Raw genomic sequence first — 72,089 nt, 5'->3', positions numbered from 1 at the left:
ACCCTGCTACTTTGCCAAAATCTTCTATGAGTTCCAATAATCTCTTAGTAGAGTTCTTTGGGTCCCCTAAATAAAGAATCATATCATCTGCAAAGAGGGATAGTTTGAGTTCTTCCTTCCCTATTTGTATCCCTTTAATTTCTTTTTCTTGCCTCATAGGTCTGGCTAAAACTTCCAGAACTATATTGAATAGCAGTGGTGTGAGTGGTCATCCCTGCCAGATCTCAGTGGAAATGCTTCCAGCTTTTCCCCATTCAATAGGATGTTGGCCATGGGTTTTTTATAGATTGCTTTGATTGTATTGAGGAATGTTCCTTCCAAACCCAGTTTGCTTAGAGTTTTCATCATGAACGGGTGTTGTATTTTATCAAATGCTTTCTCGGCGTCTATTGAGATAATCATATAGCTTTTCTTTTGCAGTCTGTTAATGTGGTGTATCACATTGATTGTTTTGCGCACATTAAACCATCCCTGCATACCAGGGATAAATCCCACTTGGTCTGGGTGGATGATCTTTCTGATGTGTTGTTGCATTCTGTTCTAGTACCATTGGTTGAACTTTGTAATTAACACACAATTATTCTTAGGTGTTTAAATTTTAACTGAAAAGTGATCCCTGTTAGGAATTTTGAAAACAGTATGCTGAGTGAAATAAGCCAATCCCAAAGGGACCAATACCACTTGTTCTGCCTGATCGGTGACAACTAACTGAGCACCAAAAAGGGAACCTGTTAAAGTGAAATGAACACTATGAGAAATGGTGACTTGATCAGCCCTCACCGTGACTGTTGATGAGCAACTTAATACGTTATCCCTCTTAGTATTTTCTTTTTGTTTGTTCTACTTAATACTTTTGGTTGAATACTGTAATCAATACACAATTCTTTTTAAGTGCTGAAACTTTACTGAAAAGTGATCGCTGTTAAATATAAGAGTGGGAATAAGACAGGGAAGAGATGTGCAATTCGGGACATGCTCAAGCTGACTTACCTCAAACGGTAGAGTTAGAAACATACCAGGGGATTCCAATTCAATCCCATCAAGGTGGCATGTACCAATGCCATCTCACTAGTCCCAATGATCAATTTCTGTTCAAAATTGATCATAATGATAGGAAAAAGAACCAAAGGGATCATATAAACAAGAATAGTGTCTGCAAATACTAGCTGATAGAATCAAAAAGGGAGAGAATGATCCAACATGGGAAGTGAGATACACAGCAGACCCATAGAATGGCAGATGTCTGAAACAGAACTCTAGCCTCGGAATCAGCCCTTAAGGCATGCAGAGCTGGCTGAAAAGCCCATGAGAGTATTTCAGGCATGGAAAGCCAAGACACTCTGGCAAAACAAACAAACAAACAAACCTCCTAAATGAAAGATCTCTGCAAGTGAGATCCCAGTGGAAAGAAAGGGTCACCAAGAAGGAGGTACTTTTCTCTGAAGGGAGGAGAGAACTTCCACTTTGACCATGGCCTTGTCTAAATATGATCAGAGTCGGAGAACTCAGGAGGCTTCCATAGCCTTGGCAGCTCATGACAAGAGCCTAGGGTGATTACTGACGCCATAAACAAGAGTGTCAATTTGTTAAGTCAACAATAGGAGTCACTGTGCACTTACTCCTCATGTAGGATCTGTGTCCTTAGTGTGATGTACATTGTGATTTAATGCTATAATGAGTACTCAAACAGTATTTCTCACTTTATGTTTCTGTGTGGGAGCAAACTGTTGAAATCTATACTTAATGTATGCTAAACTGATCTTCTGCATATAAAGAGAATCAAAAATGAATCTTGAAGTGAATGGAAGGGGAGAGGGAGTTGGAAAGGGGAGGGTTCGGGTGGGAGGGATGTTATGGGGGGGAAGGCATTGAATTCCATAAGCTGTACTTTGGAAATTTATATTCATTAAATAAAAGTTAAAAAAAATTAAAATAAAAAGATAGATTCAATGCCCCCCCAAAAAATAGGAATGTTTTGGGAAAAAAGGCAGGGCAAAGTTAAAAAAATAAATAAATAAACTTCCCCTAAATCCAGCACACAATCTCATGGGTAGCTACTATCCATAAGCCTTATGTTGATCATCAAGCCAAATATTTTTAACTGCTACAATATACAATGGTCCTTGTTATGATGCAGTTACTTAGAAACTAGAAGACATAATCAGTGTCTATAAGAACAATCTAAATAAAAAAGTTAAATTCAGGGGCTGATGCTGTGGCACAGCAGGTTAACATCCTGGCCTGAAGTGTCGGCATCCCATATGGGCCCCTGTTGAAGACCTGGCTGCTCCACTTTCAATCCAGCTTTGCTCTATGGCCTGGAAAAGCAGTGAAAGTTGGCCCAAGTTGGGCCCCTGCACCTACATGGGAGACCCAGAGGAAGCTCCTGGCTGCTGGCTTCATATCAGCCCAGCTCTGGCCATTGTGGCCAATTGGGGATTGAACTATCAGATGGAAGACCTTTCTCTCTCTCTGCCTCTCCTCTCTCTGTGTATCTCTGATTTTCAAGTAAATAAATATTTTTTAAAAGGAATAGTAGTGGTCAATATTTATAAAAAAGTTAAATTAAAAAACTCATACAATTCAAAGCTAAATTTGCAATGCCTCAGTAATTCACAATTTATGTATTCACCAACCTTAGGTAACTAAAGCACAATTAAGCAGGAAAGAAGTGAAAAAAAATTTCCCTGGGGTGGGGAGTGGCACTATGGTGTAGTGGGTAAAGCTGCCACCTGCAGTGCCAGCATCCCATATGGGCATTGGTTCAAGTCCCGGATGCTCCACTTCTCCTACAGCTCTCTGCTATGGCCTGGGAAAGCAGCAGGAGATGGTCCAAGGCCTTGGGTCCCTGCACCCACATGGGAGATCCAGAAGAGGCTCCTCGCTCCTGGGTCCTGGCTCCTGGCTTCAGATTGACACAGCTCCAGCCATTGCAGCCAATTGGGAATGAACCAATAGGTGGAAGACCGTTCCCTCTCTTTCTTCCTCTCCTTCTCTCTCTGTGTAACTATTTCAAATAAATAAGTAAATCTTTAAAAAAAATTTCCTGGAATAACCAAAATGCACATTATAAAGTCCAAGTAAGTTGTCTAGCCACTGGCTCACCATCATGACTTCTAAAAAACTCACTCTGTCTTAGCTACTCTGATATGAGTGGATGGGCACAAAGCAGAAAAGAAAGCAATAGGTTTGAACAGTGAATAAATGGAAAGGGCTCCAACAACAATGCTGCAGAGCTCTGTGGCTCCTAACTGAATGTGATATGCAGGCCAGCGTCTCCTTAATTTCTGCCATGTCCTCAGTTGTCATAGGACCATAGAACTGAGCACAACAATCAGAGCTTTCAAGTCCAACATCCACAATTCACTTAGTGATAGTGGAGCACTGTAGCTTCGCTTCATGAGTACAACTAAACCTCCACACTTCATATGTCACCCTGTTTGGATCCACTGGAACTGGAGAGCATATGGGGTCAGAGGGAGTAGAGGAGCATGGTGTGTGAGTCTCGTGGTGGTGGTAGCTGTGCAGAGGGAGGGGTGGAGGAGGAGGAGAAGAGCAAGAGCCCCTAGCACAGTGGAAATGAGGAGCCAAGGATGAATGGAGACAGGGGTGACTTGTCTGCATTATGCCTGATACTCTCCTGTGTATAATTGATGCAACGTGGATAATGTGAATATCATGATTACCCTAAAGGCAATTTCAGGCCAGGTAGACAGATGACAGGACATAGATAATTAAAAACAATGTGACAAAAGCTGTAGGTGCACAATACGATCACCTACGTCATTTGTGGATGCCATGCCTATCAGGCAGGAACCATCAGGTTAAGGTCAGAATTTAAGGCTGACATTGTGGTGTAGAGGGTAACGTCACTCTCAGAAGTACCAGCATCCCATATGGGCACTGATTCAATTCCCAGCTGCTCCACTTCTGATCCAGCTCTCTGCTGTGGCCTGGGAAAGCAGATGGCACTAGTCCTTGGGCCCTGCACCCTCATGGGAAGACCTGGAGGAACCTCCTGGCTCCTGGCTTTTAAGCAGTGCAGCTCTGGCCATTGCAGCCAACTGGGGAGTGAAACAGCATATGGAAGACCTCTTTCTCTCTCTGTGTAACTCTGACATTCAAATAAATAAATAAATCTTTTTTTTAAAAAAAAGGGTCAGATCTCAGAGGTAGCAGAGCCCAGAAATGACACCATTGTATGAAATGAAAATAGGCAGCTGGTAGGTAGAAGCTTGGTAACTGAAGCTGGGATCAGCACATGGATCTTGACTGGCAGGCTGTCAAACCAATCAACAACCTGGACAAGGCTGGGATCTCCCAACTCCTATCCTAGTGCCCATGTCTTTGCAGAGAGGCATAACCAAGAAAGAGAAAATCATCTCTGGCCTTGGCTGAGGGGACTGTGGGAGCTCCCCACATTTGAAGCCAGAATCTTTTTAACTCTGAAATTCCCTCTTTCATAGGAGGCTTTTCTGGCTTTGTCTTCTTAGCATAAACCTCCCATAGCCCCACATCACAGGGCACATGTGAATGTGAATGGCTGAATGAACAGAATTTTCTCTTGAGGTATCATGTAAATGGAAGACTCATGAATATATTCTCACCTTATGGATGTACTTGAAGGTGAGAAAACTGAGGCAGGGGACTTTGGTGGGTGCCCAGCCACCCACCTCCTGAGTACATGCTCCTGGAACAATGACAAATACCCTAAGACCAGAATTGGACAGGCACTATCTTGATAGTGTAGAAAGCATTTGGGGAGGAAAAGCCCTGCCTCACTAGAGCCTATTGGTCAAAGGGTACAGCAGAAGACTTAGAGGCTTGCCACATCACACATCTGCACACAGAGTAGGATGATCACAGAAGGCCAGAAGACATGTTGTGAGTTGTGGCCTTGTGGTACTGGCTGTAGCTATTGAAACATCAGGGATGACTGGTGGGCCATGGTTTGAGCTAACCCTACCTCTGCCTGGCCAGCATTGCAGTGGAGCGAGTCTGCTCCTGGAGTGCCTGATGAGGCCAAGGGATGTGTGTAGACCTACAATCAGAGGAAGTATGAATCACTGGTCTCAAGGTTGGAAAGTTGCCATAACAACAATATTTTCAGAAGATGATGTGGCAGGGGTAGCCCTGCAAGGCAGGGTGGACTCCTGACTACATGTCCTTCCCCTTATGCTCCTCTGAACTTAGATGAGCCTGAGTTGAGTGCAACAACCTGGGTGGGTGATGCTGAGAGACCACCAGATGAGATTCTGGTTAAAGTATGCAGGTTGTGGGTCATAATGACAACCGTATGTGCAATGTTGGGTGCTGTCCCATGTGTTCACTCACATGCCTGATATGAGTGAGTGTCAAACAGAGGGAGAGTGGGCAATGAGATTTTCAAGAAGGACCTGTGAGCAAGTGAAGCAGGCTGATTTCTTACCTGGGGCTACTAGAGAAGAAGAAAGGTTTGCAGGCTAGAAAATGAGCAAAGAGACAGGAAAGACTGCATCTCTTTTGCCCCTTCCCCAAGATGCACACCCAAGGTTAACAATTGCCCTCCTCTTAAATCTGTATCAGAAAGTTCCTACCAAAGTCTGCTTTATTCTCACTTTGTCATACACAGTGATGGAGAAAGGACAAAAATCCTTATGTCCATGTTGACCTCTCACCTACACAACAAGCAGTCCCCTGTTTCTCTGTCTTGCTAATGCAGCCTCTCCTCCCCCACCCCTGCCTTGACCAGCCATGCCCTGCCTCAACTTTTGGGCACAACACTATATGAAAACTCTGCTATCAGCCTGAGATCTCCTCCACTCCTCCCAAGCTGTCTCCCTCTATCTCAGCGCTCAGCCTCAGAGTCCAGCCTCAGCCCAAACCCCTCCCAGCTCACACTGTGACCTCAAAGGACCTTTAAATCTAGCCCAAGCTCTTCTCTATCTCAGTAGCCCTGCTTTAGCTCAGACCTCCAAGCTCCTTCCCACCACTTTGTGCTATATAAAGCAGCAGTCTGTAAGACAGGGGGTTCTCTCTTTGCTGTGTTTGCTGGGAACTCTCTGCCATGCATTCACCTTGGAGTGAATCAACCTTCTGAATAAACCTGGTCTGCCTGTGGCTCCATGCTCTGTCTCCTCTTTCTTGGCACACAGCTTGTCTTGTTTTGTGGACTTGTGTGTAGAGATTCACGGTTACTGCCCCAATCCCCAAACATTTAAAAGCTAATTTATAAACATGGACTTGGAATGTAGCTCCATTAGTGTGTGTCTGTGATCTTAGAAGTTCTTTTGGCTGTTTTCATTGGGAGGTGACTGTCAGGAAATAAACTGCTAGGAAGAGATTGATGAGATTTCCTTTGAATTCTGTGGTGCTTCACTGAAACTTGGAACACTTTGGTGATCTAAGATGAAAAGCTCATTAACAATTCTTGCTCAAAGATTCTAAAAATAATCAGCTATCTAGATCATAGACCTGTATAAATGTTCTCTCGAACTTGAAATTTCTTTTCTTTTTTATTTGACAGGTAGAGTTATAGACAGTGAGAGAGAGAGAGAGACAGAGAGAATGGTCTTCCTTCTGTTGGTTCACTCCCCAAATGGCATCAATGGCCGGAGCTGCACCAATCTGAAGCCAGGAGCCAGGTGCTTCTTCCTGGTCTTCCATGCAGGTTCAGGGGCCCAAGCACTTGGGCCATCCTCCACTGCCCTCCCGGGCCACAGCAGAGCTGGACTGGAAGGGGAGCAGCTGGGACTAGAACCTGGTGCCCATAGGGGATGCCAGCACTGCAGACAGAGGATTAACCAAGTGAGCCATGGCGCTGGCCCATCCAACTTGAAATTTCTAAAGAAGACTTCACTTAAATGTTTTAGGATTGATGTTTTCAGAAAGGAAATACAAAGAGCTACCCTTTTTCTTTGACTTAGCTGAACTTAGCTGTGGGAAGGAAGGGGAATGTGGAACCCAGTGACTGGTGATGTCTGGAGACCTAAGCTCCTAACGGCTACACCCATGATTTCCTACAGCTTTTATTTCGGAGTGAAATCAGGTGAGAAACTCTAGTGTGCAAGCAAAGCATTCTGACAATCAATATGTTGTCCACAGTAGAGACTAGTACCTGAGGAGTCAATATAGTCATTTTTCAGCATGGTGATTGCCTTAGAGCCATGAGCTTCAGCCCCCTGGGTGTAAGAAATTCCCAATTTTTGGTCCCCCAAATCCAGAGAGGATTCCATACAGCTCATGACAAGAGAAGTTTTGACCAAACATGTGAAGCCCTTTTTGCATTCTTGACAGGATTTCTCAGGATCAAGGTTCTAAGCATTTTGACCTTGAGATTTCTAGCTGGACCCTTGGATATGTCAAAGGATATGCATCTCATCTTATAGAGGTAATAGCTACTTAGTCTATTTGGATTTTTGTGGGGAGCAACTCGGACTAGACTGTTACTGGAATTAAGACTTATTCTATGCATCTGCTCTCCCACAATATGGCGCTGGGAGAGGAGGAAACAGCTTCTACCCAGCTGCCTCTCACCAACTTGACAAGCTGTAGGAGCTGCTCCTGATTGGAGGAGAGCAGCGTACTCGGTGTGTGGGTAACAGAGTTGGGATTGGTGGAAGAGGACTATAAAGGAGGAGAGAGACAACATGCACCGGGAACATCTATCTGAAGGAACACCTGAGCAGCCCCCGAGAGAGCCGGCCGGCAGTGTGCCGCTCCCCCGTGGAAGTGGGGAAAGTGGCAGGGGGAACCACCCTTCCACAGAGGTGGAAGGGACGGTAGCCAACCCGGGAAGAACCAGCAGTAAACCCGGGGAGGGCTGAGCAGACAAAAGAACAGCGCAGGGTCCTGTGTCGTTCCTCCACGAAGAGGGGGAGTAACAGATTTTATATAAAGTTCTATTATACAAAATCATGCTAAATGTTGTTATATTAACATGGATATTATTGATATAAATGTCATAGAAATTATATAAAAGTGGGGCTGACACTGTGGCATAGCAGGTGAAGCCACTGCCTGCAGTGCCGGCATCTCATATGGGCACAGCTTTGAGTCCCAGCTGCTCCACTTCTGGTCCAGCTCTCTGCTATTTCCTGGGAAAGCAGTAGAAGATGGTCCACTCATCTTGCCATGAGACCCCTCTGGGACACATATATGTGAATAATCATGACATTCAACAAGTGTGTACTAGCAGGCTGGACCTAACAAATGTCCCTTTAGCAGGAGTAGGGAACATCCATTCTGTAGGCCATAAAAAGCCCATGAAATCACTTGGTCTGACCCTGCTACAGCAACTGCAAATGAGATTTGAGATTCAATAAACTATAGCAAGCTAAATTCTTTTAAAGATTTATCTATTCATTTGAAAGGCAGAGGGATGGAGAGAGAGCGAGAGAGAGAGCGAGAGGTCTTCCATCCACTGTTTTACTCCCCATATGACCATAATGGTAGGAGCTGGGCCAATCCAACATCAGAATCCAGGAGCTTCTTTTGTGTCTCCTGAGCAGGTTCAGAGGCCCAGGGATTTGGATCATCTTTTACTGCTTTCCCAGGCCATAGCAGAGAGCTGAGTCAGAAGTGGAGCAGCCAAGATTTTAGCCAGTGACCATATGGGATGCCGGCACTTCAGGCAGTGGCTTTACCCACTACACAACAGTGCTGGCCCCTCAGGCTAAATCTTACATGGATAATTTGGTATGGCCTGTGAATAATGGTATAGATACACAGATGGCCCTTGGGAGAAACATCCTTTACTTTAGAAACTACAGACCAGAAACAATCATGGTTGGAAACAGCTTCACAGACAAGAATCACATGCTGAATATGCAGCAGTAAGTCCCCAGGAAACTTTGGAAGGAGCAGCATTGCTACAGTGTATCTTAGCACAGAATGCTAAACTCAAAGGCCTCACCCATGCCTATGTCTAGGAGAAAGTAAGAGTCACAATTCACACTGACTTGAGTTAGGAAAGATGGATGTTGATGGTCTGAATATTGATTAAAGACATACTTTGCACCTTCCCTGGGTTCAAGAAAGATGGAAAAGGTATACAGAAATCTGTGTTACCCAAACTTTCTTTGTAGCTAGTCCATAGCTCTGTTCCATTCATATGAAAACTAGCTTTTCATCTTTGTTCTATAGATAAGACTGGAGAGTGTTTTTTTGCACATTAAATGCTGGAAAGTGTTTTCTTTTCTTTTTTTTTTTTTAAGGGAAAGGGTTTATTGGGGAACAACCTACAGACCAGAGTGAAGGGGCGGCGAAGGAAAAAAGGGAGGGAGACTGTATGAGAGAGAGACAGAGAGAAGAGCTAGCAAGGAGAGAAGATAAAGCAGAGAAGAGGAGAGAGGAGAGCAGAGCCAAGAGACCAGAGGAGGAGGCTGGAGAGAGGAACCAAGAGAGAGAGCAGGAGAGAAGGGGCAAGAGAGCACATGTTCAGGAACAGGCCCTTTTAAAACTTTGCCTGAGGACGGGCAGGGAAGCAGGAGCAGCCAATCCCATTAGAATGGGGGTGGAGCCTGGCTCAGGTAGCTGGGCCATGCAGCCAACTGTGCCAATTTCCTAACATTCCCCCATTTTGTTTTTTATAAAGCAAGGTTTGTATGAGATTACATTAGTCCCAAAAGTCCAAGAGGGGTAGAGAGATGATGATCTGTCTTTAGAGCTACTTCCTGCTGACATGGGGCGATGATGTTCTCCTAACTGACATGGGGTGATGTCTCAGGCCGCTGTCTCCTGTGTGGGGAGCCGAGTATATCCCTGTAGCAGCATTTGGTTGACTGCCTGGTTACTGAAGGCCTTCGTTTGTCCCATTATAGCCTGCTGTAAACACTTAGACACTGTAGTATAGAAGACAGGGTGAGAATAGTAACCAATGATCCTAACAGTAGCATTAACCAGGTAATAAGGGATTTTATAGAGAGGAAATGGAGGGGGTCTCTAGACCCTTGTGGGTAAAGTTTGATGGATGTAGCTTAAAGCTGATTCCAGCCAAGACTGGGAAAAAGGCCACTAACTTTTGCAGGTAGTGGGATTTGTCTGTAGAGAAATTCTGAACAATCATACAACATTAAGTGGGGAAGAGGACCATCAGTACACACAGGTTGGGAGTAGAGCCATTGGTGGTAGAATAAAGGTTATGATTACAAAGGAATGAGGCCCAAGTGGGCTAGACGGGGTTTAGAACAAAGGACAGAATCATTAGAGGAGCTATGAAAGGTGCTGTCTAAGCTACAAATAAGTTTTCTGATTGAGAGGCAAAAAGAACCTGACAGAAGGGGCTTGATAATAATCAGGTGGGCTTTAAAGCCTTGTAAATTATGAGGCTCAGACTCATCTCTCTCTTCATATAGCCTACATCCTATGGGAGGTGTGAACCTCCTTGGGGAAGGCACCCTGTTAACTTCCATTACCCGCTGGCCTGGGAGGAGAGCTGGCCAGGTAAAGGCAAGTGGCAACTCCAACAGGAAATATACAGTTCTGCCTGCAGTGTTACTGACCCTACTTGGCCATTTCCTCAGTTGCAGTGGTCATTTTGAAAGCTGGGCTGAGTGAAGGGCTTTTCAGCTTAGAGCCAATAAGATCTGTGGCTCTTACCTGGGCATCCTTCGACTCCAGGGCAGGTCCATTTCCAGTGATCCAACTCTTGGCAGAGCTGCCAGGGCTCTTCGCAAGCTGACCTCTGCTGAAGCCCAGGCTTTCCACATTGAAAGCTACTGCAGTAGACTGGCCTGTTGGGTCTCCTTGAGGGCAGATCACTGTACAGAACAGCCATTAATAGTCCTGCCACCCATTGCTTCTGATGCCTAGCTTTCTTTTCCTCCTGGTTTTTGTTAAAGCAGACCAGAGGATGCAAGTCAAGGGGGTGCTCAAGTCCCATCTCTAATCTTCAGTGGCCTAAACTAGAAGTCTGTAGTCACAGGCATGTTTTGTAGTAGCTTATGTTGAGGCAGGCAATGCCCATGAGGAAAACTATATCCTCACTTTAAAACCTTTTTTTTTCCTTTGTTTTGAAAGGGAGATCTTTCCTGTTTACTGTTTACCTCGCTGATGGCGAAGTAAATCTAGCTAAGAAATTATAATTTAAGCTCTTATTTTGGCTATGCTATTACAGAAATGTGTTAGCCATCTCTTTTATAAGATCTAAAATCAAATTTTGCATCTTGGAGATTTCTTTATAATAGAATTAGTTTCCTACATGAGGAGAGAATAGATAAATGAGAGAACAAGTTGGGCTTAGAATAGAGAAATGTGGGAGCAAGTGCCAGATCGCTTACTGACAATAGTAATATTACATGAAAGCTTAGAAAGCAGTTTTAACCATTAGATAACAACTTAAGAAAACATTACCAGAAGGCCCAATGCCTTCCATAAATATTAATACATATATTTGGAAACATCTCTTAAATATCTAACATGATGTAGCTTGTTTAACCAGCAAATTTCAGCACAAGCATATAAAATGTTTTTAGTTTCTTTCTATCAACAAGTTTAAAACATATGATACAGAGATTCAGGTCACATGAAGTAAAATATATCTTTGAATAATTTTAGCTATTTAAATTGAGCAATTTTTATCTATAAGTCAATTAAAACTCTTAATAAATTTTCCCATGTAGACATACAATATATATACACATACAACATAACAGATAGAACAATAAAACAGTTTAATAGGTTATTTAAAAATCTAACTCCTGTTTGTAAATTACCAATTGATTTGAATTACTTTTGTTTTAGTAACCTCAGCTAACCATACTTTCTCACAGTTGGTACCTTTAATATATTATTGGCTTCATCTGTTTACAGAGCCATCCCAAAGTACTGAATACAATACATGTGGCTGGAAAAATTCCATCAGAACCTATAGGAGGACAGCTAAGGACAGAACCAACAATGCTTTAGTTTTATGAGCAACAAATCTGATATACAAAACTGTAGATGACAATATTTTAAGTTGCCATTTTAAAATTATAAACTCATTAACCAACAAGAGACATTTGCTTACTGCACACAGTATTTCTGAAAGCACCTGTAGGATTTTACAAAGTATTTAACCCTTTAGGCCTCTGGGGCTTTTTTACTAAGATAACTATCATGTCTAGTAACACAAGATCATTAAACTTTTTAATTTTGACACTTGTATTAGTGTCATTTTATATTATAGAAGCTTAAAATTTAGTACCACTTCACATCTTGACAGTACTTCTAATATAGTCCAAATAGCCTGATTAGTTGGTGTCTCTACAAGATGAGACATAGTCCTTTGATTTTTTCAGTTGGGCCCAAACTGGAAAAACCAAAGTCCAGAACTTACCGGAAATTTTAGAGTCCAAATTCTTTGAAATTTTGATTTTTGATTTTTTGAATGCCTGTCAAGAATGTCAAGAAGGCTCAAAATCCAAAATATCTGGTTGGAATAAGATTTAACATTATAGACCAAATTTGATCATTGTTACAAGGTAATTATTTAAATGTTTGAAAATAAGCACATATTTAAATAACCCATAGCTCTTAATAAAAATCCAGCTGTTTTTAAACAATTAGAATTTAACAGACATTAAGAGAATATAACAGAATACTTTAACACATTGCTTTAACAGAGAATCAGATTTTAATTCTATGTCAAAGAGAAACAAATTAGTATACTTGTGATGTTTTTCATCTGCCAATGTCCTTGATTTAATTTTGAAATAACCCATAAAAAATTTTTAGAGTAAGATAAAGGCAACACATCAAATTTCAGCCTGAGTTACTTTAAACAGTGTTGAACTATTTTCACAGTTTATAAACTAACCTAAATAGTTTTTTATAGAATATAACATGTTGAGTATACAAAAGTTTTACCCAATTTGAATTAGCAGTTACACCTAAATGACTTAGGATGATGATATATTTTTATCTGAATTTAATTGAAATTAAAATTGCATTCATCTAAAACAAGTACTAATTACCAATTGCTGTTTTATTGAGTATGGATTACCCGGAAACCTGTTAAAATAAATTGCAAAAGAAGTTCAGCATTTTATAAAGCAATAGTTTCAAAGGTAGTGGTATTTCTAAATTTAAAGAAAAATTAGTTACAGTGAGCCAGATCCATGCTGGAAACCTGATTTTCCTATCTGCATGATGAAACAAAGAGCCATCAGATGAGTGGGATACCTAATTTGTTTCTCAATAAGCAGGGAGTCCAAAAGGATGGGACTACTATTCCCTTGCTATTCTTATGGTAAGACTGGGACAAGAGAGGGACAAAAGACCAGTTGAAAACCATGGAGATCATTCCCAAACGGATAAGACAGAGATAGTAGACTTTGGGCTCTGAGATAAAGAATTCCTAGGTGGGAGGGGGAGATACAGTGAGTGGGGGTAGGAGCTAGGGAGGAAGTACATGCGGGCATGAGAGTGGCTTTGAGGAATAGTTGAGCCAGGGGCTTCAGGTAGGACAGAAAAGGTTGACACCACCCCCTGGAATTCGGCAGGAGGGGGAAGGTGAGGACACAGCCAAGGCCGGAGCCAATGTTGGATTCTGCTGTGTGGGAGATAATGGCATCAGAACTTCAGCCAATGAGGCCTCAGGAGGTGGCTGAGCTGGTGCCTGTAGATTGGAGCAATAAGGAAGTTCATCTGCAGGATAACAGGATTGGGGCAGAAGAAAGGATTTTTTGCTCAGGCCTCTGCCCCCTAGTGCGAATCTTGGAGACCAGAAGTACACAGGGGAGGTTTAGTTTGAAGATAGGAAAAGGTTTGAACATATGGAATCCCCTTCCATTTTCCCGAACACTCATGGAAATGATGAAGATGTTATCAGGGTCAAACTACTCCGACTTCCGATCCCTCAGGGCCAAATGCGCCATCATAGAGAGGCCGCTTTTGAGGGCTGGGGCCAATTTGAGAGGGACCATATTACTTAAAAGGCAACCAAGAGGAGAATCAGATGGAACGCGGGAGGAGGAATTTCCCATGGCGACTCAGTAGGTCAGATTGGTGGAAAGCAAGCATCCTTGAAGTCCTGGCCATCTGACTAGGAGAGAAATGGGAGCAATAGGCGGGGTCATCACCCAAGCGCCCACTGGAGCCGAGGGCCTGGCCTGAAAAGAGGTGAACAGAGGTGGAGTTGTCACTCACACCCACTGTTGCCTGGACAAAGTGTCTGTAGAGGCTAAAGGCCTTAAGTAGGAGTGGTGGCTAGAGTCCAGTGCTATGACCTTTATGAGAGTAGTCAGGCGAGTATCCGACAGTAGACCACCACTCAAATAGCAGTCGCCATGAGGAATTTTCGTCCCATGTCTTACCTCAAAATTTGGAAGGCCGATGTGTGGATGGAGGTCGCGGAGCATTTGGTGGCTTGGAAAGAGTTCCAGAGATGTGCTTCATGACCGGCAAAAATCCAGGACCCCAGAGCACTGGGGGACGCTGGATTACCAATAGGAGGCTATCCAAGTCATGGCACCAATGTTATATCTTAATGTTAGCCGTCACAAAGCACACCAGACACCGGAGTAAGGGAAAGGGTTTATTGGGGAACAACCTACAGACCGGAGTGAAGGGGCAGCAAAGGAAAAAAGGGAGGGAGGCACAGGCAGTCAAAGCCAAAATCAACTATTGGGATTGCATCAAATTGAGAAGTTTCTGTACTGCAAAAGAAACAGTCAGGAGAGTGAAGAGACAACCAACAGAATGGGAAAAAATATTTGCAAACTATGCAACAGATAAAGGGTTAATGACCAGAATCTACAAAGAGATCAAGAAACTCCACAAAAACAAAACAAACAACCCACTTAAGAGATGGGCCAAGGACTTCAATAGACATTTTTCAAAAGAGGAAATCCAAATGGCCAACAGGCACATGAAAAAATGTTCAAGGTCACTAGCAATCAGGGAAATGAAAATCAAAACCACAATGAGGTTTCACCTCACCCCGGTTAGAATGGCTCACATACAGAAATCTACCAACAACAGATGCTGGCGAGGATGTGGGGAAAAAGGGACACTAACCCACTGTTGGTGGGAATGCAAACTGGTCAAGCCACTGTGGAAATCAGTCTGGAGATTCCTCAGAAACCTGAAGATAACCCTACCGTTCGACCCAGCCATCCCACTCCTTGGAATTTACCCAAAGGTCTTTAAATTGACAAACAAAAAAGTGGTCTGCACCCTAATGTTTATCGCAGCACAATTCACAATAGCCAAGACCTGGAACCAACCTAAATGCCCATCAACGGTAGACTGGATAAAGAAATTATGGGATATGTATTCTTTAGAATACTATACCGCAGTAAGAAACAACGAAATCCTGTCATTTGCAACAAAATGGAGGAATCTGGAACACATCATGCTGAGTGAAGTAAGCCAGTCCCAAAGGGACAAATACCATATGTTCTCCCTGATCGGTGACAACCGACTGAACACTAAAAAGGAAACACCTGAAGTGAAATGGACACTATGAGAAATGGTGACTTGATCAGCATAGCCCTGACTGTTAATGGACAACTTAATACATTATCCCTCTTAGTATTTTTTTTTTGTCTGTTCTACTTAATATGACTGGTTTAATTCTGTAATTAATACACAGTTATTCTTAAGTGTTAAAATTTAACTGAAATGTGATCCCTGTTAAACAAAAGAGTGGGAATAAGAGAGGGAAGAGATGTATAATTTGGGGCATGCTCGGGCTGACTTGCCCCAATTGGTAGAGTTGGAAACATACCAGGGAATTCCAGTTCAATCCCATCAAGGTGGCATGTGCCAATGCCATCTCACTATTCCAAGTGATCAATTTCAGTTCACAATTGATCATAATGAAAGGACTAAGAGTCAAAGGGATCACATAAACAAGTCTAGTACCTGCTAACACTAACCGATAGAATAAATAAAGGGGAGAGTGATCCAACATGGGAAGTGAGATACTCAGCAGACTCATAGAATGGCGGATGTCCCAAATAGCACTCTGGCCTCAGAATCAGCCCTAAAGGCACTTGGATCTGGCTGAAAAGCCCATGAGAGTATTTCAGGCATGGAAAGCCAAGACACTCTGGCAAAAAGATCTCTATGAGTGAGATCCCAGTGGAAAGAACAGGTCTTCAAAGAGGGAGGTGCCTTTCTCTGAAGGGAGGAGAGAACCTCCACTTTGACTATGACCGTGTCTAAACAAGATAAGATTCGGAGAACTCAAGGGGCTTCCATAGCCTTGGAAACTCATGACTGGTGCATAGGGAGATTACTGATGCCATAAACAGGAGTGTCAATTTGTAAAGTCAACAACAGGAGTCACAGGAGTCACTGTGCACTTACTCCTCATGTAGGATCTCTGTCCATAATGTGCTGTACATTGAGGCTTAATGCTATAACGAGTACTCAAACAGTATATTTCACTTTGTTTTTCTATGGGGGTGCAAACGGTTGAAATCTTTACTTAATGTACACTAAACTGATCTTCTGTAAAAAAAAAAAAGAAAGTAACTATCAATTCCCAACTTGACTCTCACTGGGATTAAACATGACAATAGGTCTGATCTGATTTCATCATCATTTAAAAAAAATCATCTATTATTTTTCACTTTATGTCTCTGTGTGGGAGCAAACTGTTGAAATCCTTACTTAATGTATACTAAGCTGATCTTCTGTATATTAAGATAATTGAAAATGAATCTTGATGTGAATGGAAGGGGAGAGGGAGTGGGAAAGGGGAGGGTTGTGGGTGGGGGGGATGGTATGGGGGGGGAAGCCATTGTAATCCATGAGTTGTACTTTGGAAATTTATATTCATTAAATAAAAGATAAAAAAAGATTTATTTATTTATTTATTTGAAAGAGTTACACACAGGGAGAGGGAGAGGCAGAGAGAGAGAGAGAGTTCTTCCATCTGCTGGTTCACTCCCCAGTTGGCTGCAATGGCTAGAGTTGTGCCAATCCAAAGCCAGGATCCAGGAGCTTCTTCTGGGTCTTCCACATGGGTACAGGGGCCCAAGGACTTGGGCCATCTTCTACTGCTTTCCCAGGCCATAGAAGAAAGCTGGATCAGAAGTGGGGCAGCTGGGAATCAAACCAATGCCTATATGGGATGCCAGTCTGCAGGTGGCAGTTTTACCTGCTAGGCCACAGTGCCAGCCCCAATCCAGGGTTTTGTGAAGGGATGAATACAGGGAAAGGTGCTACTTGGAATCATTACTGGTAAAATGCACTGCATTAAATATATACTCTGTGTATTTGTTAACTTTCTTTAGTATAAACTTTAATAACAACATAATGTTTATCTCTGATAACCTTATTCATTTGAACACTCAACATTTCTTTTTACTTTTACATTTTTATTTTACAAAATTTGTGGATAATGCTTTCGTTAAACCAATTATAACTTCTGTTTAATCTCTGACACTTAATATAGGTGGGTGCATTTTCCTATGCATTTCTATTTTTACAGGTTTATTCCTCCACAATGAAGTAGCTGTTTTCTTGGTTAATGTATTTATTATTCTATATTCATTCTATTATATCCTTTTTTCCCCCACTGTTCAGTGCAGAAGGAAACCAGAGTTGTTTTTTTTTTATGATTTCATTTATTTATTGAAAGAGTTGCAGAGAGAGAAAGTCTTCTATCTGCTGGCTCACCCTCCAAATTACTGGAAAGGCTGGAGCTCAGCCAATCCAAAGCCAAGACCCAAGAGCTTCTGGGTCTCCCATGCAGGTGCAGTGGCCCAAGGACTTGGACCATGTTCCACTGCTTTCTCATGACATAGCAGAAAGCTAGATTGTATGTTGAGCAGGCAGGACTCGAACCAGAACCCATATGGAATGCTGGCACTGAAGGCAGCAGCTTTACCCATTATGCCGCAGCATTGGCCTCCAGAGTTTTCTTTGAACTCCTGCCATTCACCTTCTCTCCCAGGTATGATTCTGGGTCCTCCACATGTTTCTAAGAGGAAAGAAAATTAATATATCACCTGTAAGTGGTTTTTTCTTTTGTTTTTAATTATTGCCCAGTTTGTCAGTACACATTTTAGGTGTTTAATGCTAGTTTATTTATTTATTTTTTAATTTTTTAAATTTATTTGAAAGTCAGAGTTACAGAGAGGCAGAGGGAGAGAGAGAGTCTTCCATCTGCTGGTTCACTCCTCAGTTTGCCACAATGGCCGGAGTTACACGGATCCAAAGCTAGAAGTGAAGAGTTTCTTCTGGGTCTCCCACATGGGTTCAGGGGCCCAAGGACTTAGGCCATCTTTTACTGAATTCCCAGGACCTTGGCAGAGAGCTGGATTGGAAGTGAAGCCACTGGGACTTGAACTGGCACCAATATGGGATGCCAGCACTGAAGGCAGTGGCTTTACCTGCTAGCCACAGTGCCAGTCCCAGTATACTAGTTAATTAAAATGGAAAATATGGGGCCAGCTCTGTGGCTCAGTGGGTTAATGCCCTGGTCTAAAGCATCGACATCCCATATGGGCACCGGTTTGAGACCCGGCTGTTCCACTTCTGCTCCAGCTCTCTACTATGGCCTGGGAAAGCAGTGGAAGATGGCCCAGGTCCTCGGGCCCCTGAACCCATGTGGGAGACCCAGAAGAAGCTCCTGGTTCCTGGCTTCAGATTGGTGCAGTTCCAGCCATTGCAGCCAATTGGGGACTGAACCAGCAGATGGAAGACCTCTCTCTCTCTGTCTCTCTTCTCTCTGTGTAACTCTGACTTTCAAATAAATAAATAAATCTTTAAAAAATTTTAAAATAGAAAAATAAACATAAAATTTGTTCCCACAGAATATACAGAAATGAATTATGAATTTGGCATGATTATGAAACATTACTGTCATCTATAATAATGCAATTTGGTCTCTTTCTGTTGCTATAGCAAAATATATATTTGTTACATGAATTGAGTTGAAACTAAGCACAATATGCTACATTTTTGGGGTCATGTCTGAAACAGTCTACACACAGATGATGTACTGAACAGTGTTTTAGTGCTACCTATGAAGTAAACACTTAGCATTCTGTAAGAGGAAGAGTTACCTAGTGCTAGAACACCAATCAGTTAAGTTTGTTTTCAAATTGTTAGAGTGATGGAGTTCTTAATACCTTTGAGAAGCTGAATTGGATTCTGGAATAGGATAAGGAATGTGTGAAGAAAAGAATCTACTGGAGGCTCATTTATTTTTTAAGATTATTTATTTGAAAGGTGGACTTGCAGAGATTGGGAGAGACAGGGAGACAGAAGGATATATCTTCTATCTACTGTTCATTCCCCAAATGCCCACAATGGCTGGGACTGGGCCAGGCCAAAGCCAGGAGCCTGGGACTCCATGGGTCTCCCACATTGGTGGAAGGGTCCAAATACTCAGGCCATTTTCACTGCTCTTTCAATCAGATTAGCAGGGAACTAGATTGGAAGTGGAGCAGCAAGGACTCAAGTCCTCTGTTTACATGGGATGCCAGCATTGATGGTGGAGGCTTAGCCTGCTGGATCACAATTCTGGTGACTATTGCAGGTTCTGAAGCAAATCTCTAAGCATTTTTCTCAGTGAGTCACAAATGCAGATTGTACTGCAGACATTCCCAGGTTCTCTTTTTGGGCAAATAATTCCATTGCTTTCACTTTAATTATGTATAATGTTATTTCAAATGTTTATCATTTGAATGTTTTGGGCAAGTATTTCCATTGCTTTCACTTTGATTAGGTATAATGTTATTTCAATTGTTTATCAGTAGAATAATCATAGATAAGGGCAAAAGCTAATTTGTATTCTTTGTCTTACCTGTATTTTCTCTCTTACTTAAAAATATTTATTAGCTTGATAGAGAAAAAACTTGATGGACTGAGAGAGAGAGAGAGCTTTGTCACATTAATTCACTTCCTAGATAACCATACCAAACAGGTGGGGCAGGACTGAAGCCAGGATTGAGGAATGGAATCTAGGCCTCCTTCATTGGTGACATCACCATTGCTTCCCCAGGTTTGCATTAACTGGGAGCTAGAAACTAGAGCTGGCAATGGAAATCATAGACACTCTGAGGTGGCATCATAAACACTAAGCTAAATGTCTGCCCTGTCATTTAATATATTTTTTCTCTGACATTTTGGAATTGATATGCATGGTGTTTTCCTGGAAATTGTTTTCTGTTCATTCCCATCGTAGTTTCATTGATGGTTTCTTGCCTTTTTTTCTCAATGCTTCTACATACTTCTCCTTAACATTGCCCAGTCAAGAGTCAGTATTGCCCCTCTTCTAGCCTGCTGTGCAATTCCCCTTGAATGATGTGGCCTTTGTGATTTGAACCTCCTGTTTCCCTTCAGCTTGGGCATTTCTCACAGCCTGTAGATCATGGGTTTGACTCTGTTGAATGCTCTGTGTGGCTTTCTAAACACTCAACAAGTCTAATGTGAAACCTTAGCCTTCCTTTTTTCCTTCATATCCATACACAACTGTCAGTGTTTATTTTGTGACAGAGTTAACATGTTGACTGGAAGTGTATTATTATAGGTGATGACAGCATTTGAAGACCTGGCTGTGTACTTTACGTGGGAGGAATGGCAGAAAATGAACAATGCTCAGAAAATCCTGTACAGAGATGTGATGCTGGAGACCTACAGCAACCTGTTCTCCTTGGGTGAGTGACACCCATCACACACCCAGTGATAACGTTTTCTTGCTATTTGACAAATAAGGGAACACTTTATAATGTTTAATATTGGGCAGGATTAGAATGTGAGTCCATGAATAATCTGAATATCTACCATCTAACAAAAGATTCAAATTGGAACATTTGTTGCATGGCTCCTGAACCAAGCTGTAGTCCTTTAAATAACCCAAGATAGTGATTTCACAAAGTCTTACTTTGTTTCCATTAATAGGGCACTGCATTACCAAGCCTGATTTGATCTTCAAGTTGGAGCGAGGAGAAGAGCCATGGATGGTGGACGAATGCTTGAATGAGAGCCTTTCAGGTCAGTCTGCACATAACAGACAGGGAGGCCAAGCCAGAGTGTGCAGATGTTGACTGGTGTTCTTTCCATGAATTTTTCTTAAGCCTTACTCCTGATGATAGCTGGTTTTGTGCATCAGACACAGGCATTTAGATATACCACTATCTTTCTAACTTTTGTTCTTAGTGAAGATGTTCTTTGATTAAAAAAAAAATCCAGTCATTTTCTGATGTTACTAAGGCTTTTATCTAGGTTTGATACATTCCCCCAATTCTAACTTGTCCTTCTCTACATGTTCATACCTTTTCCTTCATGTACTTATTAGTTCCTTAGTGCTTGTTAATTAGGCAACATACAGAAACTTATTTTTTTAAGATTAATTTTTTTTTTGACAGGCAGAGTGGACAGTGAGAGACAGAGGTAGGGAGAAAAGTCTTCCTTTTTCCATTGGCTCACCTTCCAATGGCCACCATGGCCAGTGTGCTGTGGCTGGCACACTGTGCTGATCCAAAGCCAGGAGCCAGGTGCTTCTCCTGGTCTCCCATGCAGGTTCAGAGCCCAAGGACCTGGGCCATCCTCCACTGCACTCCTGGGCCACAGCAGAGAGCTGGCCTGGAAGAGGGGTGACCGGGACAAAATCTGGCACCCTGACCGGGACTAGAACCTGGTGTGCCAGTGCTGTAGGCAGAGGATTAGCCTATTGAGCCGCCACACCAGCCTGTTTCTGTTTTTTTTTTTTTTTTTTAAAGATTTATTTATTTATTTGAAAGTCAGAGAGAGAGAAGAAGGAGAGGCTGAGAGAGAGGTCTTCCATCCACTGATTCACTTCCCAACTGGCTGTCATGGCTGGAGCTGTACTGATCTGAAGCTAGGAGCCAGGAGCTTCTTCTAGGTCTCCCATATGGGTACAGGGGTCCAAGGACTTGGGCCATCTTCTACTGCTTTCCCAGGCCATAGCAGAGTGCTGGATCAGAAGTGGAGCAGCTAGGACTTAAACTGGTGCCCATAAGTGATGTTGGCACTGCAGGTGGTGGCTTTACCTGCTATGCCACAATGCCAGCCCCCAGAAACTTATTTCTAACTCATTGCTCAGATTGAATTCCTAGTCATGATTTTGCCCAGGCATAGAACTTGCTCAGGACTGAATCAATAAATGTGAACTCTCTCTTAGTCTCTTTCTTTTTTTTTCCTCTGTGCCTCTCAAACAAATAAGAAAATTATAGTCTGTTGGAAACATTTGAGGAGTGAGCCTACAGTTGGCAAACCTCTTTTTCAGTCTGTCTTTATCTCTCATTCTGTCTCTCTGACTCTCAAGTAAGTAAATAAGTAAATGCTAAAAGATGGTCATGTGGCTGGTGCTGTGGCACAGTGAATTAACACCCTAGCCTGAAGCACCAGCATCCCATATGGGCACCAGTTCAGGACCCAGTTGATCCACTTTCGATCTAGCTCTTGGCTATGGCCTGGGAAAGCAGTAGACGTCCTTGGACCCTTGCACCTGAGGGAGACCCAGAAGCAGCTCCTGGCTCCTGGCTTCAGATCAGCACAGTTCTGGCTGTTGTGGCCAATTGGGGAGTGAACCATTGGATCAAGACCTTACTCTCTCTTTGCCTGTCCTCTCTCTGTGTAACTCTGACTTTCAAATAAATAAATAAATCTTTAAAAATAAAAGATGGTCATGAGTAAGCCTCTGTGCTGTGACATCAGAAATTATGAAGCTAGGAATGACACTGTGGTGCAGTGGGTTAAAGCTCCAGCCTGCAACACTAGCATTGCATATGGGTGCCAGTTCCAGTCCCAGCTAGTCCTCTTCTAACCCAGCTCTCTGCTAATGCACCTGAGAAAAGAACAGAGGTTGGCCCAAGTCTTTGGCCTCCTGTACCCGTGTGGGAGACAAGAAAGACACTCCTGGCTCCTAACTTCATTTTGGCCCAGCATTGGTTGTTGTGCCCATATGGGGACTGAACCAGCAGATGGAAGACTTCTCTCTATCTCTCTCTCTATAATTCTAGCTTTCAAATAAATAAAGTAAATCTTTGAAAAAAAGAAATCATAAACTAAGCATAAACTTATAAAACATGAAAATAAGTGATCCTAGACTCACCAAGAAAGTAATGAGATTTTGAGACCCAAGGTCAAGTAGCCTTGTGGGATTATGTTGAGTGGCTCAGATTTCTTGAAGGGTGGAGTTTGAAGTATGATTTCTCTCTTATTTTTCAGTATCATTGAGAAATAAGCAAATAAAAAGATAAGAAAAGCATAGGAAATGAAGCTTTCAGTGAAAATAGGAGGAAACTGATCAAAAGCCTCCAGAAATTCAAATTATCACACAGGAATGCTTCTAGAAAGAATTTAGAGGAGGTAACCAGCACTGATGATTTCAGAATGAGTTAGAAAACACTTTTCAAAGAGGATGAGCACATCCCGGTTTGCAGAAACAAATTCTTCAAACTGATTGGGAGTGTTTAACTAAAGTGGTATCTTGGGAATTTTCTGTTCCTGTTGTACTTCTGAGAAGCTGAAGGTGTTGGGTGTCCTTAGAAATTTGGGGAAGCTGTCATAGAGTAGAGACAAAGTAGTTTTTCATTTGAAAAATCCCACAAATGATGTTTACCTAGGAAGACTGAGCATGAGACACTCAGACATTCAAATCATACTCTTTAAATGTTGTCCTGCTTGAAGTGCAGGCACATTTCACTCTTCTCCACCTGCAAGTAAATGATCAGTGAAACTTTTTCATGTTTATGGTTGAGATATCAGAGAAGCAAAAAGCACACAATTTTTATAAAAATAAACTGGAGAAAAAGCACAGGGAAAAAAATGGTTGCTAGGTAGTGGGTGAATATTTTTATTAAGTATTTGTCCATTCTTTAAAATATTTTATAGTTATTTCATCTTTGTGAAAGGCAGAGTGATAGTGAGAGAAGAGAGAGAGAGAAAGAGGTTCTCTATTAGCTCACTTCCCAGATGCCTGCAACACTTAGGTCTAACTAGTCTGAAGCCAAAGCTCTAGAATTCCTCTAGTCTTCCCTGGTTTCTCACAGGTTCCCAGGCACATGAACCATTATTTGGTTCCTTCCAGTTTACATAGGCAGAGAGCTGTACTAAAAGCAGAGTAGCCAGGGCTCAAACTGACACTGTTTTGAGATGCAGGCATCCCACACATCATAGCACAAATGTCATTCTACCATCCTTGACAATTTCCCATAGTAAAAAGGATCATGTTTGAACATTGGGAAACCTCATGGTATATTAATGTATTAAGGAGAAAAACCATATAATGGTCACAAATAAGTACCTCATACTGATTTTGTGAAAATCTTATGCCACTTGGATAACAAGTACCTTCAGTCCCTTTACATGAGTATGCCAGGAGAAACAGTTACATGTGATTCAGTGACATGATTGCTTTTTCTCATTTCAGTGGTCATGAAAAGGGATGACCTGATTAGGATCAACCAGGAAAGTCAGGACAAAAATCTGAATCAGGATTTTATGAAAAATAACAAGACATCAGCTCTCAAGAGAATAGAATTAAGAAAAACACTTAGTTTAAATTCAATCCATGTTCCAACACTGATTATTAAAGAGGGAATCTATTCAGGACTGAAGCCTGAGGAATGCAATAAATGTCACACTGTGTATCCCCCCAGTGGGCCTGATCAACTACAGGCTGGAGAGAAATTTGATAACACTAAGATACCTGGAAAATCTCTCCAGTTCTGTGAGCCTCTTAGTCAGCATGACAAGATTCACATCATGAAGCAGCCATTTGGACCCACTGGACAAGCAAAAGTCTTCACAAGAAAGATGTTCTGTAAATCTGAGAGGGTTCATATGGCAGAAAACTGTAATAAATCAACTGTCACTTTTGGAAAAGCAACACAAATAGAAAAAGCTATCCATGACAATTCTAGCCTCAATATGCATCAACAAACTCACACAAGAAATTTTATAAGTACATTATGTATGTTGAACCTGTCATTCACCAGTCACATCTTGCAATAAATCAGAGACTAAATACAAGGGAAAAACTTTACACGTGTAAACCTTGTGGAAAATCACTCAGTTTTAATTCACCTTCTGAATGTAATGACTGTGGAAAAGCCTTTGGACAAAAGTCAGTCCTCAGGAAACAACACAAAATTCACACAGGGGAGAAACCTCATAAATGTAATGACTGTGGAAAAGCCTTTGGACAAAAGTCACACCTCACCATACACCAGCGAATTCACACAGGGGAGAAACCTCATAAATGTAATGACTGTGGAAAAGCCTTTGGACAAAAGTCAGAACTCATCATACACCAGCAAAATCACACAGGGGAGAAACATCATAAATGTAATGACTGTGGAAAAGCCTTTACACAAAAGTCAAACCTCCTCTTACATCAGCGAATTCACACAGGAGAGAAACCTCATAAATGTAATGACTGCAGAAAAGCCTTTCGAACAAAGTCAGAGCTCATCATACACCAGCAAATTCATACAGCGGAGAAACCTCATAAATGTAATGACTGTGGAAAAGCCTTTCGAACAAACTCAGACCTAATCATACACCAGCAAATTCACACAGGGGAGAAACCTCATGAATGTAGTGACTGTGGAAAAGCCTTTACACAAAAGTCATACCTCATAAACCATCAGCAAATTCACACCGGAGAGAAACCTCATAATTGCCTTCAATGTGGAAAAGGCTTTCTGTTGAAGTCAGACCTCATAGTACACCAGCGAATTCACACAGGAGAGAAACCTCATAAATGCAATGACTGTGGAAAAGCCTTCAGACGAAAGTCACATCTCATCGTACACCAGAGAATTCACACAGGGGAAAAACCTCATAAATGTAATGACTGTGGAAAAGCCTTCAGACGAAAGTCACATCTCATCGTACACCAGAGAATTCACACAGGGGAGAAACCTCATAAATGTAATGACTGTGGAAAAGCCTTCAGACGAAAGTCAGAACTCATCATACACCATCAAATTCACACAGGGGAGAAACCTCATAAATGTAATGACTGTGGAAAAGCCTTCGGACAAAAGTCACACCTCATCATACACCAGAGAATTCACACAGGGGAGAAACCTCATAAATGTAATGACTGTGGAAAAGCCTTTGGACAAAAGTCAGAACTCATCATACACCAGCGAATTCACACAGGGGAGAAACCTCATAAATGTAATGACTGCAGAAAAGCCTTTACACAAAATTCAAACCTCCTCTTACATCAGCGAATTCACACAGGGGAGAAACCTCATAAATGCAATGACTGTGGAAAAGCCTTTAGATGAAATTCAGACCTCATCATACACCAGCAAATTCACACAGGAGAGAAACCTCATGAATGTAATGACTGTGGAAAAGCCTTTGGACAAAAGTCAAACCTCATCATACACCAGCGAATTCACACAGGGCAGAAACCTCATAAATGTAATGACTGTGGAAAAGCCTTTGGACAAAAGTCAGACCTCATCATGCATCAGCAAATTCACACAGGGGAGAAACCTCATAAATGTAATGACTGTGGAAAAGCCTTCGGACGAAAGTCAGACCTCATCAGGCATCAGAGAATTCACACAGGGCAGAAACCTTATGAATGTAATGACTGGAAAAGCCTCTGGATGAAAGTGACACTTCATCATACACCAGCGAATTCACACAGGGGAGAAACCTCATGAATGTAATGACTGTGGAAAAGCCTTTAGACAAATACAAACCTGATATCCCAGCAGAGAATTCACACAGAGTAGAAAACTCTTGATTGTAATAACTGTGGAAAGCATTTAGCCATAATTCGACCTTCATCATGCATCAGAGAATTCACACAGGGCAGAAACCTTATGAATGTAATGACTGGAAAAGCCTTTGGACAAAAGTTAAACCTCATAATGCACCAGAGAATTCACACAGTATTGAAACTTCATGAGTGTAATCACTGTGGAAAAACTTAAGTTCCAACTCCGAATGCATCAGAGGATTCACCTAGGGAAATAACCTTATAAATGTAATGACTTCAGAAAAGCCTTTTTCTATAAGTTATACTCATATCAAAACAATTCACACAGGGCAGAAACCTTGTGAATCTAGTAAGTGTGGAAAAGCCTTTATAAATCATATGTTATCAATCATAGTTCATTACATTCTTTTACACTTTCAAGGACACTTTTTTATAGCTTCTTTATATTTTGAGAATCAAAATTGTCACTCTCTTTAAAATTTCCATGCATTGGTCAAGACAATTTTATCTTGGTTTTAAAATTACTGAATTCAATGGCATAAGCTTTCTTTGATTTAAGAGAGCACACATTTTCTGTATTTAAATGTGTATTTAGGGCTATTTTTATTAATATCTGTTACTTCTCCTTATAACCTTATTCCTGCTTCTACTAAATTTACCATTTGTACACACAACTGTCAATATATTGAAATGAATACATTTCTCTATTTTTCATGTTGATTCAAATTTATCATTACCACCTCAATAAATAATAACCTAATTTGTGCCAATTCTAGTGCAGGGAACTTCAGGCTACCATGATTTACTTTAACATTGTAAGGCCATCAAATTCTGGAAGATGTCCAAATTTTATTTTCACAGTATATGAGAACAATTTAGGGCCAGTCCCATCACTCATTAGCAAGAGATTTCATTCTTCACCTTACAGACATCCATGGAACTTGAAATTAACCTTTAATTATGAAAATTTAAGTAAATTTTTAAATTCACTGGAGTCACTCTTTTGCACAAATATTTTATTCTAGGCCAATCCTAGCTCAGTGAATCTGTGGCCATGGTGATTTCACTTTTACTGTATGATCATCATCACCCCCAACATTCTGTAAGTTGCTCTGGAAACTGTCAGGTACACAGTGTCTCAGGGCCATTTTAGCCAAGGTAATAATTCTTTCTCCTCAATGTAATATATATATATGAATATATGTAACATATATAAAATACATATATTTTATACCTAGATAAATTTGCCTCTGTGTGTCTAGATACTAGTATATTTCCTGAAAATTATGCGGGAAAATAGTGGGATCTGAATGTGATTTTTATCCCAGAATTATGTATGTTTATTTAATTTTAGAGGTTGGTAGACTTGGAGACACAGAGAAACAGAGATTATGAGCTACAACTTGGTGGCTTACTCTTCATTCTTGTAATGATCAGAAACTGGATTATTACAGAAATCTGAGCTATTTTCTGATGATAAATACATTATAAAAATTTCAAAATGTTGCTATCTATATATTTATATTACAAATTATATATATGTACATTTATATTGTAATGTCATAAATTAAACACATATATATATTATATAAACACCTTTAAAATTCTCCTTGTTATTGGTATATTTTTTTTGAATTTTAAATATTTACTTCCTTTTAAAATTTTATTTAATATAAGTTTGATATTTCATATATACAGACTAATGAATGTAAGTGACACTTCCCCTGATACCCTCCCTCCCACACACACTCCAACCCTTTCTCCTCTTCCTTCTCACATTCCCACTTAACTTTTACAAAATCTGTTTTCAGTTTACTTAATGATTGTATAGTTTACCCTACACTAAGTAAGAGTTCAACGGGTCAGCAAATAGTATGAAGAAAAAAAATAAATTAAAAAAAATCACTTCCTCAATGGAAGAGACAAGGGCTATAAACAATCATCAAATCTCAAAATGTGTATCTAACTCCAATACATTACATTTTAGGTACTCTATTAACTACCTCAGATCAGGGAAAACATGATATCTGTCTTTCAGGGACTCGTTTATTTTACTAAGTATAATGGTTTCCAGTTTCATCTATCTTGTTGCAAAAGACAGGGTTTCTTTTTCTTTCTTTCTTTTTTAGTAACTGAGTAGTACGCCATAGTGTGTATATACCATAATTTTCTTATCAAGTCAACAATTGATTGATATCTGGATTGTTCCCAGATCTCAGCTATTGTGAATTGTGCTGCGATGAACATGGGGTTATAGATAACTCTTGCATATGCTAATTTCTTTTGGTTTGGGTAAATTCCAAGGAGTGGGATGGCTGGATCAAATGGTAGGTCTATAATCAGATTTGTAAGATAGCTCCATACGGTCTTTCACAGTGGCTTGCACCAGTTTACATTCCCACCAACAGTGGACCAGGGTAACTTTTTTCCACATCCTCATCAGTTTTGTCATTTGTTGATTTCTTCCTTTTTTTTTTGACATCAGAGTTAGGCAGTGAGAGAGAGAGAGACAGAGAGAGTCTTCCTTCCATTGGTTCACCCCCCAAATGGCCCCTATGGCTGGTGCGCTGCAGCCAGCATGCTGCGCTGATCTGAAACCAGGAGCCAGGTGCTTCCTCCTGGTCTCCCATGTGGGTGGTATTCTTTCTTCCCTAGTTCTGACTCTTGAAACTGTTCCAAATTATGGGATTTGATTCAATGCACCAGGTCTTAAAGTTAAGGTTTTATTTCTGACTTTTGAACAACCAAAGAGACAGATTTTGTGTTATTTTAAAGTAATCTATTATGTTCTCTTAATGCCTCTTAAGTTCTAATTGTGTAAAACAACTTTTTTAAAGGAGTTATGATTTGATCAAATCTGATCTATACTCTGTCATGATGTTAAAGGATCTTATTTCAACCAGATATTTTAAGCCTTCTTGTCATCTTTTACAGGCATTCAAAAAAATCAAAGTTCCAAAGAATTTGGACTTTGATATTTCCAGTTAGGTTCCTGGAAATGTCAAAGGATATATGTTTCTCATCTTGGAGAGACACCAGCTAATCAATCAGGCTATTTGGGTTATATAACAGGTATTGTTAAAATGTGAAGTCATGCTAAATTTTAAGTTTCAATAATATAAAATGCCACTGATAAAAATGTCTGAAAGTTAAAAAGTCTAATGATCTTGTGTTACTAGACATGATGGTTATCTTAATGAAAAAGGCCCAGAGGCATAAAAGAATTAAATGTTTTGTAAAATCTTACAGGTGCTTTTGAAAATACTGTGTAAAGTAAGCAAATACCTCTTGTTGGTTAATGAGTTTATCATTTTAAACATAGATTTTTTTAACTTTTATTTAATGAATATAGATTTACAAAATACAGCTTATGGACTACATTGAATTCCCCCACCCCCGATGACTTCCTTCCCACCCACAACCCTCCCCTTTCCCACTCTCTCTCCCCTTCCATTCATATCAAGATTCATTTTCAATGTTCTATATATACAGAAGATCAGTTTAGTATACATTAAGTAAAGATTTCAACAGTTTGCACCCACATAGAAACACAAAGTGAAAAATACTGTTTGAGTACTCATTATAGCATTAAATCTCAATGTACAACACAATAAGGACAGAGATCCTACATGAGGAGTAAGTGCACAGTGACTCCTGTTGTTGACTTTACAAAATGACACTCCGTTTATGGCATCAGTAATCTCCCTATGTTCTAGTCATGAGTTTCCAAGGCTATGGAAGCCTTTTGAGTTCTCCGACTCTTATTTGGACAAGGTCATAGTCAAAGTGGAGGTTCTCTTCTCCCTTCAGAGAAAGGTACCTCATTCTTTGAAGACCTGTTCTTTCCACTGGGATCTCACTCACAGAGATCTTTTGCCAGAGTGTCTTGGCTTTCCATGCCTGAACTACTCTCATGGGCTTCTCAGCTGGATCCGAATGCCTTAAGGGCTGATTCAGAGGCCAGAGTGCTGTTTAGGACATCCAAAATTCTATGAGTCTGCTGTGTATCTCACTTCCCATGTTGGATTGCTCTCCCCTTTATTCTATCGGTTAGTATTAGCAGGCTCTAGACTTGTGTATGTGATCCCTTTGACTCTTAGTCCTTTCATTATGATCAATTGTGAACAGAAATTGATCACTTGGACTAGTGAGATGGCATTGGTACATGCCACCTTGATGGGATTGAATTGGAATCCCCTGGTATGTTTCTAACTCTACCATTTGGGGCAAGTCAGCTTGAGCATGTCCCAAATTGTACATCTCTTCCCTCTCTTATTCCCACTCTTATATTTAACAGGGATCACATTTCAGTTAAATTTTAACACTTAAGAATAACTGTGTATTATAGAATTAAACCAGTCATATTAAGTAGAATAGACAAAATAAAAATATTTAGCGGGATAATGTATTAAGTTGTTCATTAACAGTCAGGGCTATGCTGATCAAGTCACCGTTTCTCACAGTGTCCATTTCACTTCAACAGGTTTCCTTTTTGGAGTTCAGTCAGTTGTCACTGATCAGGGAGAACATATGATATTTGTCCCTTTGGGGCTGGCTTATTTCACTCAGCATGATGTGTTCCAGATTCCTCCATCTTGTTGCAAATGACTGCATTTCATTGTTTTTTACTGCGGTATAGTATTCTAAAGAGTACATATCCCATAATTTCTTTATCCAGTCTACCGTTGATGGGCATTTAAGTTGGTTCCCGGTCTTGGCTATTGTGAATTGTGCTGCAATAAACATTAGGGTGCAGACCGCTTTTTTGTTTGCCAATTTAAATTCCTTTGGGTAAATTCCAGGAAGTGGGATGGCTGGGTCGAACGGTAGGTTATCTTCAGGTTTCTGAGGAATCTCCAGACTGACTTCCATAGTGGCTTGACCAGTTTGCATTCCCACCAACAGTTAGTGTCCCTTTTTCCCCACATCCTCGCCAGCATCTGTTGTTGGTAGATTTCTGTATGTGAGCCATTCTAACTGGGGTGGGGTGAAACCTCATTGTGGTTTTGATTTGCATTTCCCTGATTGCTAGTTGTCGCTCCCCGTCTTCATGGAGGAACGACACTAAGCCCTGCCTAGGCTTCATATCCGAGTCACGGCACCATTATGTCGCTCCCCATCTTCGTGGAGGAACGACACAGGACCCTGCGCTGTTCTTTTGTCTGCTCGGCCATTCCCGGGTTTGCTGCTGGTTCTTCCCAGGTTGGCTACCGTCCCTTCCACCTCCGTGGAAGGGCGGTTCCCCCTGGCCACTTTCCCCACATCCGCGGGGGAGCGGCACACCGCCGGCTGGCTCTCTCGGGGGCTGCGCAGGTGTTCCTTCAGATAGATGTTCCCCTTAGATGTTCCTCTTAGATGTTCCTGGTGCATGCCATCTCTCTCCTCCTTTATAGTCCTCCTCTGCCAATCCCAACTTGGCTGCCCACATGCCGAGTACGCTGCTCTCCTTCAATCAGGAGCAAGTCCTACAGTTTATTGGCTGAACTGGAGGCAGCTGTGTAGAAGCTGTTTTCTCCTCTCCCAGCGTCATACTGTGGGAGAGCAGATGCATAGAATAAGTCTTAATTCCAGTAACTTAGTCTAGTCCGAGTTGCTCCCCACACTAGTGATCTTGAACATTTTTTCATGTGCCTGTTGGCCATTTGGATTTCCTCTTTTGAAAAATGTCTATTGAGGTCCTTGGCCCATCTCTTAAGTGGGTTGTTTGTTTTGTTTTTGTGGAGTTTCTTGATCTCTTTGTAGATTCTGGTTATCAACCTTTTATCTGTTGCATAGTTTGCAAATATTTTTTCCCATTCTGTTGGTTGTCTCTTCACTCTCCTGACTGTTTCTTTTGCAGTACAGAAACTTCTCAATTTGATGCAATCCCAATAGTTGATTTTGGCTTTGACTGCCTGTGCCTCCTGGGTCTTTTCCAGAAACTCTTTGCCTGTGCCAATATCTTGCAGGGTTTCTCCAATGTTCTCTAATAACTTGATGGTGTCCGGTTGTAGATTTAAAATTTAATCCATGTTGAGTGGATTTTTGTGTAAGGTGTAAGGTAGGGGTGTTGCTTCATGCTTCTGCACATGGAAATCCAGTTTTCACAGCACCATTTATTGAATAGACTGTCCTTGCTCCAGGAATTGGTTTTAGATCTTTGATCAAATACAAGTTGGCTGTAGATGTTTGGGTTGATTTCTGGTGTTTCAATTTTGTTCCATTGGTCTATCCATCTGTTTCTGTACCAGTACCATGCTGTTTTGATTACGGCTGCCTTGTACTATGTCCTGAAATCTGGTATTGTGATGTCTCTGGCTTTGTTTTGGTTGTACAAGATTGCTTTAGCTATTCGAGGTCTCTTGTGCCTCCATATGAATTTCAGCATCTTTTTTTCTAGGTCTGAGAACAATGTCTTTGGTATCCTGATTGGGATTGCATTGAATCTATAAATTGCTTTGGGGAGAATGGACATTTTGTTGCTATTGATTCTTCCAATCCATGAGCATGGAAGATTTTTCCATTTCTTGGTATCCTCTTCTATTTCTTTCTTTAAGATTTTGTAATTCTCATCGTAGCGATCTTTAACGTCCTTGGTTAAGTTCATTCCAAGGTATTTGATTGTTTTTGTAGCTATTGTTAATGGGATTGATCTTAGCAGTTCTTTCTCATCCATGGCATTGCTTGTGTATACAAAGGCTGTTGATTTTTGTGCATTGATTTTATATCCTGCCACTTTACCAAACTCCTCTATGAGTTCCAATAGTCTCTTAGTAGAGTTCTTTGGATCCTCTAAGTAAAGCATCGTATCGTGTGCAAAGAGGGATAGTTTGACTTCTTCCTTTTCAATTTGTGTTCCTTTAATTTCTTTTTCTTGTCTGATGGCTCTGGCTAAAACTTCCAGAACTATGTTAAATAGCAGTGGTGAGAATTGGCATCTCTGTATGGTGCCAGATCTCAGTGGAAATGCTTCCAACTTTTCCCCATTCAATAGGATGCTGGCCATGGGTTGTTCATAAATTGCTTTGATTATATTGAGGAATGTTCCTTCTATACCCAGTTTGCTTAGAGTTTTCATCATGAAAGGGTGTTGAATTTTATCGAATGCTTTCTCTCCATCTATTGAGATAATCATATGGTTTTTCTTCTGCAGTCTGTCTATGTGGTGAATCACATTGATTTGCGAATGTTGAACCATCCCTGCATACCAGGGATAAATCCCACTTGGTCTGGGTGGATGATTTTCCTGATGTGTTGTTGTATTCTATTGGCGAGAATTTTATTGAGGATTTTTGCCTCTATATTCATCAGGGATATTAGGCTATAATTTTCTTTTTTTTAACTTTTATTTAATGAATATAAATTTCAAAAGTACAGCTTTTGCATTACAATGGCTTTCCCCTCCCATAACTTCCCTCCTACCCACAACCCTCCCCTTTCCCTCTCCCTCCCCACTTACATTCACATTAAGTTTCATTTTCAATTCTCTTTATATACAGATCAGTTTAGCATATATTAAGTAAAGATTTCAACAGTTTGCACCCACATAGAAACAGAGTGAAAAATACTGCTTGAGTACTAGTTATAGCATTAAATCTCAATGTACAGCACATTAAGGACAGAGATCCTACATGAGGAGTAAGTGCACAGTGACTCCTGTTGTTGACTTAACAAATTGACACTCTTGTTTATGGCATCAGTAATCACCCTAGGCTCTTGTCATGAGTTTTCATGGCTATGGAAGCCTTTTGAGTTCACCAACTCTGATCATATTTAGACAAGGTCATAGTCAAAGTGGAAGTTCTCTCCTCCCTTCAGAGAAAGGTACCTCCTTCTTTGATGACCTGTTCTTTTCACTGGGATCTCACTTGTGGAGATATTTCATGTAGGTTATTTTATTTTATTTTATTTTGCCAGAGTGTTTTGCTTTTCCATGCCTGAAATACTCTCATGGGCTTTTCAGCCAGATCTGCATGCCTTAAGGGCTGATTCTGAGGCCCAGGAATCTTTTTTCAAGCTTTTAATGCAATGCTAGAAGTTTACACATGGGTTTCCTTTCAAGGATAAACAACTTGTTGACCAAGATATGAATATGCTTTCTCTCCTAACAACTACTCCAAAATGATGAGGACATTGTCGTTTAAGTTATCTATGGCTTGTACAGAAGCCACTTCTTTATATTCTCAAACCCAAACAGTGTATTGGGATGGGGTAACCAAAATTTTATCTAGAGTTTTCCAATCCCATGGCACCATCTCAAAGATCTCATATCCTCCTCCAACTCCCTCCAATATGCCCACTGTATAAGAACTTTGCATCCTGTACTCTGTCAAGCTCTTTTTTTTTTTAACTCTGTAAACATAGGGAAGATGCTCAAGCCAGGGAGACACATTTTGAGATATAACAACAGGACACTTAACATTGGTAATTCTCCTTGCTCCTTGGCTTCCTGAAACATACCTTGTACCACTGACACAACTGAAGGGGACTCAGACACCACCGTTACATCAGTAGGCATGGAAAGCACAGAGGCCTCATCTTCAGGCAGTAGGGACAAGCCCATTGACTGACTCTCTTGGACAGGGAGAGCTGCCAAGAGGTTTGTAACCTTACTACTGGAATTCCAGCAGAGATACCACACATGTAAAACTGGAATAGAGTGTAACTTTTGATTGATTTTCTGTCAATCAGTTACTTTTAAAGTGCTTCCATCAGGGTACCAAGGGCAGCAACTGTGGATTTTTTTGCAGCAAGTGTCGAAGTACCTTTTCTGATAAAGACTGCCCCACATTCTTAAGAAGATAAAGCAGTTCATCCTTATGTTTCTGTTGCACTGGGAACAGGGAGTTCCCCATCTTCGTGACTCACCCAAATCTCAAAGAGATGAATGATGCATTTGTAATCATTGCTATGCAAGGTGAGCCATCCCTTGCATTTTTTTTTGAAGTGGACAATAAATTTTATTGAATATCCTCTACACAAAATTAATAATATCCTTTCAGCTTCTTAGTTGAGAGTACTTATTAAGCACCTATTGGATACTAACTTTGAGCCATATGAAAAATAAGAATCTCTACAGTTTCTCAATGAATACATAAATTTTATAGTGAAAAAAAGCCATGGTTAATGTGATTCTATTCTGAAATATCTGGTTGCAATTATGAACTTTGAACTTTCAGGTAAATGAAGATAAAAAACTAAAAATATTTACTCATTTCCTTCCATAGGCATGGGTCTTCCTATGCATAAGTAGGTTGTACAAAATTAAATAAGATCTTTTTTTTCCTATGATTTTTTTAACTTTTATTTAATGAATATAAATTTCAAAAGTATGGCTTATGGATTACAATGGCTTCCCCCCCATAATGTCCCTCCCACCCGCAACCCTCCCCTTTCCCATTCACTCTCCCTTTCCATTCACATCAAGATTCATTTTCAATTCTCTTTACATACAGAAGATCAGTTTAGCATACATTAAGATTTCAACAGTTTCCTCCCACACAGAAATTTAAAGTGAAAAATAATAGATGATTTTTTTTAATGATGATGAAATCAGATCAGTCCTATTGTCATGTTTAATCCCAGCGAGAGTCAAGTTGGGAATTGCTAATTTCTTCTTTTTTTTTTTAAAGATCAGTTTAGTATACATTAAGTAAAGATTTCAACAGTTTGCACCCCCATAGAAACACAAAGTGAAATATACTATTTGAGTACTCATTATAGCATTAAGCCTCAATGTAGAGCCCATTAAGGACAGAGATTCTACATTAGGAGTAAGTGCACAGTGACTCCTGTTGTTGACTTTACAAATTGACACTCCTGTCTATGGCATCAGTAATCTCCCTATGCACCAGCCATGAGTTTCCAAGGCTATGGAAGCCCTCTGAGTTCTCCGACTCTTATCTTGTTTAGGCAAGGTCATAGTCAAAGTGGAGGTTCTTTCCTCCCTTCAGAGAAAGGTACTTCCTTCTTTGATGACCTGTTCTTTCCACTGGGATCTCACTCACAGAGATCTTTTGCCAGAGTGTCTTGGCTTTCCATGCCTGAAATACTCTCATGGGCTTTTCAGCCAGATCCGAATGCCTTTAGGGCTGATTCTGAGGCCAGAGTGCTATTTAGGATATCTGCCATTCTATGAGTCTGCTGAGTATCTCACTTCCCATGTTGGATCACTCTCCCCTTTATTTATTCCATCGGAGTTTCAGGTTTTTGGCTTCGGCCTGGCCAGCCCTAACAGTTGCAAGCAGTTGGGGAATGAACCTGTAGATGGAAGATCTTCTCACTTCTACTGTCACTTTTTCTTTCAAGTAGAAGAAAATAACCAAATAGGCATTTTTAAAAGTGGGGAAACATTTAGTAAAAAAAAATTACTCACTGACTAAATGGAGTAATAAGCTGAGTGGTTTTGATTAGCCATTTATTTTCTCTCTTCTTTTTCTGTGTTTCTCTGAAGAATTCTCAGCATGGATGATGGAAAAATTTTATTGTATTATTTACCTGTAGATGCAGGAGAGGAACATGTCTGTTAAGCAGGACCACAGCTTAGGAACAGATTCTCATGCTTAGTCTTCCAGGAGGAATGGTTATCAGCATGTATGGAGTTTTTAAATAAAAAACTCTTCTTCCCCACACTCTGCAAAGACAACTTTCCCCATATTTCTAGAAACCCTGACATTTTCAGGATTTCAGAATGACAATAGGTACAGAAAATTCCCAATAAATCAATACAGCTGGGTATAGTGTGCTTAACAACTACACTCTGAGTAGGGCTAAAACAGATAACTTGCTTGCTAGGGACATGAGTCTATCAGTAAAAAGAAGCCACATCTTGACATGATCTACATTGCTGGAATCATTCAGAGATCCTGAATATCAGTACAAAGTGATGAATAAATGAGCCCTGAAGATTGTCTCCTGGGTATGGGATGAAGTTGAGATACACATGTCGGAAAGAGGAGTTCTAATATGCAGTGGCCATTTCCCACTCATTTCAATATTGTTGCATGTGGGAGAATAACCTATCCTCCCCAAGTCTGGAGAAACCAAGGCAGAGCCAGATGATTCTGGCCAAGCAAATGTAATTACAGATTAATTGTGTCACTGTTTCATTCAGTGCCTATTTTGTTCTCCAGTTACAAACTCTATCCATGCTCTAGTAAAGGACATCTAGCACCCTGAGAAAAACAGATTTGATACACGTTTTGAATGCAGAGGCTGTAAGTCAGTGGTTTCCTACCTATAAGTTAATTTACTACCACCTAATATTCTGAGACAGCCAGAAAAAAACATTACTTAGAACAGTTCACCCTCACAGATAGATGTCACTGCAAGTCTATGGGGTGGCCCTATGGACCTTTCAATAAATGGTGTGGAAAACAGATACAGAACAAAATTAAAGATGAATTTCACACCAAGTGTGTAACAGCTTGAAAATGTGTGTGGGGTTTGATTTATAATGTTGAGTAGGACAAATCCATTCTTTATTTTTTAAGATTTGTTTTCTTCTTCTCTGAGAGAATACCAAATGGCAGGATGATGCTGATGCAGGAGGGTCTGGAGGCCCTGAGAACCTTGGAATGGAAGGCCATGGCAGCTTCTGCTGAGGCTTTGGTAGTGGCATCCAGGGCTGTGGTCAAAGTCAGGGCCAGGGCCAGAGCCAAGGTCATGGAACTCATAGAGCCTGTCACCAGGCTTGGCCACCTATTTAAGAACATGAAGATCAAATCCTTGTAGGAGATATATCTCTTCTCCCTGCCCATCAAGGAGTCCGAGATCTTTGATGTTTCCCTGGGGACATCCCTCGATGAGATTTTGAAGATCATGTCAGTGCAGAAGCAGGCATAGATTGGCAGTGAAGCAGGTTCAAGGCATTTGTTGCCATTGAAGAACACAATGGTCATGTCAGCCTGAGTGTGAAGTGCATCAAGGAAATAGCCACCACCATCTGAGGGGCCATCATCCTTGCTAAGCTGTCCATTTTGCCCATGTGGAGGTGCTATTGGGGAAACAAGATAGGCAAACCACACACTGTGCCTTGCAAGGTGACCAGATGATGTGTCTCTGTGCTATTGTGCCTCAATTCTTGCTCGTAGAAGCACTGGCATTGTCTTCACCGTGTCCCCAAGTTGCTGATGATAGCTGGCATTGGTGGCTGCCACACTTCAGCCAGTGGGTGCACTGCTACCCTGGGCCACAAAGGGCACCTTCTATGCTATCCCCAAGACCTACAGCAATCTGATCCCCAACCTCTGGAAAAAGAATGTATTCACCAAGTCTCCCTATCAGGAAAGCATGGACCATCTTATGAAGACTCACACCAGAGTATTTGTGCAGAGGACCCAGGCTCCAGATGTGGCTACAAAATAGGATTTTACACAAGAAAACAAAGTGAATTAAGTCTGTTAAAAAAGATTTATTTATTTATTTATTTATTTATTTATTTGAAAGGCAGAGAGAGAGGGAGACAGAGAGGGAGAGACATAGAGGAAGTAAGAGATTTTTCATCTACTGCTTCACTCCCCAAATGGCCACAATGGCTGGGGCTGGACCAGGCCAGCCAGGAGACAGGAGCTTCTTCTGTGTCTCCCACATGAGTGTAGGGTCCCAAGGACTTTGGGCCATCCTCCACTGCTTTCCCAGGCACATTAATGGGGAGGTAGATTAGAAGTGGAGCAGTCAGGACTTGAATGGGATGTTGGCACTACAGGCTGTGGCTTAATTCACTATGCCACAGCACCAGCAGTTGAAAAGTCCATTCTAACAGAAACTCAATATTCAGAAGCTATCTAAGCCCAAGTTGAGAAATCTGAATATATAAATACCCATACTCCTTATGATAAAATTAAAGAAACACACAACAACGTTAAAAGAAAAAAGTTGCACCACAGAAAAGTTACCTTCCTAATAGCAAAAAATGACCAATCATATGAAAAAAATAATTGGCAAACATTTTGAAATATAAAAAATATTGAAAAAATAATTGGCAGGGCTGGCACTATAGCATAGCAGGTAAAGCCACCACCTGCAGTGCCAGCATCCCATATAGGTGCCTGCTTCTGATCCAGCTTCTGCCATGGCCTGGGAAAGCAATAGAAGATGGCCCAAGTTCTTGGGGCCCTGCACCTGCATGGGAGACCCATGGCTCCTGGCTTCAGATCAGTGCAGCTCTTGCCATTGCAGCCAATTGAGGAGTGAGCCATCAGATGGAAGACCTCTCTCTCTCTCTCTCTTTTTCTCTGCCTCTTCTTCTGTGTGTAACTCTGACTTTATAAATAAATCTTAAGAAAAGAAAATATAGTTGGCAAAATAATTGGAAAATGTGCATAGTCCAGAAAGACACTCTTTAAAGTATAAAAAAGGTGAATACAGAGGGACAAATAAATGAGAAACACAAATTAAAATTACAAGGGGGGCCGGTGCCGTGGCTCACTAGGCTAATCCTCCACCTTGCGGCACCGGCTCACCGGGTTCTAGTCCCGGTCGGGGTGCCGGATTCTGTCCCGGTTGCCCCTCTTCCAGGCCAGCTCTCTGCTGGGCCAGTGAGTGCAGTGGAGGATGGCCCAAGTACTTGGGCCCTGCACCCCATGGGAGACCAGGTTAAGTACCTGGCTTCTGCCTTTGGATCAGGGTGGTGCGCCGGCCGCAGTGCACCGGCCGCAGTGGCCATTGGAGTGTGAACCAATGGCAAAAGAAGACCTTTCTCTCTGTTTCTCTCTCTCACTCTCCACTCTGCCTGTCAAAAAAATTAAAAAATAAATAAATAAATAAAAAAGGTTCATTTTATAAAAAAAAATTACAAGGGAACACATTGTTCCATATTTGGGAAATTCAAAATTTTTTTTGACAGGCAGAGTTAGAGAGAGAGAAAGGTCTTCCTTCTGTTGGCTCACCCCCCAAGTAGCCGCCAGGGCTGGCACACTGTGCCAATCTGAAGCCAAGAGCCAGGTGCCTCCTGGTCTCCCATGCAGGTGCAGAGCTCAAGGACTTGGGCCATCCTCCACTGCCTTCCTGGGCCACAGCAGAGAGCTGGACTGGAAGAGGAGCAACCAGGACAGAACTTGAACCCCAACCAGGACTAGAACCCAGAGTGCCAGTGCTGCAGGCAGAGGATTAGCCTAGTGAGCCACGGCGCCAGCCCAAAATGTTTTTAAACTGAGCTAAATCTGACTAGTTCTATTTCCATTTTACATAAATTATTCCTATTCAAGAAGGACCTGACATGCGGAGAAAAAATAAAACTGGCAACTATTTAAATCAATAGTACAGTGTAGAGAAAATTTTATAACAGAAACAACTCAAAAGTGTCATGTTCATGACAAAGTATTAACAAGATGAACCTATGAAAGAAAAAAAATTATAAAATTCACAGTTTGTATCACAACCATTTGGGAATTGGAGTGCATCACAATAAAAGGCAGATGCTGAACTGAGGGAACTGGCAGAAGAGAAAGTCATTCATTTTGTGCATTTTACCAGAGGACACTTTCCTATTTACACATAGATCAAGGGAGTCAAAGTTACAGCTTTAATTAGGGTGTTTTGGTAGAAATTTCAGGCTACAAAGAGAACCAAAGAATGGGAGAAAAGGAAAATAGGCCCTGGAATAGAGAAAATCAAAGAATTTAAGTCCCTAAATTTGGATATAAAACACTACAGTACACTATATGGGACACTTCAGATTAAAAAAAAAGCAATAAAAAAGCAGTCACTAGAAGCTGAAAGAAACAGAGTTACCTAGTGACCATTGTAAGGAATACACTTTAGAATTTAAATCCAGCCAACTAACTGCCTTGTAAAATAGAAATAATTTTTCTGAAGAATATGAGTATCCACAATGTCTGCAACACATGGTTTACAATATTGATGATAAAATTCAGAATCACCATTCATGTAAAGAAAGAAAAAATTTAGTCTTACTCAAGGGAAAGAAAATCAGTTGAAGAAAAGGCCAACATAAGTCAGATTTTATAAGTAGCAAACAAGATGACTAAACATTTTCCAAATCTCTTCCAGTACTTAAAGGATGACATAAAAGTAATATCAAGACTTTATTTTTTTTACAGGCAGAGTGGACAGTGAGAGAGAGAGAGAGAGACAGAGAGAAAGGTCTTCCTTTTTGCCGTTGGTTCACCCTCCAATGGCCACCGCGGCTGGCGCACTGCGGTCAGTGCACCACACTGATCCGATGGCAGGAGCCAGGTGCTTCTCCTGGTCCCCTATGGGGGTGCAGGGCCCAAGCACTTGGGCCACCCTCCACTGCACTCCCGGGCCATAGCAGAGAGCTGGCCTGGAAGAGGATCAACTGGGACAGAATCCGGTGCCCCGACCGGGACTAGAACCCGGTGTGCCGGTGCCGCTAGGTGGAGGATTAACCTATTGAGCCACAGCACCGGCCTTTATCAAGACTTTTATAGATCACACCACCAGTGGCAGTGCTGACTGCTGAGGAAATGGTAGCCTAGGATAGTTGACTGTTAAGTGACATTGATTCTGCCTGCCGTACCTGACTCTTGAGAAAGAGACACAGCCCCTGCTGCAATGGGGCTAGGAAAGTGGGCAGTGAATTTAAATCCATCTGGGAGTGGGGAGATGTTCCTGCCATGGATAGCAGCTTGGCAGTAGCCACAGTTGATATTGGAAGATTCCCACAGGAATAACACTTCCAAGACAGGACCTCAAGCTGGTTCAGCAGATCAGGAAGTTCATATTTTTCTCCACAGGTGTCAACATTGTCAGAAAGTGAGGAGTCTCAGGACTCATTTGGCAGCCTAGGCTCTGCACAGAAAGCCCATTAGAGCTATGCTAAAAAGCTGGAAAACCTTGGAGAAGTGGATAAATTTCTGGATACATATAATCTACCAAGATTAAATCAAGAAAATATAGACAATCTAAACAAACCCATAATAAGCAATGAGATTGACACAGTAGTCAAAAGTCTTCCATCAAGGAGAAGTCTAAGACCTGATGGCTCTACTGCTGAATTCATTCAAATAATTTTTAAACTATTCCAAAATACTGAAGAGGATGGAACTCAGCCACTCTTTTTATGAGGCTAGCATCAATCTGATACCAAAACCAATGATACAACACAAATAGAAAACTACAGACCTAAATCCTGAATGAACATAGATGCAAAGATTCTCAACAAAATATAAGCAAGCCAAAGATTTTAACAATTTGCCCTCTTCTATATATAAAGTCATACTAAAAATAATCTATAATGAAGAAGGAGATGGAAAAGAGAATGGGAGGTGGGAAGGGAGTGGAGTGGGGGGCATGGGGGGAAGAACCACTATATTCCTAAAGTTGTATCTATGTAAAAATGCATACATTAAATAAAAAAATCATTCAATATGATCTCATTAAATTCAAGGACTCTTATATTGAGAAGAGCTGGCTGGTTGGGTTGTTAGGTAAAAGGAACATACTTTAATAGCCACAGGGAAAAATATAAGCAAGTCAAATATAAACAATATCAAAAAGATCATATATGATGATCAAGTGGAATTTATCTTAGAAATGCAAGGGTGGTTCTACATTTGCAAATCAATAAGTATCATAAATCACATAAATATAATAAGGAATAAAAACGACATGGTCATCTCAATAGATGCAGAGAGAACATTTGATAAGATTCAATACACTTTCATGATAAAAACCCTCCATAAATCAGATAGAGAAGAAACATACTCAAAATTATACAGGTTTTATATGATAAACCAACAGCCAATATCATGCTGAATGGGAAAACACTGAAAGTGTTTTCTCTCAGATCTGAAACACGACAAAGGTGTCCAATTTCACCACTCTTATTCAAAATAATACTGGAAGTTTTAGCAAGAGCAATTAGGGAGTGGGAAGAAAGAAAGAGTATCAAAACTGGAAAAAGGTAAGTCAAATTATTCTTGCAGATGACATGATATTGCACATGGAAAACATAAACACTCCACCAAAAAGCTGTTAGAATAGATAAACCAATTCAGTGAAATTGCAGGTTACAAAATAAATATACAAAATGCTGGAGATTTTTCATATGCTATGATGAATTCAGTGAAAGAGAAATCAAGAAAAAAATCCCATTCACAATGGCCACCAAAAAATTAAATATTTATGAATAAATTTAACCAAAGAAGCAAAAGATCTCTACAATGAAAGGTATCAAACACTGATGAAAGAAATCAACAAGGACCCCCATGAAATGGAAAGATATCCCTTGCTCATGGATTGCAAGAATGATTATCATTAAAATGTCCATAGGGGCTGGCACTGTGGCATAGTGCCACATCCCTGCAGGGATGGCACACTATTTGGGCAGCAGTTTGAGTCCCAACTGCTCTACTTCTGATACAGCTCCCAGCTATGGCCTGGGAAAGCAGTAGAAGGTGGTCCAAGGGCTTTGACCACTGAACCCACATGGGATACCTGGAAGAAGCTCCAGTCTCCTAGCTTTGGATCAGTCCAGCTCCAACCATTGCAGTCAGTTAGGGATTGAACCAGTGGATGGTAGACCTATCTCTCTCCCTCTCTCCCTCTCTCTCTCCTCCCCCTGCCTCTGTAACTCTGCCTTTCAAATAAATAAAGCTTTAAAAAAATAAAATAAAATAAAATGTCTATACTACCTAAAATAACCTACAGATTCAATGCAATCCCTATCAAAATATCAACAACATTCTCTTATAGAATTAGGAAAAAACAATCCTAAAATTCACATGGAATCACAAAAGACCTAGAATAGCTAAAGTGATCATAAGTAAGAAAAATCAAGCTGGAAGCATCACAATACCTGATTTCAATGCATAGTACAATTACTAGTATAGCAATGAAAACAACATGTTACCGGCATAAAATGTGACATATAGATTGGCCAGTGCCATGCCTCAATAGGCTAATCCTCTGCCTGCGGTGCCGACACCCTGGGTTCTAGTCCTGGTTGGGGCACCAGATTCTGTCCCAGTTGCTCCTCTTCCAGTCCAGCTCTCTGCTGTGGCCTGGGAGTGCAGTGGAGGACAGCCCAAGTTCTTGGGCCCTGCACCCCTGTGGGAGACCAGGGAAAGCACCTGGCTCCTGGCTTTGGATCAGTGTGGTGCACTGGCTGCAGCAGCCATTGGGGGGTGAACCAACAGAAAAAGGAAAACCTTTCTCTCTCTCTCTCTCTCTCTCATTGTCCACTCTGCCTCTCAAAATAAATAAATAAATAAATAAATAAATAAATAAATAAAATAGACAACCCAGAAATTAATCCACATACATACAGAAAACTTATTTTTGATAATAGTCTCAGATCATACAGTAGAGTAAGTATAATCTCTTCACAAATTCTTCTGGCAAACTGGATTTATGTATGTAGAAGAATGAAATTAAATTCACACCTCACACCATATATAAAAATCAACTCAAAATGTCCTAAGACCCAAATTTAAGGACTGAGACTATAACTGGAAGAAACTGTAGGGGAAATACACCAACATTAGTGTACGGAAAGATTTCTTGGACAAGACCTCCAAAACAGGCAACAAAAGCAAAACTAAAGAAATGGAACTATATCAAACTCAGAACTTTTTGCATGGCAAAGAAAATGACCAATAGAGTGAAGACACATCCAACAGAAGGAGAAGAAGACATTTAAAGCTACTTATTCGACAAAGCATAAAAATCCAGACTATATCAGCATTCAAAAACTCAACAATAAAAAAAAAATCAATTCAGAGGCTGGCATTTTGGCATATTGGGTAAAACCTCTGCCTGTAATGTCAGAATCCAGTATGGGTGCTAGTTCATGTCCCAGCTGCTTCACTTATGATCCAACTCCCTGCTTCCGACATGAGAAAAGCAGCAGAGGATAGCCTAGGTGCTTGGGCCCCTATTACCCATGTGCGAGACTTGGAAGAAGCTCCTGGCTTTGGCCTGGTCGAGCCCCATCCATTGTAGCCATGTGGGGAGTGAATTAGCAGATGGAAGATCTCTCTCTGTTTCTGTCTCTCTTCTGTCTCTCACTCTCTATATGACTCTTTCAACAAAATAAATAATTTTTTTAAATCCAAGGAAGTAAAGAGCAAAGGACCTCAACATACAGTTCTCAAAATAAAAAGAATGGCCAAGAAATATATGAAAAAATGCACAAGTCACTACCCATCAGGGAAATGCAAATTGAAACCACAATGAGATACCACTTACCCCCTGTCAGAATGGCTGTTATCCAAAAGACAAAATGTAATAGGTTCTGGCAAAGATAAGGAGAAAGGGGAAATCTTATACACTGTTCATGGGAATATAAGTTAGTGCAGCCACTAAACAGTATGGAAATTTCTGAAAAAAGCTAAACACATATACTTGCCATATGACCCAAGAATCCCACTTCTGTGTATATACCCAAATGAAATGAACATACTCTATCAAAGATATACCTGTGCCACCATTTTTATAGCAGCACTGTTCACAATACTCAAAATATGAAATCAAACAAGTGTCCATCAACAGATGAATGGGTAAAGAAAATGTGATATATATATATATGTATGTAAGCAGTAGAATATTAATCAGATATAAAAAGAATGAAATTATAGTATTTGCATCAAAATGGATGCAACTGGAAGGCATCATGTTTGGTGAAATAAGCCAGACACAAAAAGACAAATACTACATATTCTCTCTTATATGTAGGAACTAAAATTAAGGAAGAAAAAAACAATAAAGAAAAATAAACAAAAAAGAAATATATATGTATCAATATTACTGTAAATACACTTTTGCCATATTTGTTTTACATATTTGTCAAAACAATGAGTTAGAATGACATATTACTACAGTTTTAGAGATATTTGATCATTTTATAATTTACTGTAGATGAGCAAAATGTATGTATTTTCTTTTGATTTTGCCTATATTCCTGCTGAATATCACCTTTTAATTTTTACTTATTTAATTCCTTACTTAGTGGAGAATTAAGCCTTTAGCTAGAATATAAATTTAAAAATACATTATCTCAAAAATTAAAAAGAAGAAAAGAGGAATAAGAGAAATATCATGTCTTGGAATTATATCTATTGACTACATTAAATTTATTCTCTTGATATTAATATCACATTAATGATAAAATTGATGAGAACTGTGTTATAGCAATTATCATACATTTGCTTTAACCCTGACAATATAATATATTAAAAATTCCTTTAAATAACTAACACAGAAGCTGGCGCTGTAGTATAGTGGGTAAAGCCACAGCCTGCAGTGCCAGTATCCCATGAGGATGCTGGTTTGAGTCCTGCTGCTACACTTCTGATCCAGCTCTCTGCTGTGGCCTGGGAAAGCAGTAGAAGATGGTCCAAATCCTTGGGCCCCTGTATCCACATGGGAAACCCAGAAGAAGCTCTTGGCTCCTAGCTTTGGATCAGTGCAGCTCCAGCCACTGCGACCAATTGGGGAGTGAATCAGCGGATGGAAGACCTCTCTCTCTCTCTCTGTGCTTCTCCTTCTCTCTGTGTAACTCTGACCTTCAAATAAATAAATAAATCTTTCCACTGGGATCTCACTCACTCACAGAGATCTTTCATTTAGGTCTTCTTCTTTTTTTTTTTTTTCCCAGAGTGTCTTGGCTTTCCATGCCTAAAATACTCTCATGGGCTCTTCAGCCAGATCCGAATGCCTTAAGGGCTGATTCTGAGGCCAGAGTGCTATTTAGGACATCTGCCATTCTATGAGTCTGCTGTGTATCCCGCTTTCCATGTTGGATCATTCTGTCCTTCCTAATTCTATCAGTTAGTATTAGCAGACACTATTCTTGTTTGTGTGATCCTTTTGACTCTGACCTATCAGTGTGATCTATTGTGAACTAAAGTTGATCACTTGGACTAGTGAAATGGAATTGGTACATGCCACCTTGATGGGATTGTATTGGAATCTCCTTCCTCTCTGAGCTTCCTTCCTTCTGCAGGGGTCTGCGTGGCTCGCTTCCTCCCTCCTTTCTTTAGGTTCCAATCAAGCACATGTTCCCTGAGTGCCCTATTTAAACAGGTATTCCAAGTACTCCCTCCCTCCCCTCCATCCCATCTCTTCTCTGCTTTATTTTCCAACTTCTCTCTATTTGAGATGCTGTATAATTTACTCATTATTACAAACAATAATAAATATAGGGTCCATGAAAAAAATAAATCTTTTAAAAAATAACTAAAACAAATAGCAATTAATTGCAAACATAGTACATATTAATCCAACAATATCAATAACCACTTCAAATGTGCTTCAGCTAAATACATCAATTAAAAGAATTTCACATGGGAAAATTTAAACCAACACCCAAATCTGTGCTGTGTATCAGAAAACCATTTTAAATATACAAAGGCTGGTGCTACACTACAATAGGCTAAGCCATTGCATGTGATACCAGCATGCCATATGAGTGCTGGTTCAAGTCCCAGTTGTTCCAGTTCCAATCCAGCTGCGTGTCAATGTGCCAGGGGAAATGCTGTATAATCACTAGAGTGGTTGGGCCCCTGCACCTATGCTAGAAACCCAGATGGTGTTTCAGGCTTCTAGCTTCAGCATTGTTCAGTCTCAGCCATCGTGGCCATTTAGGAAGTAAACCAGCAGGTGAAATATCTCTCTCTCTGTCTCTCCCTCTCTTTATGTCACTCTGCCTTTTAAATGAATATATTTTAAATAAACAAATATAAAGACATATGAGGGGTTTGAGGACATATCGGTCTAAGGAAAACACATTTCATTTGCATAGGAAAAAATTCAAAAGAGGTCTGGCATACATCATGGTGACAGTAGTTAATGACAATGCATTTGACTATAGAAAGTAAATAAGAGATTACATTTTAAATAGCTCCAACATAAAGAATAGGTGTATGATAGAATGTATGTGGCAATTACCTTGGTTTATCCATTTTACATTATGCAAATATTTTCAACCATCATTTCTATGTGCTAAATGCAATCAATTTTTGTGAATTTAAGATAAACATTAAAATTAGTATTTTAATTTTTAAAATATTTTATTTATTTGAAAAACAGACTTATATAGATAGAAGGAGAGACAGAGAGATCTTCCATCTATTGGTTCACTCCCCAAGTGGCTGCAATGGCTGGGGCTGGACCAGGCTAAAGCCATGAGTCACCCATGTTGGTGGCAGGGGCCCAAGCACTTGGGTTATCCTATGCTGATTTCCCAGGCATATTATTAGGGATGTGGATTATAAGTGAAGCAGCCAAAAACACAAATCAGTACCCATATGGCCTAAGCCTTTGCACCATAATGCTGGCCCTCAAATAAGCATTTTATTTTAAGATTTTTCAAATATTTTTCTATTTCTGAGCACTGCATAAAGTATCATATTATAGGGATCAAAGAGTATAACCAAAAGGTTAAAAACAAATTTTTGAGTACCACTTCCATTCCTTACTTGAAGTGCAATAAAATATAGAACTATACTATTTCCACATTGAATACAAGTTAATAAAATAATTCCTGCAAATAATGTTGAGAACTTTACCTCAAATATTTGAATTATGATTTGAGATTTTCTAGTATACAGCAGAACTAGACTGGGAGGTTACTACCTAAGCAAGAAAAATATATATCATTAGCAAATACATGAATTGAGACCATAGTTGTAAATTTAGAAACTTGAGACAAACTATATTTATTTGAGGAGTTAAGTAAAAAAACTGCAATCTGAGAGGCACCATCCCTAAACAAGAACTTTATCACATATGCAGAGGCTGTTAGGAAAAGAGTTGCATATTGGTGCCTCCTCACATTTTACTTAAGGTCACTCAGCATTATCAGTTTTCAAAGAAACAAATACCTTAGAAATAAATCATTCTGCTTCGATAAATTATAATAATGTTAATGAAATTTGAAACTTCTTTAAGGGTAGAAGCCAAAATCCAAACTGGACAATCTTAAAAAAGCTGAAATGTAAAATGTTGACTTCCACTTAGATAAAATGAATTCTGTTCTAATCTCTACGGCTTTATTTACCTCCTTACCTTTATTCTTTGGCCTGGTGATGACAGTGGCCCCTCAGCATTTCTAATTTCATTCTGAAGGCTGTGGTGGCTGTGGAACTTCTCCACAGAGCTTGAGTAGTGGCAAAATGGGAGTACATGTTCATCGATGAGGTAAGCACTGGGTGCCAAGCAGTGTGGGTCGGAGTCTCAAGGTGGAGTTTTTCCATGATCTTCTGGTGCCCACACTCAGCAGCAGCAAGATCTCAAATAAGTATTATAAAAGTGACATAAATATAAAGACACAAATTAAATATAAAAACATGCAGAAAGATAGACCATTAGAACAATAGTCCAAAGTAACCCAAAATAGCTATATTCACTTCAGACTAAACTTAGAGGTCTCCCACATGGGTGCACCCTCTGCTGCTTTCCAAGTCACATTAGCAGGGAGCTGGATCAGAAATGGGGCAGCTGGGAATTGAACTGAGACCCATAAGGGATGTGAGTGCTGCAGGTAACAGCTTAAATTACTGCAACATAGTGCCTGCCCTGTAATCTTTTTGGATGTCACTTCTAACACCAAAGTTGTCATGCTTCCTGAACACCAACCCAGTTCTCCAACACCTACTAATTATCAGACAGTTCAATTCTGATCCCATCTAGAGCTAGAAGAGAACTTGAAGATGCCAGACCCAAGCATGTTTGTGGTTTATGGTCAACTCTCTCCATTCTGAAGTTGTATAGTGAGCTCACAGTTATTGCCAGAAAGGGGTGTGTTATGAAGAATCAGAGCTACACCTATTACTCAGGAAATTATAAAGGCCTTAAAATCTGTGTGTTAGACAATAAGTAGAAAGCCAAATAATTTGTTTCTTATAACTACATTCTCAAATAAACTCTCAAATTCATAAACCCTTTCTCAGCCAGCAAAAGCTAACTTTCCCAGGCATCCTCAATGGGCAAAAACTCTACCTGAAAAAAACTACTCTGTGATACTATTCATTTCTTTTTCTTTTTTTTTATTTTTGACAGGCAGAGTGGACAGTGAGAGAGAGAGAGAGAGAGAGAGAGAGAAAAGTCTTCCTTTACCATTGGTTCACCCTCCAATGGCCACTGCGGCTGGTGCGCTGTGCCGATCTGAAGTCAGGAGCCAGGTGCCCCTCCTGGTCTCCCATGTGGGTGCAGGGCCCAAGCACTTGGGCCACCCTCCACTGCACTCCCTGGCCACAGCAGAGAGCTGGCCTAGAAGAGGGGCAACAGGGACAGAATCTGGTGCCCCAACCAGGACCAGAACCCGGTGTGCCGGCGCCACAAAGTGGAGGATTAGCCTATTGAGCCACAGTGCCAGCTTCTGTGATACTATTTAATAAACAAACATATGGGTTTTAGGATTTCCTAAAGGTGTGGAAAGACAGAATCAATTAAAAGGTCTATTCAGTGAGGTAATAACTGAAAACATCCTTACTTTGGAGAAAAGGGGACAATCAAGTACAGGAAGCACATAGAACTCCTAATGGACATGACCAGAAAAGATCTTTAGCATGACACATGGTGGTCAAACTTTCAACAGGAAAATATAAAAAAAGGGTTTTAAAATGTACCTGAGAGAAATGCCATATTGCCTTCAGAGGATCTCCAATTAGATGGACAGTTGATTTTGAATCAGAAAACTTATAGGCTAGGAAAGAATGGAGAGTCATAGTCTAAGTCTTTTTTTTTTTTTTTTTTTACTTGGTGAAAAACACATTTTAATCCAAAAATGTGAATAACAGCATTTAGGAAATTATATACAAAGGTATTTACAGTCAATTTTACTCTAGCTGTTATGAATAGAAACGCACCTATATACATAGAGCTGTCTACAGTTGCTTCTTCCCAAAATACAAACAAACCAGTGCAGAAAGGCTAACAGTTGAATGGTGCCTCAGCTCAAAATTGTTATGATCAGATGAGACCCTGACCAATTTTCCAGGACTGAAAAACACTGGTTAAACTGGGTTAGTAGAGGCACGTGTGTGCCACCCTGTTTCCCACTATACCCATGCTGCTGCTCCTCTACTTAATTGACCTGCACGTGAACTAAGACCTGCAGCTGAATTCTGGACACTTCTGTACAACAGGCCTGTCCGGTCCAGGCTGAGTCCACAGCAAATGGTTTCACTACACGACTGACAGTGCCTGTTTGCAACAGAAGTAGATACAAGTTTAAAAAAGACTGGACTAATAAAATCACCCACCAGTCACTTAACTCATGGCTGAAGCAGCCAAAACTCCATTCTAGATCACAAAATAAGGCTTGCATGGTTTTATGATAGACACTATTTGTCACAGCTACATTTTACGTGGCCAAGACGCTGGTCAGAAATCTAAACCATAATATTTTGTTCTTATAAAAAAATACAATCCCATTTTATGAGTTTCTAGGAATAAATTATGGAGAAAAAAATAGAAACTACCTGCTGTCAATGGTCTCCCTGGGCTTTACAGACCTTGCCTGTGAAAACACACATACAGAAGGTCGTATTTAACCTCAAATACAGTCCATTATTTTCTATTCCTCTTAATTCTTTAAATGACCAGCAATGAAGATGATAATGATTATCGGGTAGTAGGGAAAAAAACTGTAACCTACTCATTTTTCCAGCTAAAAATTTCATTTAAGAAACATGTGGCATTATCTTGTAATAATATGAGTACAAGATAACTGGAAATCCAGTTCTAATTATTTTTTTCCTATTGAGAGACAGAGACACACACACACACACAGAGACAGGCAAAGCGGGGAGCTCCCACCTGCCAGCTCTCTCTCCAAATGCCTGCAATGCCAGGGCTGGGCCAGGCCACATCCAGGAGTGTGGAACTTCACCTGGGTCTCCCACACGGGTGGCAGGGACATAAGTGCTGGATACATCACCTGCTACCTCCCAAGGTGCACATTAGCAGCAAGCTGGAATGTGGAGGGGAGCCAGGCCTTGGGCCCAGGCCCTCTGATATGGGCTGTGGCTTCCCAACTGGCAGCTTCACTGCTACACCAGGCACCCTCCCACTGCAAGTTTCCAACTACAAATGGTTGGCGACTGTTTCCTTGATAGTTATTGCAGGAGTAGGTCCGACGTGAGTCCATATATAGCCCTTCTCAGGTCTGGTAGGAACCGTGGGAAAAGGTGATGACCGTGACTTGAAATATTCAGAAGGTGCATGACAAACAAACTCCAAGTATTCCATCTTCCTTGGGAGCTCTTCTTCTGGCCCTATGATATAGGACGCAGGATCAAACCGGTCCCTGGGGCTGGAGAGAGTGGGAATGAGCCACGTCAGAGCCGCACTCTTCTCGCAGTACTGCTCCTGGATGAAACCCCTGATCTGAGCATAGTAGGGCTTTCCATCTTGCTCATCAATCACAGAAACCACGTCGCCAATTTGGTAATACACACCCTTGTAGAAGATGGACTCTGCAGTAATTATGGTGGAGACCGACTTGGAAGCTTTGATGGGGTTTTTCAATTTAAAAATATGCCTTCTCCCTTTGCCTTTGGCGGACACTTTCTTTTCGGCCGCTGGAGCGGATTTGTATTTAGTGTTTCTCAGCCGAGCAGACCTCCAGTGGATTTCCTGCTTACTCTGCTTGCCGCCCCCGCCGCCGTTGCTTTGCGGAGGGGCGGCCGACATGCTGGCGAAGGTGGTCGAGCGGAAGCCGCCGCCGCCACTGCCGCCCCCCAGTCGCTCCGGCCGGCCTGCGCCAGCGCCCCCGCCGGACGTGCCGCCCCGGCCTGTGCAGTGGTGGCAGAGAATCTCCCCCTGCGGGCCCTTCTTCCACATGGAGGACGACGTGGTCTTGTAGACGCTGCCGGTGGGCTTCAGGCCCAGCGGCATGGCTGCTGGCTCCGGCGGCCCCCGAGGGCGCAGCGACACGGGAATGGCGGCCGCCGGTCCCGGCCGCCCGCTGGTCTGTCCGCCACTCCAGGCGAGGGCGAGGATGCCGGGCTGCCCACGCAGGGACCGGGCCGGGCCGCTCCCCTCTGAACGTGCGCCCGCCGGCTCCCCACGTGGCACCAGGCCCGGGGAACCGGCGGGGCTTGGCCAGCTGTAGTCTAAGTCTTAGAAGAAAAAAACTGTCAACTCAGATTACTATACCGTGCAAAGCTCTCATTTATGAGTGAAGGTGAAATAAAGACCTTTCATAACAAACAGAAATTGAAAGAATTTGTCACCACTCATCCAGATTTATAAATGATGCTTTAAAAGGATGTGCTACACAGAGAAACAGAAAGGTAGTCATCATTATGAAAGCATGTGAAGGCAGAAAATCTAGTAAAAGTACAAAGGAACTCCAAACCAAACAATAGGAATAGTTATGGGAAAATGGCAGGGCAAACTCCTTACTTATCAACAATAATCATATAAATGCCCTAAGTTCTCCAATTAAAAGGTACAAACTGGCTGAGTGGATTAAAAAAATAAAATTCCTCTATTTGCTGCCTGTAAGAAACACACATGACTAACAACGATACAAACAGACTAAAAGTGAAAGGATGGAAAAAGGTATTCCATGCTAATGGAAAGCAAAAATGATCAGGAGTAGCACAAAAGCTGTAAAAAGGTAAAGAATAGCATTATGTTATTATTAAAGGATCAATTCAATAGGAAGATATGACTACAATAAATGTACATGTCCCAATACTAGTACATCTGGCTATCTAAAAGCAATGTTAATGGATCTAAAGGGAGACACAGACTCATACAATAATGAGACACTTCAACACACCACTTTCATCAATGGACAAATCAACTAGGCAAAACAACAACAACAACAAAAAAAAATACACACAACAACAGAACAAATTTACACCATGGACCAAATGGACCTGTTTTCTACAGAACATGTCATCCCCAAACTGAAGAACACACATTCTTTTCATCAGTGAATGGGACTTTCTCTAGGATATATCATATCCTAGGCCATAAAGCAGGTCTCAATAAATCAAAAAATACCTGAAATATCATGTATCTTTTCTGAGTACAATGGAATGAAGCAGGAAATTAACTAACTAAAGAAATGTGAGAAAACATGCGAACACATGGAGGCTAAACAACATGTTCCTAAATGAACAGTAGGCCATGGAAAAATCATAAAAGAATTCAAAAAATTCTGGAAAACAAATGAAGATGACAATATAACATATCAAAAATTATGGGATACTGAAAAAGTAGTGTTGAGGGAAGTTTATAGCAATCAGTGCTTACATCAACAAGTTGGAAAGGGAAAAATTAAATGATCCAACAATACATCTCAAGGATCTAGAGAAACAAGAACAAACCAAACCCAAAATCAGTAGGAGGACCAGAAGAAGAAAAAAATGGAGGATTAGGGAGTGGCATGCTTCAAAGGCTAGGGAGAAACAGTGAGGAGAATAGTGTAGGAGGTACACTCTTGGTGGAGAATTGGAGAGAAAAACACCCAGGAAGCCCCATGGGAGGAGGGGAAATGGCCTGAACCTGCATAGTGAGTGCTGATATGCAGCCAGAGAGAGCGGAGAGCCAAAGCTATGGAAAGCCAGAGCTGGCAGCATTCTTGAGATGGAGGGAGGATAGACTGTACCAACCCATGAGGTTAGAGCAGAGAGAGAATATGGTGTGTGTCCAGACTGGAGTCCTGGGTGCTGGTAGTTGCTGGAAGCTGTCAGTGGTCCTAGTGGAAGTGTAGAGGGTTGTCCAATTCTAACCAATCACTCCAAAACAGAAACTGTGATCCAGCTGAGAGAGGGCAGGTGCCATTTTAAAACAGGGCAAAACTACAGAAGCCTGCAGGTGTGCACATAACAGTTCACTGAGACAGGACACTTGAAGTTATTGCTGGCAGCAGTGGCAGGCAGGCATTCAGCCAGTGACTCTAGGGTGTGTGTGATCCAGAACTTCAAACAGTGGGCTTGGCCCACAGCCCCCACTGACTCAGAGCTTGGCTGGGAGGCAGCTGGACAACAATGAAGGACAGATGGATGCCTGTGCCAGCAATGTCCTCTGGACTCAACAACTGTGGGAGACTTGAGTGCTGAGACCATGGGGACTCGGTGGCTACAAGTAAAGGTGTAGGGCATAGCTGGGTATTGATTTCCCCCTTGCTCCTGGAACTTAGGTGTTACCCTGGAAACTTGCCCCACCCTAAAGCATTGGCCAGAGCCCCTTGGCCACACTCACCATATACCTCCTGTTAGTCACTGGAAGGGCAGACATTCCAAGAAGTCACAGAAGCATACCCCAAAGACAAAAACCAACCAAAGGAAAAATTAAAGATCAACTCCACTAATGCTGAAAAATAAGAACCAAAATGCAAGAAACTAGAATAAGGAAGTCACCATGACCCTCTCAGAGGAACACAACATTTCAACATTAGAATGCTAAAGTAGAGATCAAGGAAATGCCAGAAGTTGAATTTAGAAAATTAATCATGAGTCACTCAAAAAAAATCAGAAGCAAATCCACAAAAGAAAATGATACATGACATGAATGAAAAATTTTTCCTAAGAAATTGAGAACTTAAAGAGAAATCAAAATGAAATTTTAGAAATGAAAATTTCAATGGATCAAATAAAAAAGTGGTGGAAAGCCTTAACAGCAGACTTGATGAGGCAAGCCAAAGAAGTCACAGAGATACAGATCAGAAAAGAGGAAGTCAAACTATTCTTATTTGCAGATGACATGATCCTATATATAGGAAATGCAAAAGACTCCACTGAGAGACTACTGGAACTCATGAAAGAGTTTGGTAAAGTGGCAGGATATAAAATCAACAGAAAAATCTATGGGCTTTATATACACAGACAATGTCATGACTGAGAAAGAACTTTTAAGATAAGTACCATTCACTATTTGTTGAACTCTTTACTTAGTGTAGGGTTAACCTTATGAGTATAAAGTAAAGTGAAAATAGATCTTTATAAAAATTAAGATTGCAAAAGGAGAGAGAGTGGGATGAAAAGTATCAATATGTTCCTAAGTCAGTATATATGAAATACATGAAATTTGTATACCTTAAATATTTTTTTTTAAATCAGCAGTGAAGCCATTCGGTTCTGGGCTTTTCCTTGTTAAAAGGTCTTTATTACTGATTCAATCTCCATCTTGGTTATTGGCCTATTTAGGTTTTCTATGTCTTTGGGAGTCAATTTTGGCAGATTGTATGTGTCCATAAAACATTCCATTTCTTCTAGGATTTTCCAATTTATTGATGTATAGCTATTTGTAGTAGCTCTTCATGATTTTTTTTAAAGATTATTTATTTGAAAGGCAGAGTTGCAGAGTCAGAGAGAGAGAAAGAGAGAGAGAGAAGGTCCTGGCTGCTCCACTTCCAATCCAGCTCCCTAGTGATGAACCTGAGTAAACAGCAGAGGATGTCAAGTCCTTAGGCCCCTGTCCCACCATGAGACCTCAATGAACTCCAGGCTCTTGGCTTCAGATCAGCCCAGCTATGGCAGTTGCTGGCCATTTGGGGAGTGAACCAGTGGATGGAAGATATATGACTGAATGAGCAGAAACTAACATGTCTCCCAGGAATGAGAATGTTCTTGTGAGAGGAGAATCTTAATGTCCCTATGGGTTAGCTCTTCAGATCAAGGATATACTATAGCTACTTCTCAGGCTTAGAGCATAAGCTACTACCTTGCTTTCTTCCAGAAAGAATGAGCTAGGAGTAAACTGCACAGTCCTAGGGACTGAGCCACCAGGAGCATCTTAGATCACCACTCACACAGTTTTGAAACTTAGGACAAGGAAAAGAGTGAAGGGAGCTTTGAGGAGACACTACCTTGTAAACTTTCCAAGGGAACAAGCCAATGACATTCATGATGAGATATCTGCATTTATGGTAACTAAAAGGACATGTGAAAATATTTTTTAAAATTATTTTACTCATTTGAAATGCAGAGAAATAGAAAAAAGAAAGATTTGTTTTCCTCCTTCATCGATTCACTTCTCAAATGCATGCAACAATGATAACCAGGCTGAAGGGATGGACCAGGCTGAAGCCAGAAGCCAGAAACTGAATTTGGGTCTCCCATATGGGTGATAGAGACCCAAGTACTTAGGCCATCATCCACTGCTTACAAGAGTGTGTAATAGCAGCAAAGTGGATTGGAAGGAAGGCTGATACTCTGATATGGAATATGGACATCTGAAGTGACATCTTAACACCTGCTGTAGAGTCAAAATCAAAATGGAGTGAGTGTGGCTAAGATATGATTTCAGATCTCTTGCTTCTGTACATATTAGCTTTGCTTGCTAATGGCTAAGGGTGTATCCTGTAAAACTATGTGGGCCAAAATTCCAAGGAAATAAGTTGAGAGAAATGTGTCCTGCACTGTTATCTTGCAACCATATTTTAGAGTTGTTATTGTTCCTGGGTTTGTTATTGTTAACTGTTATCTTACAACCATATTCTGTTTTTTTTTTTTTATTGTTCACTGCATACCAGGGGTTTGAAATTGTGAGCCTTAATGGAAGAATACTGTAAAAAACTGTGTAACTCGCTGTTGGGGACCACACTCTGGTAAGGAGTGATGGTCCCAATCAGATGCCTTGCCTCTCATTTTCAATTAAATTCATGTGTGACTGCCACTTGTTTTTGTAATACTCTATTTTAGCTGACGAATGGATGCAACACTGCTCTAAACATCCACCAAAGCAGAGTTTTTACATGAGAATGATAAATAGGTTTTCTCCACTTTCTTCTTATGTGAAATGTTCACAAATAGAAAACAAACCATTTTTTATTCCTGTGGAAAAATGCTGATTGTTCTTTGGAAGAATGCTGAAATACTGAAGCTGAATGAAAGGTATCATGGCAGAAAATATTTAATAGTGTTGGGAACTTCAGAGGGGAAGGTGCCATTTGACAATGTGGGGCTGAATGCAGATATTTAGGATTTATTTCCACATATAATGGTTTGTCCCCTTTGAAACTTATGGGGAAATTTAATCCAAATTATCATAGTAAGAGATGAGATCATGTGGAACCTTAGAGGAGGTGATTAGGATCAATTCTTTCATGTGATTAATGGGTTACAGGTTTATCTCCAGGGGTCTGTTTCAGCAGTCACTTTACATTAGCCTCTCCTATACTCAGCTTTATTGGTCCACATGGTTCTTGTGCTAGGCCTTTGCCAATAAGAAGGCCAGCACCAGATGTTGCCCCTCAAACCTGGGACCTAATCCTTGAGCCAAATAAAACCATTTCTTTGTAACTTACCCAGTCTGATACTGTGTTATTAACAAGAGAATACAGATTAAGATCCCGAGGAAGAGCCATGCTGAGAGGTCAGGGTCATGGACTAGAAATCTTGTTTCCCAACTCAGGGGGACCAGATCACCCCTGGTATGAGAGGAAGGTTTAAGGATCCTACAGATAACAGCAGATCCCCCCAGTGAATAGCATATCTGCAGACATACTCCCTCTGAGGACCTCTCATCCTACCACACTATTTAGGGAGACGTGCAGCTATCCAGAGGGCCTCCAGCACTGACCAGAAGTTTCTGTGTGCAGGAACGGGACAGAATGCTGAGGGGCCCAGCTACCTGCTCAATTCGAGCAAACTGGCCCAACACACTCACCATTTCCTTGCTTCCGTGATATCCAGGCACCCTCTTGAGGGGTCTTGTGATGACCGAAATTTGCAGAGCGACGGACCAGCTAAGGCCTCTCTCGGGAGCAGATCGGGGAGTTGAGTACAGCGGTGACAAAAAATAATATCGCACGTGGTTCCCCAATGATGCCCCTGGGCGCCTTGATTGAACAATTTGCCCAACCGGCAAGAATGCACGACGTCAGAAAAGATGTAGCCAATCAGAATCCCGTTAAGGTTCCTTGCAACTATTCCTGGAGAGGGGAGAAGCTTGGACTTAAGCTGCCTCCTTCTCTTGGATGGCAACTCTTCTGGCGGTAGGAGGCACTTTCCGCTCTCGATGGTCCCATCTCCTTGGATCCCCTCCTCACCCTCCCTCCCTCCCTCCCTCCAGTGATCACAATCCTACTGAGATCTCATGATCCTGCGCTTGCAGTAACCTGCTTCACATGAGCTACAATTTACAAAATGTTGGCTGGACTGTGGGCCTTTCTTTTTCTTTGTATTCATAGCTTATTTTTATGAGGTTGTTTGACATTTTTTTATATTGATTTTAAGACTAAAAATATTATGTAGGTTAGTTTTTTGTTTCATTTCTCTTATAAGTATTTGATTTCTAGTCTGTGTTTTCTCCTTTAAAATGTTTTCTATTTGTTTCTTACTGGTACATAGTAACCCAGTTGATTTTTATGTATTTATTTTATACCTAGTAAGCTTAATTCTCTTATCAGTTTTATTTATCTAGGGATTATGTTGTATTTTCTCTGTATACAATAGTATCATCCAATATATTAACAATTTTGTTGCTTAAAAGTTTATCAAAAATTTATACCTAATATTTCCTTTTTTGTTGTTTTATTTACCTGATTATACTTCCAAGATGAAGTTGGAGAGAAACAATGAGAAGAGATAGACTTGTCTAGATCTGTTCCCAGGAAAAAAGCTTGCAATGTTCTGTAGTAATTATGCTGCCTTAGGTTCATTTTACACAATCTTAGTTGGAATGTGGAAGTTGCTGTTTTAATATTCTATTAGTTGTTGTGTGTTTATGGCCCAATGATGAATTTTATTATATGTTTTTTAACATTTACTCTAAATGATCACATTATTCTCTTGTATTTTTCACCCATGTGAATGTTTACTCTATTTGTTCCAGACTGTTAACCCCCTTTGAACATTTTAGTATATTCTGTTCATTATTAATTTATGATCATTTCATATTTTTGCAGAACAACCCCCCAAACTAGTTGGAAGTGTTGTTTTAGAACCCCAAACATGGCCTACTTGTTCAACATGCAGAAAGCCAATTACTGACATCAATGTAGAAGCAAAGAGGTGTTTATTTCAAAGACAGAGCAAGAATCCATGCAGCTATTGCTTAATTCCTAGACTCCCCAAGGAGTAGGGTTGAAGGTTTTTATAAATGAAAGCTAGGGCTGACAGGTAGAGGTTTGTCTTGTGTGCAAGGCCCTGGTGTTTCAGTGGTACTCATGACCTTCCTTTGATTGGTGGCATGGTGCACTTTGGGGGATTTTTTTTTATAATGGCCCAGTGGGCTTCAGTTAGTCTGGGGGACTACATGTAAGTGGTGGTTATCTTTTTCCCAGACCTGGAATTTCCATGCTGAATCTGGAATCCCCCTAAACTAACCCATCCAGGGAATATTGACCAGCAGTATTTGATCTACTGCAGGAGCAAGTGCTTCCTTGTACTGTGGGAGAATGGCATTTAATTTTAATCATATCCTTTGCCTTTTACATTAAAAGCATTCTAGGTGCAGGCACATAGGTGACGAATGAAGTAATAAAGTTTATTTAAAAGGTAAGAAAGCAAACACAAACATGAGTGGGCATAATTGAAGAGTAGAGTTGGTCAGAGAGAGAATGTGTAGGGGAAAGGAAATATAGAGATGGCACCTCACCACCTCCATTAGTCTTGATCTCCAATGGAAGACAGCATAAGCACCTCCCAGCACCTCCTTTTATGAGATAATGTGGTCACTTGTGAGGTTTATGGAAGCTCCATAAAATTCCAAGTGGAGCTCAATATACATATTTACATGACTTTCCCCTAGGTCCCAGATGAAAAGAAGGTTTCCTGGGAAAGGAGGTGTTCTGACAAATATTGTAGAATTACACGGGGGCAGGGCTTTATGGCTTTTGACCTCCAGCTCACTTAGCTACCTTATCCCATATCACACGAGCCTGATGATTTGTCAGCACAGCTGTATCACTTCTTCAATTCAGTGAATTTCTTTTGGTAAAGGACAAGCAAGGACCTTGGTCTAGGGAAACAAATGAGATGATGGTCCTGCCTTTACATTATAGGGGTTCAGTCACAATATGTAATTGAATATGATAATACTTTAAAATATTTGTATCTCTTATATAGAGAGATGGTCCTTAAGTTCATTTTTATTTCATGTCCTTGTCTGACTTTGTCATCAATGTAATGCTGATTCACACTAAAACTATTTCCTGTTTGGTTCCACTTTGGATGAATCTGCAAAATTTTGGAATTTTTTTCTTCCTTAAAAGTTATCTCACTGTCCACTCTGCCTGTCAAAACAAACAAACAAACAAACAAAACAAAAAAACAACTTTGGGCTGTTCCATAAATCTTGGACTGAAATTTTGTTTGTAGACATGGTTTGTTGGCTCTTTTCATTTGTAAAATATTGATTCACCCTGTTTAGTTTATGAGACATTTTCCTATTTATGTTACATTCACATTTTAATATTCTGAGTTCAAAAATTTGGTGGACTCTTGTAGTGCAATGAGAAGGCCATGCCAAGATGGCTTCTGGCAATGGAAACTGCCTGGCAACAGGCTGTGATTGGATGGCTTTGGAAACCACATGGCAATGGAGCCTGCCTGGTAACAGGCTATGATTGTATGGCTTCGGAAACTGCCTGGCAACAGGCTGTGATTGGATAGGGCATGGACAGCCCCTCAACCAGATTGGCTGCCTTGGCTATTTAAGCTGCTGTACCAACTGAAATAAATAAGTCTGTGGGCTGCTTGCCTCAGGCTGATTTCCGGGGTCTGTGTGGTGACTCCATGCCTCCTGCTCCCATAACACTCCTCCTCTCAGAACGCATCAACCTCAAAATCTGGTGCCCAACGTGACTGAGAGAGAAATAGCCTATCAAACTCCACAAGGTCCCCCCTTGATTTCGGCAAGTAGGCCCCTCGGTGTTCTGTGTGCTGTTTGGTTCTGTAAGGGTGAGCACAGAACCCCCTCCTATGCCCGTTTCCTTGTCTTTGTCCTCAGTCTAAGTGCCCCAGGTAGGCACACATCACCCAGAAGCATAACACTGCTTCTCGGCACCTCCTTTTACTTTCAGGTTGCCCGTCAAATTCACATAAGAGGCTGATCATCCCAGAATTCAGAACCAAGTCATCTTCCCTCACTTGAGAGAGGTGACACTCCAGAGACACCATGTGGGCATACGGCCTTGACCTAATGAATCAAGGAAGTCCCCCACTAAGCACAGGACATACGTACGATCTGATACACCACTGTCTGTCTGTCTAAGGTAGGGAACCCCTGCAGAATGCCATCAGCCATTGAGGTGCTAGGAATTTGTTTTGTTATGGCAGCAGTGCTGTGCATGTCTTTCCTTTGGCTAGAGTTGGTGTGGCGCACTGCTCTTAAGCATTCAAGCATGGGAAAGATACCCCCCTCTCAGAAGCACACACATATTACCAAACACAATGAATCTGTGGGTAAAAAGAGCCTGTCACTCCAGGCCTCTGCTTCACAGGCAACAGTTGATGAATTAGGGAGAGAGAGCTCCCACAGTGAAAATGACATGACAGCAGACAATGCAACAATGCCTAGCCAGCCACCCCCCAAATACTCATGGAATGAACTTAGACAACCTTGAGGCAATAACCCATGCAAGGTCATCCCATCCACACCCAGTGAGGACTCCCACACTTGTGGCAGTCCTCAGGCACCTCAGGCTCTCAGGGCAGCCCCACCCATATGTTTGCCATTAATGTAGGAGTGGACACAGAATTCAGGACTGGGTGACCTTACTGTGCTAAAAAATAAATGATCTTGGCCAGCACTGTGGCTCACTTGGCTAATCCTCCACCTGCAGTGCTGGCACTCCAGGTTCTAGTCCCAGTTGGGGTGCCGGTTCTGTCCCAGTTGCTCCTCTTCCAGTCCAGCTCTCTGCTGTGGCCTGGGAAGGCAGTGGAGGATGGCCCAAGTGCTTGGGCCCTGCACCCACATGGGAGACCAGGGGGAAGTACCTGGCTCCTGGCTTCGGATTGGTGCAGCACACCGGCTGTAGTGGCCATTTGGGGGGGTGAACCAACAGAAGGAAGTCCTTTCTCTCTGTCTCTCTCTCTGTCTAACTCTGCCTGTCAAAAAATAAATGAATAAATACAATTTTTTAAAAAATGACCTTACTATGCTAAAAAAGGCTTCTCAAGAGTCAGGTCCTGACTCTCCCTACTTTGAACAGGTGCTCACACAATGGGCAGTGAATCTTCAAACTCATTTTGACTAGGTTACACTGCTCAAATCATATCTGTCAAGACCACAGTTCTTACAGTCAAAAGCCTCCTATGAGGAAGAGGATAAAACCGTGGTGAGGAATAATGCTGCCTATGGAATAGCAGTAACCTTTGATATGCTTAGAGGCTGTGGCACCTACATATATTCTCATGAACAGGCCCTCATTGAAGTAGTTGCCTATTTTGATCAGGTCAGAGATTTGGCACTTAGAGCCTTAAAAAATATAAATCCTCCTAAATATAGTCAGCTCTTTAGAAACCTAGTTCAAGGCCCAGACCAATTTCCTTGCCAGAGTCTTGGAAGCAGTAGAGAAAAGATTACTGCTTGGCCTCAATCAAGAAAATTTGGTCAAACAATTATCTTGGGAAGGCGCTACTAGAGGCAAAAGCTGCAATTGCCCCAGTCTGTAAAGAAGACCTTTCTAAATGGATAGTAGCTACATAGGAGGTAAACCCTGCTGATACACCCATACAAGCCATACAAGCCCTAACTGAAGCCATTAACAAACTGAACACAAGGAAGTCAAATGACCCTCCAGTTTATTGGGGATGTCGGGAAACAGGACACCTATGGCCAAACTGCCCAAACACTGACAGATGGGGCAAGCCCAAGACGCTGTGACCCAGATGTAAAAAAGGCTTTCGTTGGACAAGATTGCAAGACCAAGCCTTTAAACACTCCCAGTGGGGTGGCCCTCAGCCCAACAAGTAAGATATTGACCACTAACTGGTCAATATCTTCAATCTGAGGCCAAAATGGACCCTATACTTAGATGACATTGCCTTTGTGGGTTTAATTGATATGGGGGCAGATGCGACTATCTTAAAAGCTAGGGATGCAGGTGGAAAGAACGGGTCATCAAAGAAGGAGGTACCTTTCTCTGAAGGGAGGAGAGAACTTCCACTTTGACTATGGCCTTGTCTAAATATGATCAGAGTCGGAGAACTCAGGGGGCTTCCATAGCCTTGGCAGCTCATGACAAAGAGCCTAGGGTGATTACTGATGCCATAAACAAGAGTGTCAATTTGTTAAGTCAACAACAGGAGTCACTGTGCACTTACTCCTCATGTAGGATCTCTGTCCTTAGTGTGCTGTACATTGAGATTTAATGCTATAACTAGTACTCAAACAGTATTTCTCACTTTATGTTTCTGTGTGGGTGCAAACTGTTGAAATCTTTACTTAATATATGCTAAACTGATCTTCTGTATATAAAGAGAACTGAAAATGAATCTTGATGTGAATGGAAGGGGAGAGGGAGTGGGAAAGGGGAGGGTTGTGTGGGGGGAGGGAAGTTATGGGGGGAAGCCATTGTAATCCATAAGCTGTACTTTGGAAATTTATATTCATTAAATAAAAGTTAAAAAAAAAAAAGCTAGGGATGCAAGAAAAATGCAACATTGGAAGACAGTGCCCAGGCCTGACCTCCAAGGTGTTGGAGGATTAAAATTGGCTGATCATGTCAGCACACCTATAATGTGGCGAGATGACAGCAGAGATACAGGAACCATCTTTTCACTAATTGCTGTGGTTTCCATGACCCTATGGGGGAGAGATGTGCTCTCACAAATGCAAATGGTCCTTATTATGGATCACAAATCTCCACGAGCCAACAGCTTTAATGGAGAACCTACAAGTAAGATTCACCCCCAATTCTATGAGCCACTGTTCACCTCATACAAAAGCCACACCCAAACCCCACTGAATGGGGAAAAACAGGAAACATCTGGGTAGAGCAGTGGCCAATATTACAACCCAAACTTGGCATCTTACAGAATTGGTACAGGAACAATTGGAAAAGGGACACATAGAGCCCTCCACTAGCCCTCACAACATCCCCATTTCTGTGATACAAAAGAAACAGGGAAAATATACGCTACTACAGGATTTGAGGGCCATCAACAAAATCATAAAAAAGATGAGAACATTTCAGGTGGCATTCCCCATCCAGGGGTCATTCCTAATGGATAGCACATAGTTACTATTGATATCAAAGATTTCTTCTTTTCCATTCCCTTCGTGGAGGAGGATAAGGCTTACTTTGCCTTTACAGTATGGGAGCCCAATTTCCAGCCCCCTGCAAAAACATTTCTCCCACAAGGTATGAAAAATATCCCTGCCATTTGCCAAAGATACATTTCTCATGTGACTAGCACACTTAAAGATCAGTGCTTGGTCATATATTATATGGATGATATCTTACTTGCTTATGAGAATGTAGCAACTCTGAAGGCCTGTCTAATTGAGACAGTAAGAAATTTACAATTCTGGGGCCAGTGCAGTGGTGCACTAGGTTAATCCTCTGCCTGTGGCACCAGCATCCCATATGGGCACCGGGTTCTAGTCCCAGTTGCTCCTCTTCCTGTCCAGCTCTCTGTTGTGGCCCGAGAAGGCAGTGGAGGATGGCCCAAGTGCTTGGGCCCCTGCACCCACATGGGAGACTGGGAAGAAGCTCCTGGCTCCTGGTTTTGGATCAGCATAGCTCCAGCCATTGCAGCCATCTGGGGGGTGAACCAACAGAAGGTAGACCTTTCTCTGTCTCTCTTTCTCCCTATCTGTAACTCTACCTGTCAAATAAATAATCTTAAAAAAAAGAAATTTACAATTCCTGGGTTTGTCTATTGCCACAGAAAAGGTACAATATTTTCCTCCCTTTCAATTCTTGGATTATCAAATCTCCTCCCATATATCTCCAATGGGCCCAAACCTAAAAGTCAAGCATAAATACTCACTTAATGAACTTCAGCAACTATGCAGCCAAATCAATTGGCTGAAACCCTTCCTTCCCCTAAGACTTTCCCCTTAGACTGTTATTGAATTTACTATGGGGAACAGCCCTTCTTCAAAAATCATATTGACACCAGCAGCCAAATTCACTATAGGAAAGATAAACACCCAGTTGTCAAATTTTAAAACATTTAGATATCAAATTTTAAAACATTCAGGTGCCTCTGTTTGCCATAACCATATGTACCCTCAAAACCCCCTTAAGGAGTTATTTGGCAACAACACAGACCACTTTTTTGGGTGCACATAACCTGGAGCAAGTGTCGTAAAATAGTTAACAAAGAAGATGCCATCCTTATGATGGGACTTAAATTTATATATTATGCCAATAAGATATTTAACACAGAACCAGACATAGTGGTCCTATCCCTATCACAACTAGAACTGTCCACATTGATGCAGAATAGCATGCTCTTTCATACTTTAATGATAAATTTCCCAGGACAGGTTGACAATCACCTGCCAGTGGACAGGCTACTCCAGACATTACAAACCTTAGAAAATAGACTATCCAAAACATGCTTTCCCTGCTAATCAACCTATACCCATGGCACCATGTGTGTTTACAGATGCCAACACGTCACTGTTTGGAATAGTGATCAAATCCTCAACAGAAAAAGATAAGATCCATGTAGAACCCCATGGGGGATCAGTACAGTTGGGAGAAATAAGGACAATAGTCAAGGTTCTACTCCTTAGCCAGGATGGGCCGGTAAATATATTTTTGGACAGCAAATACTCAGTACAGGTAGCAAAGGTGATCCCTTTTGCAGTCTTTAATCTGACCAATAAGCCAATTGACAGATGTTCACAACACTTAAAGAGCTGAGAACAGAAAACACCCATGGTATATCTCACACAGAAGTTCACATACTGGGTTACCTGGCTTTATTTTCCAAGGCAACAAAAAGGTTGATCGTCTTATCTCCTGCAACACGGCTACCATTGGACACCTAGAACAAGCCCATATTCTACACCAAAAATTTCATATGTCAGCAAGCAACATAAAATTGCTTTTCCCAGAGCTAACAATGATCCAGTGCAAACACCTAGTGCTCTCTTGCAAGAATTGTGCACCCCTCATCCTGTTAGGCCCACTGCCACAAGCAGGAGTGAACTCACGAGCCTTGCTCCTAATAAGCTCTGGCAAGTGGACACCACTCACATTAACTCCTTTGGTAAACTTAAGTTTGTCCATGTGGTGGTAGATACTTATTCAAAGGCTGTATTTTCAACAGCCCAATCTGGAGAAAAGGCTAGTAATGTGATAAAGGTGGTCAAGTCAGCCATGCTGATCCTTGGTGTCCCCTGGATCATAAAGACTGATAACAGGCCAGCATATACATCACAGGAATTCAATTCCTTCCTGAAATCCTGGAACATAGTCTGTCACAGGTATCCCATTCAACCCACAGGGACAGGCAATCATTGAAACAACTCATAGGACAATTAAAGATCTCTTACAAAAACAGAAAAACAATCATATGCCCCCAGACCCACAGCTTGCTTTGACTGAGGTCCCTTTCACTATCAATTTTCTTACTTTTGATTCCCAAGGGATCAGCCCAGCTTACAAACACTGGGGATCCTTTCCATCCCAGACCCAAACCCATATGGTTAGGTGGAAAGACCCCCCTAATAGGAGAATGGAAGAGACCACACCCTCTGCTAACCAAGGGTGGAGGATATACTTGTGTCTTTCCAGAGAATGCAGGATAACCCATTTGGGTAGCAGCCAGAAACATCAAGCCTGCAACTGACAGTCAACCAGAACCAGCTGAACAAGACTGAGAGCCCACTTTGTTAGCAGACGCACCTGCCCTATCATCCTAGCCTGAGAAACTGCCCATGGCCACATCCGCTACTGCTTTATACCCCACTTAGCTCTGGTCAGTCACTCATATGGCCCACAGCCTGTGTGTGGTTATGCCATTCCTGATTGCCATTGTCCCTCATTCCTACCTCCATCTGAGCAAGCACTCCCGTGGTCTCCCATTTTGAGCACTGGTTAGTCTACGAGGGTACGATCCCCTGGGGGACAACCTAAGACAGGCACAGCCACATATGGAGACCACATGGAAATGGGGTCAACAATGGTATGGCCAAGAATCATGCCTCCTATTGCTCAAAAATAAGCAAAAAAGGGGGAAATGTGGTGGAATGAGAAGGTCATGCCAAGATGGCTGCTGGCAATGGAAACTGCCTGGCAACAGGCTGTGATTGGTTAGGGCATAGACAGCCCCTTGACCAGATTGGCTGCCTTGGCTATTTAAGCTGCTGTACCAACTGAAATAAATGAGTCTGTGGATTGCTCGCCTTAGGCCTGCTTTCACCCAACTCCCGGGGTCTGTGTGGTGACTCGTGCCTCTTGCCCCACCACGTTCCTCCTCTCAGAATGAATCCACTTCAACAGATTTAGATCTCTTTTAAAAATTATACTCCTAATTCAGAAACTCCTCTTAATATTTTTTAAACATTTATTTATTTATTAATTTGAAGGCAGAGTTACAGAGACAGAGAGAGAGAGAGAGAGAAAGGTCTTCCATCTGCTGGTTCACTCCCAAGATGGCCACAACAGCCAGAGTTATGCCAATTGAAATCCAGAAGCCAGGGGCTTCTTTTGGGTCTCCCACACAACTGCAGGGGCCCTAGGACTCGGGCCATCTTCTATTGCTTTCCCAGGCCGTAGCAGGGAGCTAGTTTGGAAGTGGAGTAGCTGGGACTTGAACCAGCACCCATATGGGATGCTAATACTGCAGGTGACGGCTTCATGCACTACGTCACAGCGCTGGCCCCTTTAATATATTATATATATATATATATATATACACATACACACACACACACACACACACACACACATATATATATATATATATATATATATATATATTGAAAGGCAGAGTTAGAGAGGGAAAGAGAGAGATCTTTTTTCCACTGGATCACCCCCCAAATGGCTACAATGGTCAGGGTGGGACCAGACTGAAGACAGGGGCCTGGAATTCCATCCAGGTCACCCACATCAGTGACAGGGGCCCAAATATTTTTTCCGTCTTCTGCTGCTTTCACAGGTGCTGGGACTTGAGCAGTGCCCATGTAAGATGCAGGCATCACAGGTGGAAGATTAACCTGCTTTTCCACAATGCCAACCTCTTCTCTGAATATCTTGTTAAGATATGTGACATCTGTAAGGCTAATTCTATTTGATTTGTGAAATTTGTTATTTGTGATGCTTTCCTGTTTTTCTCTTAAACACTTTTATCAGATACGAATTTTTTCAATATTGTCACATCCTGGTTGGGGAGCTGCTTCCCATAGTCTATGGACTTGTTGTTCAGCATAGAAATAAAAAGAAGAGGGCAGCACTGTGACATATTGGGTTAAGCTACCACCTCCAATGCCAGCACCCTATATGGGTGCCAGTTCATGTCCTGGAAGCTCCACTTCTGATTCAGCTTTCTTCTTGCTAGTGTGCCTGGGAAAGCAGGATAAGATAGCTCAAGTACTTGGCACCCTGCACACACATGAGAGACCAAGAAGAAGCTCCTGGCTCCTGGCTTGTGCTTCACCCAGCCCTTGCTGTTGTGGCCAGTTGGGGAGTGAACCAGCACATGGAAGAACTCTCTGTCTCTCTCACTCTCTCCCCATACCCAACACTAACTTTCAAATAAATAAATAGCTCTTTAAAAAAAGAAATAAGGAGAAAAGTCCAAGAGAGAGTACAAGAGTGAGAGCAAGCTTATTTGCAATAAATGACAGAAGCTCGCACATGTTGGGGAAGGGACTTGGAGTTGGCAATCCATTGCCTCCAGGGGGTTGGTCTGTTTTATGCTATTTCTATTTTCCCTCTCTTATGTGTTATGTACTAGTCCCTCACCTGGTGCATGTAGTAGAGGTCATGTTTGGGTTGGCTTCCCTGTCTCTGTCCAGGAGTACAGAAGGGATAAGTAATTGGATCCCCTTCCTCTGTGCAGGAAGTGTTGGTAATTGACTAATATTTTCCATATCCTTGTCTTAGGTGCCATATCACCCCACTTCCTCTCTTTGGTCTATTCTAAATTGTGCTTTGTTACATTTTTTTTCCCCTGGAGAGGTAGAATTTTTCTGGAATTCTCCCAAAGTCTACTCTTTTCTCTAACCCTGCTTCAGGGTCCCTCTTGCCCTATAATACGATTTAAAACTTTTTTCTTGCTTATTAGTCTCTGCTGTACATTTTTACTACAGGTATTTCATGGATGTTTACTATTCTTTTTTTCTTTGCATTTATTCTATGCTATTTTAGGATGCTCATTTTAGTTCTTAAGAAGAAAACCAAAATGAAGAGCTTTCAGTCTTCTGTTCTAATGCATTCACTTGAGGCTAAAAATTTCCTCTAAGCACTGCCTTAAATAACACCTGATGTATTCCTTCTTATGTTCCAGGTCCTGTACCTGCAGACCCTGTCTGCCTCCCAGTTTCTCTATCCCCTTGTGCCTGCAGCTGTGCCAACAGATTTATACATCCAACATTGTGCCTGAAATCACAATATTTGCTATCTGTCGCTCCCCCTCTTCGTGGAGAAGCAACACTGAACCCTGCCTAGGCTTCATATCCGAGTCACGGCACCATTATGTCGCTCCCCCTCTTCATGGAGGAGCAACACTGAACCCTGCCTAGGCTTCATATCCGAGTCACGGCACCATTATGTCACTCCCCGTCTTCGTGGAGGAACGACACAGGACCCTGCGTTGTTCTTTCGTTTGCTCGGCCCTCCCCGGGTTTGCTGCTGGTTCTTCCCGGGTTGGCTACCGACCCTTCCACCTCCGTGGAAGGGCAGTTCCCCCTAGCCACTTTCCCCACTTCCACGGGGGAGTTGCACACCGCCGGCTGGCTCTCTTGGGGGCTGCACAGGTGTTCCTTCAGATAGATGTTCCTCTTAGATGTTCCTCGTGCATGTTGTCTCTCTCTTCCTTTATAGTCCTCTTCCGCCAATCCCAACTCGGCTGCCCACATGCCGAGTACGCTGCTCTCCTCCAATCAGGAGCAGGATCAGCTCCTGCAGGTCATCACTCAAGCTGGTGAGAGGCAGCTGCGTAGAAGCTGTTTCCTCCTCTCCCAGCGCCATATTGTGGGAGAGCAGATGCATAGAATAAGTCTTAATTCCAGTAACTTAGTCTAGCCCGAGTTGCTCCCCACAGATCCCCCTTTCTTTTTATTTTTGGCGTTGATATGCACCTGTCTTCGGTGTCCCATGGCACACACTCTGCTCTGCTTGCTACAGTTGCCCACAGGTGCTTACAAGCCCTACCAATCAGGCTAACCGAATTCGGGCCCTCTCTTCACCATGTTGTGAGGAGGTTTTTAGGCACTGAAGCGTGCCTGAGTTCGGTGCCCTGCAGCGCATGCTCTGCTCTGCTAGAACTGCCTGCAGGTGCTTACAAGCCCTATCAATCAGGCAAACCGAATCCAAGCCCTCTCATTGCCGTCTTGTGGGGAGACTTATTGGTGTTAATAACGTGCCTGTCTTTGGTGACCTGCAGCCGCTCACAGGTGCTTATCGTCTTACTAATCAGGCAGACCGAATACCGAATCCAAGCTCTCTCATTGCTGT

General features: G+C 41.5%; 1 protein-coding gene and 1 pseudogene across 1 annotated transcript; one reads left to right on the top strand and one right to left on the bottom strand.

Moving 5' to 3' along the window:
• Positions 1–14,249: 14,249 nt before the first annotated feature.
• Positions 14,250–26,576, top strand: LOC103345490 (zinc finger protein 665-like). Its single transcript, XM_070047168.1, is given in 4 exon segments — positions 14,250–14,349; positions 20,824–20,916; positions 24,320–24,726; positions 24,888–26,576. Coding segments are annotated over 4 exon segments (2,289 nt in total).
• Positions 26,577–51,277: 24,701 nt separating this feature from the next.
• LOC127488282 (GATA zinc finger domain-containing protein 1 pseudogene) lies at positions 51,278–53,550 on the bottom strand (annotated as a pseudogene).
• Positions 53,551–72,089: the final 18,539 nt, after the last annotated feature.

The sequence above is a fragment of the Oryctolagus cuniculus genome, chromosome 8 (genome assembly GCF_964237555.1).
Source record: "Oryctolagus cuniculus chromosome 8, mOryCun1.1, whole genome shotgun sequence".
NCBI lineage: Eukaryota > Metazoa > Chordata > Mammalia > Lagomorpha > Leporidae > Oryctolagus > Oryctolagus cuniculus.
The sequence above is the reverse complement of the archived record's forward strand: the minus strand, read 5'-3'. Positions and strand labels throughout refer to the sequence as shown.